We start from the raw sequence: 72,089 nt of genomic DNA on the forward strand, positions 1-72,089 counted from the left end.
ACTGAGTTTAAATATTTTTGGCTAAGGTGTATGTAAACTTCCGACTTCAACTGTAGCAAAGGATATGAACCAATTGTGCACATGCTACTATATGTGGCTCTCGCTTTGATCTCAAAACAAGCGCATCTACCCACAACCACTCATGCTGTCAACACAGTCCAGTTCAAAGTAAATGGCACATATATGGCAATGGTCTATTTGCATATAGGCCTGCTCCAGCTCTGATTGTTTATGCCGCACTTGTCTTGTGCAGAGTTGAGTAGTGCCTGTCAATGCAATAGAATCCTACTCCAATGCGTTCTGCCTACATCAAAATCTCTTGCATAGTTCATTTTATTTCGGTATGTTGCATTGAAAGTGGCTAATATTGTGTTGATTCGATCACAAATTGCCACAGATAAAGTTAACCTCTCTAGGGTAGGGGGCAGTATTTTCACATCCGGATAAAAAACGTACCCGATTTAATCTGGTTATTACTACTGCCCAGAAACTAGAATATGCATATAATTGTTTGATTTGGATAGAAAACACCCTAAAGTTTCTAAAACTGTTTGAATGGTGTCTGTGAGTATAACAGAACTCATATGGCAGGCAAAAACCTGAGAAGATTCTGTACAGGAAGTGCCCTCTCTGACCATTTCTTGGCCTTCTACACTCTCTTTATAGAAAACAAAGGATCTCTGCTGTAACGTGACACTTTGTAAGGCTCCCATAGGCTCTCAGAAGGCGCCAGAACGTTGAATGATGACTCTGCAGTCCCTGGCTGAAAAACAGTAGGGCTTTTGGAAAGTGGTCGATCTGAGAACAATGACACGGGCGTGCGCATGCACGTGAAGAGTCCATTTTACATTTTTAGTCTTTGAACGAAAACAACATCTCCTGGTCGGAATATTATCGCTATTTTACGAGAAAAATCGCATAAAAATGTATTTTAAACAGCGTTTGACATGCTTCGAAGTACGGTAATGGAATATTTAGAATTTTTTTGTCACGATATGCGCCGGCGCGTCACCCTTCGGATAGTGTCTTGAACGCAAGAACAAAACGCCACTATTTGGATATAACTATGGATTATTTGGAACCAAAACAACATTGGGTGTAAAGTAGAAGTCCTGGGAGTGCATTCTGACGAAGAACAGCAAAGGTAATCCAATTTTTCTTATAGTAAATCTGAGTTTGGTGAGTGCCAAACTTGGTGGGTGTCAAAATAGCTAGCCATGATGGCCGGGCTATGTACTCAGAATATTGCTAAATGTGCTTTCACCGAAAAGCTATTTTAAAATCTGACATAGCGATTGCATAAAGGAGTTCTGTATCTATAATTCTTAAAATAATTGTTATGTTTTTTGTGAACGTTTATCGTGAGTAATTTAGTAAATTCACCGGAAGTTTCGGTGGGTATGCTAGTTCTGAACGTCACATGCTACTGTAAAAAGCTGGTTTTTGATATAAATATGAACTTGATTGAACAAAACATGCATGTATTGTATAACATAATGTCCTAGGAGTGTCATCTGATGAAGATCATCAAAGGTTAGTGCTGCATTTAGCTTTGGTTTTGGTTTTTGTGACATATATGCTAGCTTGAAAAATGGGTGTGTGATTATTTCTGGCTGGGTACTCTCCTGACATAATCTAATGTTTTGCTTTCATTGTAAAGCCTTTTTGAAATTGAACAATGTGGTTAGATAAAGGAGAGTCTTGTCTTTAAAATGGTGTAAAATAGTCATATGTTTGAAAAATGGAAGTTTTAGGATTTTTGAGGAGTTTGTAATTCGCGCCCTATCATTGGATATTGGAGCGGTGTTCCGCTAGCGGAACATCTAGATGTAAGAGGTTTTAAGGCAAGGGCTGATTTCAAGGTTTTACTGCTAACCTACAAAACATTACATGGACTTGCTCCTACCTATCTCTCTGATTTGGTCCTGCCGTACATACCTACATGTACGCTACGATCACAAGATGCAGGCCTCCTTACTGTCCCTAGAATTTCTAAGCAAACAGCTGGAGGCATGGCTTTCTCCTATAGAGCTCCATTTTTATGGAATGGTCTGCCTATCCATGTGAGAGGCGCAGACTCGGTCTTGACCTTTAAGACTTTAATGAAGACTCATCTCTTCAGTAGGTCCTATTATTGAGTGTAGTCTGGCCCAGCAGTGTGAAGCTGAACGGAAAGGCACTGGAGCGACGAACCACTCTTGCTGTCTCTGCCTGGCTGGCTTCCCCTTTCTCCACTGGGATTCTCTGCCTCTAACCCTGTTACAGGGGCTGAGTCACTGGCTTACTGGTGTACTTCCATGCCCGGCCCTAGGAGGGGTGCGTCACTTGAGTGGGTTGAGTCACTGACGTGATATTCCTGTCTGGTTTGGCGCCCCCTCGGGTTCGTGTCATGTGGAAGATCTTCGTGGGCTATACTCGGACTTGTCTCAGGGTAGTAAGTTGGTGGTTTGCGGATATCCCTCTAGTGGTGTGGGGGCTGTGCTTTGGCAAAGTGGGTGGGTTATATCCTGCCTGTTTGGCCCTGTCCGGGGGTATCGTCGGATGGGGCCACAGTGTCTCCTGACCCCTCCTGTCTCAGCCTCCAGTATTTATGCTGCAGTAGTTTATGTGTCGGGGGGCTTGGATCAGTCTGTTATATCTGGTCTAATTCTCCTGTCTTATCCAGTATCCTGTGTGAATTTAAGTATGCTCTCTCTAATTCTCTTTCTCTCTCTCGGAGGACCTAAGCCCTAGGACCATGCCTCAGGACTACCTGGCCTGATGACTCCTTGCTGTCCCCAGTCCACCTGGCCGTGCTGCTGCTCCAGTTTCAACTGTTCTGCCTGCAGCTGTGGAACCCTGACCTGTTCACCGGACGTGCTACCTGTCCCAGACCTGCTGTCCCAGACCTGCTGGAACCCTGACCTATTCACCGGACGTGCTACCTGTCCCAGACCTGCTGTTTTCAACTCTCTAGAGACAGCAGGAGCGGTAGAGATACTCTCAATGATCAGCTATGAAAAGCCAACTGACATTTACTCCTGAGGTGCTGACCTGTTGCACCCTCTACAACCACTGTGATTATTATTATTTGACCCTGCTGGTCATCTATGAACATTTGAACATATTGGCCCTCATAGCCTGGTTCCTCTCTAGGTTTCTTCCTAGGTTCCAGCCTTTCTAGGGAGTTTTTCCTGGCCACCGTGCTTCTACATCTGCATTGCTTGCTGTTTGGGGTTTTAGGCTGGGTTTCTGTATAGCACTTTGTGACATCGGCTGATGTAAAAAGGGCTTTATGAATAAATTGTTTGACTATTTTCAAAGAACACTGTTATATTGTGCCCCTGCCCACCTCCACTATATGGGCATGAATGAAGAATTGTCTTTGAGTTGATTATTGTAAGCATTTAAACATTGATCTAACCCTCTATGTTCTTATTTGTCTAACCCCCATGTGTAAACCTTAGTGTTAAAATAAATTGCCCACAGGGTGGCGCTGCGCCACGTAACACTGTTAAGGGAGAAACCTGTGTTTCTGTGATTTACAGTATATCAATACACCTAGTTTACAAAACTGCCCTTTCCAGGACATAGACTGTGAATCCAGGTGAAAGCTATGATCCCTTATTGATGTCACTTGTTAAATCCATTTCAATCAGTGTAGATAAAGGGGAGGAGACAGGTTAAAGAAGGATGTTTAAGCTTTGAGACAATTGAGACATGGATTGTGTATCTGTGCCATTCAGAGGGTGAATGGGCAAGACAAAAAATATTTAAGTGCCTTTGAACGGGGTATGGTAGTAGAATGGTTGTGTCAAGAACTGCAAAGCTGCTGGGGTTTTCACGTTCAACAGTTTCCCTGTGTATCAATAATGATCCATCACCCAAAGGACATTCAGCCAACTTAACACAACATAATACAGTATAAAAATCTATAAATATTTTTTTATTTCACCTTTGTTTAACCAGGTAGGCTAGTTGAGAACAAGTTCTCATTTGCAACTGCGACCTGGCCAAGATACAGCGTAGCAATTCGACACATACAACAACACAGAGTTACACATGGAATTAACAAAACATACAGTCAATAATACAGTAGGAAAACAAACAAAAAAAAGTCTATATACAGTGAGTGCAAATGAGGTAAGTTAAGGCAATAAATAGGCCATAGTGGCGAAGTAATTACAATATAGCAATTAAACACTGGAGTGATAGATGTGCAGAAGATGTGCAAGTAGAGATACTGGGATGCAAAGGAGCAAGATAAATAAATAAATACAGTATGGGGATGAGGTAGATTGGATGGGCTATTTACAGATGAGCTATGTACAGGTGCAGTGATCTGTTAGCTGCTCTGACAGCTGGTGCTTAAAGCTAGTGAAGGAGATATGAGTCTCCAGCTTCAGAGATTTTTGCAGTTTGTTCCAGTCATTGGCAACAGAGAACTGGAAGGAAAGGCGGCCAAAGGAGGAATTGGCTTTGGGGGTGACCAGTGAGATATACCTGCTGGAGCACATGCTATGAGTGGGTGCTGCTATGGTGACCAGTGATCTGAGATAAGCGGGGCTTTACCTAGCAAAGACTTGTAGATGACCTGGAGTCAGTGGGTTTGGTGACGAGTATGAAGCGAGGACCAACCAACGAGAGTGTACAGGTCGCAATGGTGGGTAGTATATGGGGCTTTGGTGACAAAACGGATGGCACTGTGATAGACTGCATCCAATTTGTTGAGTAGAGTGTTGGAGGCTATTTTGTAAATGACATCGCCGAAGTCGAGGATCGGTAGGATAATCAGTTTTACGAGGGTATGTTTGGCAGTATGAGTGAAGGATGCTTTGTTGCAAAATAGGAAGCCGATTCTAGATTTAATTTTGGATTGGAGATGCTTAATGTGAGTCTGGATGGACAGTTTACAGTCTAACCAGAAACCTAGGTATTTGTAGTTGTCCACATATTCTAAGTCAGAACCGTCCAGAGTAGTAATGCTGGACGGGCGGGCAGGTGCATGCAGCGATCGGTTGAAGCATTTAGTTTTACTTGCATTTAAGAGCAGTTGGAGGCCACAGAAGGAGAGTTGTATGGCACTGAAGCTCATGTGGAGGTTAGTTAACACAGTGTCCAAAGAAGGGCCAGAAGTATACAGAATGGTGTCGTCTGCGTAGAGGTGTATCAGAGATTCACCTGCAGCAAGAGCGACATCGTTGATATATACAGAGAAAAGAGTCGGCCCGAGAATTGAACCCTGTGGTACCCCCATAGAGACTGCCAGAGGTCCGGACAATAGGCCCTCCGATTTGACACACTGAACTCTGTCTGAGAAGTAGTTGGTGAACCAGGCGAGGCAGTCATTTGAGAAGCCAAGGCTATTGAGTCTGCCGATAAGAATACGGTGATTGACAGAGTCGAAAGCCTTGGCCAGGTCGATGAAGACGGCTGCACAGTACTGTCTTTTATCGATGGCAGTTATGATATCGTTTAGGACCTTGAGTGTGGCTGAGGTGCACCCATGACCAGCTCAAAGAATCCACAATACAACAGACCAACATAGTAGTAAGTAGTAGTAAGACGCTTCACACTCAACGGTGTGTCGGGAAAGGGAGGGGTGTCAGAAAAACTGTACAGTTAAGAAAATGGTCAAAATATCCTTTTCCGTCAGGCAATCCCAGGACCATTAAATCCCAGGGCGGGTGGCGACACTCACGATTAAGCTACGAACCCTGTTATTGAAGCGTTAACTTCACACTATATTTAAATGGACAGTGGTGATGACAGCAAGCGTTCATTCGAAAACATTTTTTGTTGTTCATTTAACTCAGTACTGATTGAAAGTGTATTTCTCGAGCTTGGTAAAATATTTTTTTTAGGGGGGGTTCTGTTGATTTGTTGAAAAGTTTTCATTTTATCCCATAGCTAACCAAGTTGGCCATCATACCATGTTCTTTTGATTGCACACAGGTCGAATAATCATTATGTTATTGTAGTTGTTTTACCTAGAGGCTTCATGTGGATGGTGACTTTTCAGGAACACATTTAACAGTGACACTGTGTTTATCAGGGAACACATTAACAGTGACACTGTGTTGATCAGGGAACACATTTAACAGTGACACTGTATTTATCAGGGAACACATTTAACAGTGACACTGTATTTATCAGGGAACACATTTAACAGTGACACTGTATTTATCAGGGAACACATTTAACAGTGACACTGTGTTTATCAGGGAACACATTTAACAGTGACACACCTCTATATAAATACATTTGATTTGATTTGATTTATCAGGGAACACATTTAACAGTGACACTGTGTTGATCAGGGAACATATTTAACAGTGACTCTGTGTTGATCAGGGAACACATTTAACAGTGACACTGTGTTTATCAGGGAACACATTTAACAGTGACACTGTGTTTATCAGGGAACACATTAACAGTGACACTATGTTTATCAGGGAACACATTTTAAATGTTATCTGTAACCCATCTGTATAATCCTGCATGGGGTTGTAGCACGTCATTTAGCAGGTCTTGTCTGCTACGTGACCTAAAGGACAGGAGAATCATCAACACTGCACATGAATCAGAGCAAATAACTACTCTGTCGGGGCTTGACTTCCTCCACCCAGTGCTCGGCCAACAGTATGGCCGTCCCTCGGCCATCATTCAGGCACACCAGCTCTTTCATTTCGGTCAGATTTTCCATCACACCCTCCGGAGTGTGTTGTAGGCGTTAAAGTCCACACACCACATTACCTAACTTCTATCCTGGCCATCCCCCTCAGAATGTGTTGTAGGCGTTAAAATCCCCACATCACATTACCTAACTTCTATCCTGGCCCTCCACCCAGAGTGTGTTGTAGGCGTTAAATCCCCACATCACATTACCTAACTTCTATCCTGGCCCTCCACCCAGAGTGTGTTGTAGGCGTTAAAATCCACACACCACATTACCTAACTTCTATCCTGGCCCTCCACCCAGAGTGTGTTGTAGGCGTTAAAATCCACACACCACATTACCTAACTTCTATCCTGGCCATCCCCCATCTCCAGCACTTCCAGGTCCAATATCTAACAGGGATTATAGTAGTTCACTACCAGTCCTCCTCTCAACCACACCTCCACCACCACATAGTCCTGTTCAATACCTCTGCCTAGCATCCTGTAAGGAAGTCCTTGCTTTATGTAGGTGCCCCCTCTGTCCCTACGAACCACTACATATCCCTGTATGATAAAGTCCACAGTCGGTTTGAGCCATGTTTTTTCCTGCCTCGGTTTGATTGAGGTCATCTCCCACCTCTTCCCATGGCAACCCTGTCATAGTCAGACGTGTCCCAGCTGCTTTCGCTAGAAGCTGAATCCTCTCCGTTTTGTTGACTCTAATTCAGCAGTGCTATTGATAGCTCTTTCTATGAACGTCACCATCTTTCTCTTGTCTACGGTGTGTACAATGCCTTCGGAAAGTATTCAGAGCCCTTGACTTTTTTTCCAACATTTTGTTAAATTACAGCCTTATTCTAAAACGGATTTTTAAATTTTTGTAAAAAATATCCCTCATTAATCTACACACAATACCTCATAATGATAAAGCGAAAACAGGTTTTTAGAAATTTTTGCAAATGTATAAAATAAAATAAAATAAAAACTGAAATAACTTATTTACATAAGTAATTATAAGTTAAATAAGATAAGTTAAATAAAAATAAATAAAAATAAAAGTATTCAGACCCTTTGCTATGAGACTCGAAATTGAGCTCAGGTGCTTCCTGTTTCCATTGATCATCCTTGAGATGTTTCTACAACTTGATTGGAGTCCACCTGTGGTAAATTCAATTGATTGGACATGATTTGGAAAGGCACGTACCTGTCTATATAAGTGGCTTCGGGACAAGACCCTGAATGTCCTTGAGTGGCCCAGCCAGAGCCTGGACTTGAACCCGATCAAACATCTCTGGAGAGACCTGAAAATAGCTGTGCAGCAACGCTCCCCATCCAACCTGACAGAGCTTGAGAGGATCTGCAGAGAAGAATGGGAGAAACTCCCCAAATACAGGTGTGCCAAGCTAGTAGCATCATACCCAAGAAGACTCGAGGCTGTAGTCGCTGCCAAAGGTGCTTCAACAAAGTACTGAGTAAAGGGTCTGAATACTTATGTAAATATGATATTTCGGTCTTACATTTTTTTTTTTTTATAAATGAGTAAAAATGCCTAAAAACCTGTTTTTGCTTTGTCATTATGGGGTGTTATGGTCATTATGTTACAGGGGCGACAGGTAGCCTAGTGGTTAGAGCATTGGGCCAGTAACCGAAAGGTTGCTAGATTGAATCCTCTGAGCTGACAAGGTACAAATCTGTCGTTCTGCCCCTGAACAAGGCAGTTAACCCACTGTTCCCCGGGAGGCCATCATTGTAAATAAAAATGTATTCTTAACTGATTTGCCTAGTTAAATAAAGGTTAAATAAAATAATATGAGACACCCTTCTCTCCTGGACCACCCTCACTGCCTCGGCATGAGACACCCTTCTCTCCTGGACCACCCTCACTGCCTCGGCATGAGACACCCTTCTCTCCACTCTCACTTGTTGCACCTCTACTGCCTGCTTCATAACCTCATACCCACTATATGCCACACTTTGAGCACCCCCTACAGCTGCAGCACTTTGCATGTCCACCATCCCCACACTTCCCATACTCACACTCCCCTCCACACCTGGCACACCTCTTTACATGCTGTTGCCACATGCCCAAACCTCTGGCAGTTATAACATCTTAAAGGCTTGGGTACATAAGCCCTCACATAATAACTCGTATATCCTTTGGTTACTTTATTTGGCAGTACCCTGAACAAAACAAAGGAGATGATCGTGGACTTGAGGAAACAGCAGAAGGAGCAGCACCATAATCCACATCGATGGGACAGTAGTGGAGAAGGAGGAACGTTTTTTAAGTTCCTCGACGTACACATCACGGACAAACTGAAATGGTCCAACCACACAGACAGCGTGGTGAAGAAGGCGCAGCAGCGCCTCTTCAACCTCCAGGAGAATGAAGAAATTTGGGTTGTCACCAAAAACACTCACAAACTTTTACAGATGCACCATCGAGAGCGTCCTGTCAGGCTGTATCACCGCCTGGTACGGCAACTGCTCCGCCCACAACCTGAAGTCTCTCCAGAAGGTGGTGGGGTCTGCACAACGCATCACCGGGGGCAAACTACCTGCCCTCCAGGACACCTATACCACCCGATGTCACAGGAAGGCCAAAAAGATCATCAAGGACAATAACCACCCGAGCCACTGCCTGTTCACCCCGCTACCATCCAGAAGGCGAGGTCAGTACAGGTGTATCAAAGCAGGGACTGAGAGACATAAAAACAGCTTCTATCTCAAGGCCATCAGACTGTTAAACAGCCATCACTAACATTGAGTGGCTGCTGCAAACATACTGACTCATCTCTAGCCACTTTAATAATGAAAAATTGATGTAATAAATGTATCACTAGCCACTTTAAACAATGCCACTTCATATAATGTTTACATACCCTACATTACTCATCTCATATGTATATACTGTACTCTATACCATCTACTGCATCTTGCCTATGCCGCTCGGCCATCACTCATTCATATATTTGTATGTACATATTCTTATTCATTCCTTTACACTTGTGTGTATAAGGTAGTTGTTGTGAAATTGTTAGATTACTTGTTAGATATTACTGCACGGTCGGAACTAGAAGCACAAGCATTTCGCTACACTCGCATTAACATCTGCTAACCATGTGTATGTGACATAAAATTTGATTTGAACACAATAGACAGGCTATCTACCTGTAATCTTTGAACATTCACTAAAATGCCACCTCTCAGGTTATCTCTTACCTTTTTAGTGCTGACACTCACAGGCACTTATTTTATCACCCCTTTAATCCGCTGTTTCCCTGCTTGATCAGTCCATCTGCTCCACACCACCTTACACTTCCCTATTTGCTTCACTCTGAGAGCTTTTTCCCTCTGCACCATGTCCTTACAGAACACCAACAAGCTCCCATCTCTCTGCACCATGTCCAACACTAACAAGCTCCCATCTCTCTGCACCATGTCCAACACTAACAAGCTCCTATCTCTCTGCACCATGTCCTTACAGAACACCAACAAGCTCTCATCTCTCTGCACCATGTCCTTACAGAACACCAACAAGCTCCCATCTCTTTGCACCATGTCCAACACTAACAAGCTCCCAACTCTCTGCACCATGTCCTTACAGAACACCAACATGCTCCCATCTCTCTGCACCATGTCCTTACAGAACACCAACAATCTCCCATCTCTCTGCACCATGTCCAACACTAACAAGCTCCCATCTCTCTGCACCATGTCCAACACTAACAAGCTCCTATCTCTCTGCACCATGTCCTTACAGAACACCAACAAGCTCCCATCTTTCTGCACCATGTCCTTACAGAACACCAACATGCTCCCATCTCTCTGCACCATGTCCAACACTAACAAGCTCCCATCTCTCTGCACCATGTCCAACACTAACAAGCTCCCATCTCTCTGCACCATGTCCAACACTAACAAGCTCCTATCTCTCTGCACCATGTCCTTACAGAACACCAACATGCTCCCATCTCTCTGCACCATGTCCTTACAGAACACCAACAATCTCCTATCTCTCTGCACCATGTCCAACACTAACAAGCTCCCATCTCTCTGCACCATGTCCTTACAGAACACCAACAAGCTCCCATCTCTTAACACTTTAGCATTGACAACTTCCCCAATCAACTATTTTATCACAGCTGTCAACCTTATCGGACTCATCGCCCCAACTCCCCCTTCCTCCCTGAACTTCAGAATCACTTGTTACTCCTCCTCACCTCCCTTCTCCCCACGCGACTTATCTTGCCCTCGGCATTCTCTACCTCCGAACAGCTGTTAACGTAGGAAACTATGTTACTCTCCTCATACTTCCTTTTCTGCCTCCTCTCGCTCCTCTTCAAACCCCTGCTCCCTTTCACTCCAGCTTTCTCTTTCTTACTCCCCCCTTTTTATTTGTAGCACTATGCTCCACGCTCGTTTCACTTTCTTCTCCATCACTATCTCCTACTGTAGCATCTCTGACTCAGTCTCAGCACAGCTGTGCCGAAACCGCCACCACACTGAGTAAAGTTTGATTGGTTGTTAATCAGCTAGCGCTAGCCATATCTTTCAGCCTCTCACTTCCGTCCGTCCCATCAAAACTAGTTAGCTAGCAACGAAAAAATGTAGGACCTTTTGAACGTGTCGTGCATGTGCCAGTTGTCGTATCAACCAATCTGCGTTTCGCTTAGCCTAATGACTTAAACATAAAGCAGCTGTTCTGGAACAAATACATCCCGGACCAATGAATCCCGGACTCCCTTATCTGGTTAAGAGAAGCTGGATAATATACAGTCGTGGCCAAAAGTTTTGAGAATGACACAAATATGAATTTTCACAAAGTCTGCTGCCTCAGTTTGTCCGATGGCAATTTGCATATACTCCAGAATGTTATGAAGAGTGATCAGATGAATTGCAATTAATTGCAAAGTCCCTCTTTGCCATGCAAATGAACTGAATCCCCCAAAAACATTTCCACTGCATTTCAGCCCTGCTACAAAAGGACCAGCTGACATCATGTCAGTGATTCTCTCGTTAACACAGGTGTGAGTGTTGACGAGGACAAGGCTGGAGATCACTCTGTCATGCTGATTGAGTTTGAATAACAGACTGGAAGCTTCAAAAGGAGGGTGGTGCTAGGAATCATTGTTCTGTCAACTATTGTTCTGTTAACTATGGTTACCTGCAAGGAAACACATCCCGTCATCATTGCTTTGCACAAAAAGGTCTTCACAGGCAAGGATATTGCTGCCAGTAAGATTGCACCTAAATCAACCATTTATCGGATCATCAAGAACTTCAAGGAGAGCGGTTCAATTGTTGTGAAGAAGGCTTCAGGGCGCCCAAGAAAGTCCAGCAAGCGCCAGGACTGTCTCCTAAAGTTGATTCAGCTGCGGGATCAGGGCACCACCAGTACAGAGCTTGCTCAGGAATGGCAGCAGGCAGGTGTGATTTCATCTGCACGCACAGTGAGGCGAAGACTTTTGGAGGATGGCCTGATGTCAAGAAGGACAGCAAAGAAGCCACTTCTCTCCAGGAAAAACATCAGGGACCGACTGATATTCTGCAAAAGGGACAGGGATTGGACTGCTGAGGACTGGGGTAAAGCCATTTTCTCTGATGAATCCCCTTTCCGATTGTTTGGAGCATCCGGAAAAAAGCTTGTCCGGAGAAGACAAGGTGAGCGCTACCATCAGTCCTGTGTCATGCCAACAGTAAAGCATCCTGAGACCATTCATGTGTGGGGTTGCTTCTCAGCCAAGGGAGTGGGCTCACTCACAGTTTTGCCTAAGAACACAGCCATGAATAAAGAATGGTACCAACACATCCTCCGAGAGCAACTTCTCCCAACCATCCAGGAACAGTTTGGTGATGAACAATGCCTTTTCCAGCATGATGGAGCACCTTGCCATAAGGCAAAAGTGATAACTAAGTGGCTCGGTGAACAAACATTGATATTTTGGGTCCATGGCCAGGAAACTCCCCAGACCTTCCCATTGAGAACTTGTGGTCAATCCACAAGAGGCAGGTGGACAAACAAAAACCCACAAATTCTGACAAACTCCAAGCATTGATTATGCAAGAATGGGCTGCCATCAGTCAGGATGTGGCCCATAAGTTAATTGACAGCATGCCAGGGCAGATTGCAGAGGTCTTGAAAAGGAAGGGTCAACGCTGCAAATATTGACTCTTAGCATCAACTTCATGTAATTGTCAATAAAAGCCTTTGACACTTATGAAATGCTTGTAATTATACTTCAGTATTCCATAGTAACATCTGACAACAATATCTAAAGCAGTAAACTTTGAAAATTTAAATTTGTGTCATTCTCAAAACTTTTGGTCACGACTGTACGTTCAGGGAATCCTAAATTTGAACTATCTTTCTGGAATATCCCGTTGTTTGAATACGTATTTATTTGACGTAGGCTACGGACAAACAGTAGCCTGTGTGAGTTCTGGTTCATAAACTGTTACATTTGAGTACTCGATCCCCTGTTGTGGACATTCTCTTATGATCTATTGAGGTCATTACAATATAATTAATTGAACATATTTGAACGTACACAGTTTAAAAAAAGTTTTTTTTTCTCCATTATTTAAAATGTGTCAACCAATGTTCTGTGTTTAATCTACTGCCACCATCCATCGCCAATGCGAAGATTCATTAGAATGTTTTTATTGCATACAGTCTATGATTGTAACATGCATATTTTTGGGATGCATATTCTCATGTTTCTTCAGAATGCTGAACTTTGAGTGGAAATATGTACAGTGCCTTCAGAAAGTATTCATACCACTTGATGTTTTCCACATTTTGTTGTGTTACAGCCTGAATTCAAAATGGATTAAATTGTTTGTTCTTTCTCAAACAATGCCACATAATGACAAAGTGAAAACATGTTTTTAGAAATGTTTGCAAATGTAGTGAAAATGAAATACAGAAATATCTTGTTTACATAAGTATTCACACCTTTGAGTGAATACATGTTAGAATCACCGTTGGTAGCGATGAAAGCTGTGAGTCTTCCTGGGTAAGTCTCTAAGAGATTTCCACATCTGGATTGTACAATATTTGCCCATTATTATTTTAACGTCTGTCTTCGTGAAGAGAGGACCAAGGCACAGTGGGTTGCGTGCTCATCATTATATTTATTTAAATAAAGACTGTGAACACGGAAAAACATTAAACAACAACAGGGACCAGTTAAGCAGGCTATACACATAACAGCAGTGCTAAAGACAACTACCCACAATTAACAAACAAAACACATCCCTATATATAGGACTCTCAATCAAAGGCAACTACAACCACCTGCCTTCAATTGAGAGTCCAACACCCAATTACCTAACATAGAAAATACTGAACTAGAAAGAACATAGAAATACAAAAACATAGAACATAACCCAAAACCCGGAAATAATAAATCAAACACCCTTCTAAACAAACCACCACCCCGAACCACATAAAACAAATACCTCTGCCACGTCCTGACCAAACTACAATCACAAATAACCCCTATACTGGTCAGGACGTGACAATTATTTCCTAAATTCTTCAAGCTCTGGCAAATTGGTTGTTGATCGTTACTAAACAGCCATGTTCAGGTCTTGCCATAGATTTACAAGAAGATTTAGGTCAAAACTGTAACTCGGCAACTCAAGAACATTCAATGTGTACTTGGTAAGCAACTCCAGTGTAGATTTGACCTTTGGTGTTTTAGGTTATTGTCCTGCTGAAAGGTGAATTCATCTCCTAGTGTCTGGTGGAAAGCAGACTGAACCATGTTTTCCTCTTGTATTTTGCCTGTGATTCGCTCCATTCCATTTATTTTTATCCTGAAAAACTCCCCAGTCCATAACGATTACAAGCATACCCATAACATGATGCAGCCCCCACTGTGCTTAAAAATATCAAGAGTGGTACTCAGTAATGTGTTGTATTGGATTTGGCCCAAACATAACACTTTTTATTCAGGACAAAATGTTAATTGCTTTGCCAAATGTTTTTCAGTTTTACTTTAGTCCCTTGTTGCAAAACAGATGCATGTTTTGGAATATTTTCATTCTGTACAGGCTTTCTTCTTTCACTCTGTCATTTAGGTGTCACGTCCAGTAAAGGGGTTATTTGTTATTGTAGTTTGGTCAGGACGTGGCAGAAGGGTGTTTGTTTTATGTGGTTCGGGGTTTGTTGGGATATGTGTTTATGTAGAGGGGTGTTTGTTTAGAGTATTCCGGGGGTTTTGGTTATGTTCTATGTTTTGTATTTCTATGCTCTGTCTATGTTATGTATTTCTTTGTGTTGGCCTGGTATGGCTCTCAATCAGGAACAGCTGTACATCGTTGTTGCTGATTGGGAGTCATACTTAGGTAGCCTTTTTTTTCACCTGTGGCTTGTGGGAAGTTGTTTTTGAACTGCTGTGTTAGCATGCAATACTGTGCGTTCGGTTTCTTGTTTTGTCATTTAAGTGCTCAATAAACGTTAAAATGAGCACTCAACCCGCTGCATCTTGGTCCACTACATACGACGACCGTTACATTAGGTTAGTATTGTGGTGTAACTATAATGTGGTTGATCCATCCTCAGTTTTCATTTCACAGCCATTAAACTCTGTAACTATTTTAAAGTCACCATTGGCCTCTTGGTGAAATCCCTGAGTGGTTTCCTTCCTCTCTGGCAACTGAGTTAGGAAGGACGCCTGTATATTTGTAGTGACTGGGTGTATTGATACACCATCCAAAGTGTAATTAATAACTTCACCATGCTCAAAGGGATATTCAGTGTCTTTTTTTTTTCTTCTTTTTTTTAACACATCTACCAGTAGGTGCCCTTCTTTGTGAGGCATTGGAAAACCTCCCTGGTCTTTGTGGTTGAAATTCACTGATCGACTGGGGGACCTTACAATTATCTGTAAGTGTGGCGTACAGAGATGAGGTAGTCATTACAAAAATCATGTTAAACACTATTATTGCACACAGAGTGAGTCCATGCAACTGATTATGTGACTTGTTAATAAAATGTTTACTCCTAAACTTATTTAGGCTTGTCATAACAAAGGGGTTGAATACTTATTGACTCAAGACATTTCAGCTTTTCATTTGAAATTAATTTGTACAAATTTGTAAAAACATAATGCCACTTTGACATCATGGGGTATTGTGGGTAGTGACAAAACATCTCAATGTAATTCAGGCTGTAACAACAAAATGTGGAAAAAGTCAAAGGGTTCTTTCTGAAGGCTGTATATACACTGCTCAAAAAAATAAAGGGAACACTAAAATAACACATCCTAGATCTGAATGAATGAAATAATCTTATTAAATACTTTTTTCTTTACATAGTTGGATGTGCTGACAACAAAATCACACAAATAATCAATGGAAATCCAATTTATCAACCCATGGAGGTTTGGATTTGGAGTCACACTCAAAATTAAAGTGGAAAACCACACTACAGGCTGATCCAACTTTGATGTAATGTCCTTAAAACAAGTCAAAATGAGGCTCAGTAGTGTGTGTGTGGCCTCCACGTGCCTGTATGACCTCCCTACAACGCCTGGGCATGCTCCTGATGAGGTGGCGGATGGTCTCCTGAGGGATCTCCTCCCAGACCTGGACTAAAGCATCCGCCAACTCCTGGACAGTCTGTGGTGCAACGTGGCGTTGGTGGATGGAGCGAGCCATGATGTCCCAGATGTGCTCAATTGGATTCAGGTCTGGGGAACGGGCGGGCCAGTCCATAGCGTCAATGCCTTCCTCTTGCAGGAACTGCTGACACACTCCAGCCACATGAGGTCTAGCATTGTCTTGCATTAGGAGGAACCCAGGGCCAACCGCACCAGCATATGGTCTCACAAGGGGTCTGAGGATCTCATCTCGCTACCTAATGGCAGTCAGGCTACCTCTGGCGAGCACATGGAGGGCTGTGCGGCCCCCCAAAGAAATGCCACCCCACACCATGACTGACCCACCGCCAAACCGGTCATGCTGGAGGATGTTGCAGGCAGCAGAAAGTTCTCCACGGCGTCTCCAGACTCTGTCACGTCTGTCACGTGCTCAGTGTGAACCTGCTTTCATCTGTGAAGAGCACAGGGCGCCAGTGGCGAATTAGCCAATCTTGGTGTTCTCTGGCAAATGGCAAACGTCCTGCACGGTGTTGGGCTGTAAGCACAACCCCCACCTGTGGACGTCGGGCCCTCATACCACCCTCATGGAGTCTGTTTCTGACCATTTGAGCAGACACATGCACATTTGTGGCCTGCTGGAGGTCATTTTGCAGGGCTCTGGCAGTGCTTCTCCTGCTCCTCCTTGCACAAAGGCGGAGGTAGCGGTCCTGCTGCTGGGTTGTTGCCCTCCTACGGCCTCCTCCACGTCTCCTGATGTACTGGCCTGTCTCCTGGTAGCGCCTCCATGCTCTGGACACTACGCTGACAGACACAGCAAACCTTCTTGCCACAGCTCGCATTGATGTGCCATCCTGGATGAGCTGCACTACCTGAGCCACTTGTGTGGGTTGTAGACTCCGTCTCATGCTACCACTATTCAAAAGTGACCAAAACATCAGCCAGGAAGCATAGGAACTGAGAAGTGGTCTGTGGTCCCCACCTGCAGAACCACTCCTTTATTGGGGGTGTCTTGCTAATTGCCTATAATTTCCACCTGTTGTCTATTCCATTTGCACAACAGCATGTGAAATTTATTGTCAATCAGTGTTGCTTCCTAAGTGGACAGTTTGATTTCACAGAAGTGTGATTGACTTGGAGTTACATTGTGTTGTTTAAGTGTTCCATTTATTTTTTTGAGCAGTATATATATGTACTGTATATACCTTCTGCATCTCTTCAGACCTGAGACAAATATTCTCTGAGGTGCTCAATGGCATGCCACTCTCTCTCTCTCTCTCTGTGTGTGTGTGATGCGAGTGTGTTTATCTATCTATCTATGTGTGTGTGCGTGTCTGTCTATGTTTGTGATGTGTGTGTCTGTCTGTCTGTGTGTGTGTGTGTAATGTGTGTGTGTGTGATGCGTGTGTATCTATCTATCAATGTGTGTGTGTGTGTCTATGTGTGTGTGATGTATGTGTGTGTGTGTGTGACAAAAGCAAGAAATAGACATAACAGGAGTGGTCGGCAGCCAGGGGGGTGTGGCCAACAGGTAAGCCATGTTTAAACCTGTTCACCTTGTCTGTTGCAACACCTTGAAGCAGTCTACACTCCACTCCTCTCCACACACACACAGAGACAGCTCTCTATGGGACAACACACCACTGGAACACAAACTTAACTGGATCATATTATATTGATATTTTGTAGCAGTATATATCATCAGGTATCATGTCTATCATCGTGTATTTCAGCAGCGTGAGCGGTTCCAGAGAGGTATGTGTTCTCACCTGTCTCATTCATTTACCTGGCGGCATCCACTTCACGGATCTGCCACTTTTACCTGAGTGATATAAAGAAGAAGTCAAACTGAACACTTCTCTTACCAGCTCTGACTTACTAGCTCTGACTTACTAACTCTGACTTATTAGCTCTGACTTACTAGCTCTGACTTACCAGCTCTGACTTACTAACTCTGACTTATTAGCTCTGACTTACTAGCTCTGACTTACCAGCTCTGACTTACCAGCTCTGACTTACTAGCTCTGACTTACTAGCTCTGACTTACTAGCTCTGACTTACTAGCTCTGACTTACTAACTCTGACTTACTAGCTCTGACTTTGCTGATAGCTGCTTTATCGAGGAGAGTTGTATTGACTATGAGTTGTGGTTGTCTTACCTAGCTACCTTAAGATGAATAACAGGAAGTCGCTCTGGACAAGAGCATCTGATAAATAACTAAAATGTAAACGTTTACCCGGCTGCACCTACCACGCCACTCCCGACTCGGCCTGCCTCTGTCAGGCTAACAGATTTTCTGTGGACCACGGAACCAACCGTACACAGGCTATCAAGCGTCTCAGAGTAAAAGTTCTGATTTAGGATCAGTTGTGCTTTTTACAACACAATGAATTAGATTACATGGACAGATCCTAGATCAGAACTCGTAATCTGAGATACCGTCATACTGTCCCTGAGCTCTACTGTGAATGTGGTGGACCTCTGTAATAATCAGAATATTTAGTTATATTGTACCATTACCTCTGTAATAATCAGAATATCAAGTTATACTGTACCACTACCTCTGTAATAATCAGAATATTAAGTTATACTGTACCACTACCTCTGTAATCATTATAATATGAAGTTATACTGCACCACTACCTCTGTAATCATTATAATATTAAGTTATACTGTACCACTACAGTATAGATCGTTAAATTTTTACAATATCCTTCCATAGGTGACTCTGATTCACCCCTATGGGCCCTGGTCAACAGCAGTGCACTATATAGGGAAAAGGGTGCCATTTGGGAAGCAGAAAATGTTAGAAATAAATTATTAATATGACAAAATATTTTGTGTTACTATTGGGTCGGCAGGTAGCCTAGTGCTTAGAGTGTTGGACTAGTAACCGAAAGGTTGCAAGATCAAATCCCTGAGCTGACAAGGTAAAAATCTGTCGTTCTTCCCCTGTACAAGACAGTTAACCCACTGTTCTTTGGCTGTCATTGAAAATAAGAATTTGTTCTTAACTGACTTGCTTAGTTTAAATAAATAAAAAATTGTTCTTTATTATTTATACGTCAGCTAAAACAGCAGCAGAGCCAGATCTTCTCCTTCCTGGACTCTAAGAAGATCAAGTACAAGGCGGTGGACATCACCCAGGGGTCAGAGGTCAAAGACGAGATGAGGAAGAAGACAGGAAACCCCACCGCTCTGCCACCACAGGTCTTCAACAAGGACGTGTACTGCGGGGTGAGTCTAGAAGCAGCTAGCACAAGGCCAGGGCTACATTCTGAATGTCCCTGTTTCCTATATAGTCCACTACTTTAGCACAAGGCCAGGGATACATTCTGAATGTCCCTGTTTCCTATATAGTCCACTACTTTAGCACAAGGCCAGGGCTACATTCTGAATGTCCCTGTTTCCTATATAGTCCACTACTTTAGCACAAGGCCAGGGATACATTCTAAATGTCCCTGTTTCCTATATAGTCCACTAATTTACCACAAGGCCAGGGATACATTCTGAATGTCCCTGTTTCCTATATAGTCCACTACTTTAGCACAAGGCCAGGGCTACATTCTGAATGGCCCTGTTTCCTATATAGTCCACTACTTTAGCACAAGGCCAGGGCTACATTCTGAATGTCCCTGTTTCCTATATAGTCCACTACTTCTGACCAGGGGTCAATAGCACCAAATAAGGAGTAGGGTCACATTTGGGACCCAGTTCTAGCTTCTCTGGTTCTGGAGAGATACTGGTTCTGTAGAGATACTGGTTCTGTAGAGATACTGGTTCTGTAGAGCTACTGGTTCAGGAGAGCTACTGGTTCTGGAGAGATACTGGTTCTGGAGAGATACTGGTCCTGGAGAGATACTGGTTCTGTAGAGATACTGGTTCTGTAGAGCTACTGGTTCAGGAGAGCTACTGGTTCTGGAGAGATACTGGTTCTGGAGAGATACTGGTCCTGGAGAGATACTGGTTCTGTAGAGTTACTTGTCCTGGAGAGATACTGGTCCTGGAGAGATACTGGTCCTGGAGAGATACTGGTTCTGGAGAGATACTGGTTCTGTAGAGCTACTGGTTCAGGAGAGATACTGGTTCTGTAGAGCTACTGGTTCAGGAGAGCTACTGGTTCAGGAGAGATACTGGTTCAGGAGAGATACTGGTTCTGGAGAGATACTGGTCCTGGAGAGATACTGGTCCTGTAGAGTTACTTGTCCTGGAGAGATACTGGTCCTGGAGAGATACTGGTCCTGGAGAGATAGTGGTTCTGTAGAGCTACTGGTCCAGGAGAGATACTGGTTCTGGAGAGCTACTGGTTCTGGAGAGATACTGGTTCAGGAGAGATACTGGTTCTGTAGAGCTACTGGTTCTGGAGAGATACTGGTTCAGGAGAGATACTGGTTCAGGAGAGATACTGGTTCTGTAGAGCTACTGGTTCAGGAGAGATACTGCTTCTGTAGAGATACTGGTTCAGGAGAGATACTGGTTCAGGAGAGATACTGGTTCAGGAGAGATACTGGTTCTGTAGAGCTACTGGTTCTGGAGAGATACTGGTTCAGGAGAGATACTGGTTCTGTAGAGCTACTGGTTCTGGAGAGATACTGGTTCAGGAGAGATACTGGTTCAGGAGAGATACTGGTTCAGGAGAGCTACTGGTTCTGGAGAGATACTGGTTCAGGAGAGATACTGGTTCTGTAGAGCTGCTGGTTCTGGAGAGATACTGGTTCAGGAGAGATACTGGTTCAGGAGAGATACTGGTTCTGTAGAGCTACTGGTTCAGGAGAGATACTGGTTCTGTAGAGATACTGGTTCAGGAGAGATACTGGTTCAGGAGAGATACTGGTTCAGGAGAGATACTGGTTCTGTAGAGCTACTGGTTCTGGAGAGATACTGGTTCAGGAGAGATACTGGTTCTGTAGAGCTACTGGTTCTGGAGAGATACTGGTTCAGGAGAGATACTGGTTCAGGAGAGATACTGGTTCAGGAGAGATACTGGTTCAGGAGAGATACAGGTTGTGAAAGCTTTTGTTCCACCTGAATACGGAAACACCCTTTTCAAAGTAATCAACTCATCAGGGTCTTCAGTGTGGACCTTTAACCATTTCAATCAGGTGTATAAGTGTCAGACTGGAACAAAAGCCTACACCTGCAGTGTGACATCCTGGTTCTCCTGGCTGACTGGTTGCACCTATTCCCTATATAGTGCACTACTTTTGACTAGAGCTACTGACTAGACTACTCTGGCTATAGGGTGCCATTTGGAACGCAGACTGGGTGTGGACCAAAATCGAATCATTACTTAGGCTGCACAACGCCCATAGCTTTAAGTCAATACACACACACACACACACACACACACACACACACACACACACACACACACACACACACACACACACACACACACACACACACACACAGACACAGACACACACACACACTAGTAATTCTCGTTCAGGCGGCACTGGAATTTTACCACAGCAGGGCGAGGCCACTTGAAAACCTTCATGTGAACAGGGTACTTCCTGTTGGGGCAGACTGTATGGTCACTGGCGTACCTCACACACCTGCAGCCCCCGCAAGGCAGGGGGGTGCCGGACTCTGGGGGTCCCCCCTCTCCAGATAGCATATGGACACGTCCTAAGCCATGGCAAGCACGTTTAGAATCACAGAAAATTAGCTGTAAAACTGCACAATTCTTTCTCAGCTTCTAGGCAAAATGTATTGAATAGTAGGAAATTAGCTTTAAAAATTTAAAACTCTCTCAGCCTCATGGCGTAATGTATAGAATAGTAGGAAATTAGCTTTAAAAATTTAAAACTCTCTCAGCCTCATGGCGTAATGTATAGAATAGTAGGAAATTAGCTTTAAAAATGTAAAATTCTCTCAGCCTCATGGCGTAATGTGTAGAATAGTAGGAAATTAGCTTTAAAATGTAAAACTCTCTCAGCCTCATGGCGTAATGTGTAGAATAGTAGGAAATTAGCTTTAAAAATGTAAAATTCTCTCAGCCTCATGGCGTAATGTGTAGAATAATAGGAGATTTTCTCTTTGCCCCATGGCAAAATGTGGAGAATTGTAGGGGGGCTTGCTCAGACCTGGTGGTACGTCACTGTGTCTGGCCCTGCCGTTTAACTGAAAGAAGAAGAAATTAACCTCTGATTGTAGACAAATACTGTTCCATGTTGTTGTTGGGTGTTTATCGTTGCTGGTCCTGTCTGTCTGTGATGCAGTTATTGTGTTTAAAGCATTGTGTTTGTTCATCTGTCCAATCCCATTTCCATCTATTTGCATCAGTATTACTCAGAATCAGTGAAACACACTGCATCCACAAACACAGCTCTCACGCTCTCCCTCCCTATCCAATTGATGTTTTTCTCCTCTCCCCCATCTCTCTCCCTCATCTCTCATCACTCTCTCTCCCTCATCTCTCATCGCTCTCTCTGCCCTCTCTCGCCCATCTCTCATCACTCTCTCTCCCCTTTTCTCCCTCATCTCTCATCACTCTCTCTTCCCTTCTCTCCCTCATCTCTCATCGCTCTCTCTGCCCCTCTCTCTCCCATCTCTCATCACTCTCTCTGCCCTCTCTGTCCCTCATCTCTCATCGCTCTCTCTGCCCTCTCTCTGCCCTCTCTCTCCCTCATCTCTCATCGCTCTCTCTGCCCTCTCTCTGCCCTCTCTCTCCCTCATCTCTCATCGCTCTCTCTGCCCTCTCTCTGCCCTCTCTCTGCCCTCTCTCTCCCATCTCTCATCGCTCTCTCTACCCTCTCTCTGCCCTCTCTCTCCCATCTCTCATCACTCTCTCTGCCCTCTCTCTGCCCTCTCTCTCATCGCTCTCTCTGCCCTCTCTCTGCCCTCTCTCTCCCTCATCTCTCATCGCTCTCTCTGCCCTCTCTCTGCCCCCTCTCTCATCGCTCTCTCTGCCCTCTCTCTGCCCCCTCTCTCTCCCCCATCTCTCATCACTCTCTTTCCCCTCTCTCTCACCATCTCTCATCGCTCTCTGCACCCCTCTCTCATTGCTCTCTGCACTCTCTCTGCCCTCTCTCTCTCCCATCGCTCTCTCTGCCCTCTCTCTGCCCTCTCTCTCTCCAATCGCTCTCTCTGCCCCCTCTCTCTCCCATCTTTCATCACTCTCTCTCCCCTCTCTCTCACCATCTCTCATCGCTCTCTGCACCCCTCTCTCATTGCTCTCTCTGCCCTCTCTCTCTCCCATCGCTCTCTCTGCCCTCTCTCTCTCCCTCATCTTTCTCGCTCTGCAGGACTTCTCTGTGTTTTATGAGGCGGTGGAGGCTGGAAAAGCAGAGGCCTTCTTTAAGCTGTAACAGACAAAGGAAGATCACCTGCCAGAAGACTCTCCCCTCCACTTCAGAAAGTATTCACACCCCATGACTTATTCCCCATTGTGTTGTGTTACAGCCTGAATTCATTTGAAAATGAAATACAGAAATATCTCATGTACATAAGTATTCACACCCCTGAGTCAATACATGTTAGAATCATCTTAGGCAGCTATTACAGCTCTGTGTCTTCCTGGATGTCTCTAAGAGCTTTGAGTCTTATTGGATGTCTCTTAAGAACTTTGATCAGCTGTATTGTACAACATCTGCACATTATTCTGTTTTGAATTCTTCACGCTAGTCACGTTTGCTAGACAGCCATTTTCAAGTCTTGCCATAGATTTTCAAGCTAATTTAAGTCAAAACTGTAACTAGGCCACTCAGGAATATTTAGTGTAGTCTTGGTAAGCAACTACAGTGTAGATTTGGCCTTGTGTTTTAGGTTATTGTCCTGCTGAAAAGGTGAATTCATCTCCCAGTGTCGGTTGGAAAGCAGACTGAACCAGGTTTTCCTCTTGGATTTCACAGGTGCTCAGCTCTATTCTGTTTCTTTTCATCCTAAAAATCTCCCTAGTCCTTGGCGATGACAAGCATACCCATAACTTGATGCAGCCACCATCATGCTTGAAAATATGAAGAGTGGTACTCAGTGATATGTTGTGTTGAATTTGCCCCAAACATAACGCTTTGTTTTCAGGACATAAAGTTCATGTCTTTGCCAAAAAAAAATCAGTTTTACTTAAGGGCCTTGTTGCAAACAGGATGCATGTTTTGGAATATTTTTATTCTGTACAGGCTTCCTTCTTTCACTCTGTCATTTAGGTTAGTATTGTGGAGTAACTACAATATTGTTGATCCATCCTCAATTTTCTCCTATCACAGCCAGTAAACTCTGTAACTATTTTGAAGTCACCATTGGCCTCATGGTGAAATCCCTGAGTGGTTTCCTTCCTCTCTGGCAACTGAATTAGGAAGGACGTCTGTATATTTGTAGTGACTAGGTGTATTGATACACCATCCAAAGTGTAATTAATAACTTCACCATGCTCAAAGGGATATTCAATGTCTGCATTTTTAAACACTATTATTGCACACAGAGTGAGTCCATGCAACTTATGTGAGTACATCTTTACTCCTGAAATTATTTAGGCTTGCCATACTTATTATTGACTCAAGACATTTCAGCTTTTAATTTTTATTGATTTGTAAACATGTAAAAAAATAAAAAAAATAATCTACTTTAAAACGGGGCATTGTGTGTAAGCCAGGGACACAACATCTCACAAGTCAAGAGGTGTGAATACTTTCTGAATGTATAACCATTGCCTTGTTTAGCAAAATAAAGGCATTCTTATATTTCTTCTTTTTGTGTTATTTATTTATCATTGTTACAATGTTATTATAATGTTATTATAATGTTATTTGTAGTAGTCCTCTCATGTAAATCAAAATCTCTTAACATAATCAATAATACATATCAGCAGGAATCATAATTAAACACACACACAATAACAACAACAAATTCTGAACCTACACGTCCATGCATAACTGACCAAATTATGAAATACAAGCATTGTAATTTTGAATTCCGTAAAGTCAGTGTGGAAGAGGTGAAAAAAAGTATTGTCTATCAACAATGACAAGCTACCTGGGTCTGACAACTTGGATGGATTTTTTTTGTTTTATATAGGCAAGTCAGTTAAGAACAAATTCTTATTTACAATGACGGCCTACCGAAAGGCAAAAGGCTTCCTGCTGGGACGGGGGCTGGGATTAAAAATAAAATAAAAAATAAAAGATGTAGGACAAAACACACATCATGACAAGAGAGACAACACAACACTACATAAAGAGAGACCTAAGACAACAACATAGCATGGCAGCAACACAACATGACAACCCAGCCTGGTAGCAACACCACATGACAACAACATGGCAGCAACACAACATGGCAACAACATGGTATCAACACAACATGGCAGCAACACAACATGACAACAACATGGTAGCAACACCACATGACAACAACATGGCAGCAACACAACATGGCAACAACATGATAGCAACACAACATGATAACAACATGGTATCAACACAACATGGCAGAAACACAACATGACAACAACATGGCAGCAACACAACATGACAACCCAGCCTGGTAGCAACACCACATGACAACAACATGGCAGCAACACAACATGGCAGAAACACAACATGACAACAACATGGCAGCAACACAACATGACAGCAACATGGTAGCAACACAACATGGCAGAAACACAACATGACAACAACATGGCAGCAACACAACATGACAGCAACATGGTAGCAACACAACATGGCAGAAACACAACATGACAACAACATGGCAGCAACACAACATGACAGCAACATGGTAGCAACACAACATGACAACAACATGATAGCAACACAACATGATAACAACATGGTAGGATACACAACATGGTAGCAACACAACATGACAACAACATGGTAGCAGCACAACATGACAACAACATGGTAGAACACAACATGGTAGCTACACAACATGACAACAACATGGTAGCAGCACAACATGGCAACAACATGGAAGCAACACAACATGGTAGCAACACAACATGACAACAACATGGTAGCACCACATGACAACACAGCATGGTAGAAACACATGACAACACAGCATGGTAGAAACACATGACAACACAGCATGGTAGCAACACAAAATTACAACAACATGGCAGCAACACAACATGACAACAACATGGTATCAACACAACATGACAACAACATGGTAGCAACACAACATGGTAGCAACACAATGTGGTAGAAGCACAAAACATGGTACAAACATGGTACAAACAAAAGAAATTCAAATCCATAATACAAAATACAAAAACAGACACCTACAATAAAAAAAAGTCACATTCAAATTCAAGTCATATCCTTTGACATGATTTTTTTGCATTGCCTCTGCTGTAAACTCATTGAGACCCACAAAGCTTTCTGCTGCACTCACAATAATCCACATTTTCGTCCGATTTATTATCCGTTTGTGCCTTGTGTACAGTTTATAACCATAAACCAATAAATACTTACAAAAATCCACCTTTTTTTTAATAACATGCAAATATATCAGGAATGGATCCCTTCGGTTACTGGAATGAATTAATAATATAATAATATAATATATTATATATAATATTAATAAGGATAATCTGTTATCTGGGTTCATGCAACATGTGGTCACAGCGTCTCTCTCTGGTTCAACTATGGAACGACACAAAGTGGTACGGGAGGGGGTTGCCATGGCACCGCGTCATAGTGACCAGAGCGGACCGACCGAAGGGCTAGGCGGAATCTGCCATGTAGCTAGCGGCTAGTCCTGTGTCTATCCCTAGCTAGCTTTTTAGTAAATCCCCCACCCCAATTAGAGGCCAATAAATGACCAATATCCTAAATAGATAGCTAAAGAGCCATGGATATATTCTGGTATAACTGCAGGGTTAAATGTTACTAAGGTACGGGAGGCTGTTGTTGTTAGCTAGGTTGCTAATTTAGCTAACGTCGTTAGCTATATAACTAGCTATACAGAGCTAACGACCCACGGTGCTAGGTAGCGAGACAAACAGCTAGACATCTAAGACTAGTTAGCTATCAACTTGACCAGACAGAGACTATTACGCGGAAAGGGAGAAGTCATGGAGACGTGACGCCAAGGTAATCTTAACGAGGTGGGTTGATAATGCCTCTTTACAAACTTTCATTTAAAATGAGACGAAAAACAAAATAGCAAATTGTCTCAAATAAATGTTGATTAAATCTGGTGACGTAGCAGCTAGCTAACATTAGCTAACATGTTGCTTTTGGATGTGTGGGGGGGCTAGTTGGGGATTACGTTTAGCAACGGAAAGGTTTTTATAACTAAACCAAGATAGACCACAGCTTGTCGTTTCCAATGGGAACAAATGAGTCATAGTGGCCAGAAGAAACAAGAAGGTGGCTTGCTAAGCGAAACACCAGCTAGGGGATATCTTATTGACGTAGTCTAGTATACATCTGTATATTTCTGTTAGGGAACTTAACTCGCCTTTGTACTCCTAAACAGCGTGATTTAAAAAAATAAATTAAAAAAAACTTTTGCAAAAAGGGTGAAGTCTACAAAACTTAGTCCGTTCTGTTCATAACATATTTTTTGTTTGTTTTGGTAACAGAAAACTGTATTGAGATCAAATGTTTAATTGATGAGAAGATTTGTAGAATTTCGGCCAAAATCCATCTTGTTCCATCTTCTCCCAAAGTGGGCTTCCTCTTACTTCCAAATTTGGTAGTGAGAGGAAACGCTAACCGGATGCTTCACATTTATACATCCAGTGAAATATCTGTGCGTTTATTGTTTACTGTTTAAGAATCAAACGGAAGCAAACAAGAGTAAACAGAACGAAACGGGGCAGGACCCTACCTGAATTTGTCCAATAGAAACACCATTTTTTTGTTGTTCAAAACGTTTGTTTGCGCTAACTTTTTGGACTCATCACAGCAACTGCTACTGTTCACTATCTGCCACTTTATTCCTATTCCTGTATTTGATTTGAACGTGTGCCATCTCCCGAGTGTTACTAGAGGTGTCACTACAGACACCTTGGTTCGAATCCAGGCTGTAACATAACCGGCCGTGATTGGGAGTCCCATAGGGCGGCGTCTGTATTTGGCCCGGGGTTAGGCCGTCATTGTAAATAAGAATATGTTCTTAAAACTGACTTGCCCAGTTAAATAAAGGTTAAATACATTAAAAAAAATTGTAAAAAAGATTAAAGATGTGAAAGCGTCTCAGGCCTGTCCAAAAAAAGTTGTCCTACTGAATTGCATTCCTGTGAAATAAAATGACAAAATGGCTAAAGCAATCGACAGACTGACCAGGCTAGGATGTTATTATGCCTTAGAGAGAATGATTAAGGCTGTGTACCAAATGGCACCCTATTGCCATTTGTAATACACTAGGTTATATCAATGTTATTGACTGGTAGGGAGCCTACACAGTCAGTGATACAGTGTAATAGGACTAATCTGAATCATTGAATGACTTCTTATGCGTATCCATGAAGAATCTCCTGTCAGAGGGACAACATGGATACGGAGAACATTCCACACCCTTACGAGGACAACCGAGATGCGGAGCGCCAGAGTCGTCAGTCCCGCAGGAGCACTGCTGGGAAAGGTTCCGAGGCGTCGCTACGAACTCTGAAACGGGACAAGAGTCGGGACGGCGAAAGAGATGAGAGGGACAGCTGTGCTGGGGACCAGGCTAAGACACGGACACAGGAACTAGATCCTGACCGGGATCGCATGTCAGACAGAGAGCATAGGAGGAGCAGCTCATTCTACTCTGAAGACTACGAGAACCTAACACCCTCGGAACGCACGCTGTCGCCCTACTCCCGTACGCCCTCCCCCAGCCCTCGCAGAAAGGGACCTCGCGCCAAGAGGGTCTCCAGCAGTCCTCTACACAAAGCAGGTACTGTACACCCACACCCTCCCACGCAATATCTCCAGTAGATAGCAGTGTAGCTCGCTAGCACATTTCAAATGTGGTCTCTGTACTACTCTAAGGTGTAACACACAGAGATGTTCTAGTTGTTATGTAGGTGTAACACACAGAGATGTCCTAGTTGTTATGTAGGTGTAACACACAGGGATGTCCTAGTTGTTATGTAGGTGTAACACACAGGGATGTCCTAGTTGTTATGTAGGTGTAACACACAGATATGTCCTAGTTGTTACGTAGGTGTAACACACAGAGATGTCCTAGTTGTTATGTAGGTGTAACACACAGAGATGTCCTAGTTGTTATGTTGTTGTAACACATGGAGATGTCCTAGTTGTTATGTTGTTGTAACACATGGAGATGTCCTAGTTGTTATGTAGGTGTAACACACAGAGATGTCCTAGTTGTTATGTAGGTGTAACACACAGAGATGTCCTAGTTGTTATGTAGGTGTAACACACAGAGATGTCCTAGTTGTTATGTTGTTGTAACACACAGAGATGTCCTAGTTGTTATGTTGTTGTAACACACAGAGATGTCCTAGTTGTTATGTTGTTGTAACACACGGAGATGTCCTAGTTGTTATGTAGGTGTAACACACAGAGATGTCCTAGTTGTTATGTAGGTGTAACACACAGAGATGTCCTAGTTGTTACGTAGGTGTAACACACAGAGATGTCCTAGTTGTTACGTAGGTGTAACACACAGAGATGTCCTAGTTGTTATGTAGGTGTAACACACAGAGATGTCCTAGTTGTTATGTAGGTGTAACACACAGAGATGTCCTAGTTGTTATGTTGTTGTAACACATGGCTATGTCCTAGTTGTTATGTAGGTGGAACACACAGAGATGTCCTAGTTGTTATGTAGGTGTAACACACAGATATGGCCTAGTTGTTACGTAGGTGTAACACACAGAGATGTCCTAGTTGTTATGTAGGTGTAACACACAGAGATGTCCTAGTTGTTATGTTGTTGTAACACATGGAGATGTCCTAGTTGTTATGTAGGTGTAACACACAGAGATGTCCTAGTTGTTATGTTGTTGTAACACATGGCTATGTCCTAGTTGTTATGTAGGTATAACACATGGCTATGTCCTAGTTGTTATGTAGGTGTAACACATGGCTATGTCCTAGTTGTTATGTAGGTGTAACACATGGCTATGTCCTAGTTGTTATGTAGGTATAACACATGGCTATGTCCTAGTTGTTATGTAGGTGTAACACATGGCTATGTCCTAGTTGTTATGTAGGTGTAACACATGGCTATGTCCTAGTTGTTATGTAGGTATAACACATGGCTATGTCCTAGTTGTTATGTAGGTGTAACACATGGCTATGTCCTAGTTGTTATGTTGTTGTAACACATAGCTATGTCCTAGTTGTTATATAGGTGTAACACATGGCTATGTCCTAGTTGTTATGTAGTTGTTCATACACATAGAGATGTATGAAACTTACTCCTCAGATGTAAGAGCTAGCTTTTGAGTGGCGCGACCGGTAGAGACGCTTGAGGGAGGACAGTCATGTGTGTTTGTAATGCGGAGGGCCTGGGTTGGATCCAGGTATGTGCTGAATCAGGAGGAAGTGGCCAAGCAAGCAGTGTGATATCCTTAGGGAGTGATGCATAGTTTCATGTCCTTTGTATTGTGTGTGTCCCAGGTGTGCATCACAGTGTGGGCTGTGTGTAACCCTGTGTGAGTCCCCCAGGTGTGTACTGTGTGTAACCCTGTGTGTGTCCCCCAGGTGTGTACTGTGTGTAACCCTGTGTGTGTGTTTCTCCTCCATAGGTGTGCGTCGGGGTGTGTATCGCCCTCCCCGTTTGGGTGCCCAGCCCCAGAGGCCTCAGCGTTGGGGGGTACGCACCGAGTCCCAGAGCCTGATCAAGGACTCCACGGCGCCCCCTAAAGATCTTGACCTGGTGACCAAGCGCATGCTGTCGGCCCGCCTGTTGAAGATCAACGAGCTACGCAACGCCCTGGCAGAGCTTCAGCTCCACACTGACCAGCTAACCAAGGAGAACCGCATCCTCAGACAGGTAACCAAGGAGAACCGCATCCTCAGACAGGTAACCAAGGAGAACCGCATCCTCAGACAGGTAACCAAGGAGAACCGCATCCTCAGACAGGTAACCAAGGAGAACCGCATCCTCAGACAGGTAACCCTGACCCACAGACAGGTAACCTACTAACCCTGACCCTCAGACAGGTAACCTAACTGACCCTGACCCACAGACAGGTAACCTACTAACCCTGACCCACAGACAGGTAACCTACTAACCCTGACCCTCAGACAGGTAACCTAACTAACCCTGACCCTCAGACAGGTAACCTACTAACCCTGACCCTCAGACAGGTAACCTACTAACCCTGACCCTCAGACAGGTAAACCTACTAACCCTGACCCTCAGACAGGTAACCTACTAACCCTGACCCTCAGACAGGTAAACCTACTAACCCTGACCCACAGACAGGTAACCTACTAACCCTGACCCTCAGACAGGTAACCTACTAACCCTGACCCTCAGACAGGTAACCTACTAACCCTGACCCTCAGACAGGTAAACCTACTAACCCTGACCCTCAGACAGGTAACCTACTAACCCTGACCCTCAGACAGGTAAACCTACTAACCCTGACCCTCAGACAGGTAACCTACTAACCCTGACCCTCAGACAGGTAAACCTACTAACCCTGACCCTCAGACAGGTAACCTACTAACCCTGACCCTCAGACAGGTAAACCTAACTAACCCTGACCCTCAGACAGGTAACCTACTAACCCTGACCCTCAGACAGGTAAACCTAACTAACCCTGACCCTCAGACAGGTAACCTACTAACCCTGACCCTCAGACAGGTAACCTACTAACCCTGACCCTCAGACAGGTAACCTACTAACCCTGACCCTCAGACAGGTAACCTACTAACCCTGACCCTCAGACAGGTAAACCTAACTAACCCTGACCCTCAGACAGGTAACCTACTAACCCTGACCCTCAGACAGGTAAACCTAACTAACCCTGACCCTCAGACAGGTAACCTACTAACCCTGACCCTCAGACAGGTAACCTACTAACCCTGACCCTCAGACAGGTAACCTACTAACCCTGACCCTCAGACAGGTAACCTACTAACCCTGACCCTCAGACAGGTAACCTAACTGACCCTGACCCTCAGACAGGTAACCTACTAACCCTGACCCACAGACAGGTAACCTACTAACCCTGACCCTCAGACAGGTAAACCTACTAACCCTGACCCTCAGACAGGTAACCTACTAACCCTGACCCTCAGACAGGTAACCTACTAACCCTGACCCTCAGACAGGTAACCTACTAACCCTGACCCTCAGACAGGTAACCTACTAACCCTGACCCTCAGACAGGTAACCTACTAACCCTGACCCACAGACAGGTAACCTAACTGACCCTGACCCTCAGACAGGTAACCTACTAACCCTGACCCTCAGACAGGTAACCTACTAACCCTGACCCTCAGACAGGTAACCTAACTAACCCTGACCCTCAGACAGGTAACCTAACTGACCCTGACCCTCAGACAGGTAACCTACTGACCCTGACCCTCAGACAGGTAACCTACTAACCCTGCCCCTCAGACAGGTAACCTACTAACCCTGACCCTCAGACAGGTAACCTACTAACCCTGACCCTCAGACAGGTAACCTAACTAACCCTGACCCTCAGACAGGTAACCTACTAACCCTGCCCCTCAGACAGGTAACCTACTAACCCTGACCCTCAGACAGGTAACCTACTAACCCTGACCCTCAGACAGGTAACCTACTAACCCTGACCCTCAGACAGGTAACCTACTAACCCTGACCCTCAGACAGGTAAACCTAACTAACCCTGACCCTCAGACAGGTAACCTACTAACCCTGACCCTCAGACAGGTAACCTACTAACCCTGACCCTCAGACAGGTAACCTACTAACCCTGAACCTCAGACAGGTAACCTAACTGACCCTGACCCTCAGACAGGTAAACCTACTAACCCTGACCCTCAGACAGGTAACCTACTAACCCTGACCCTCAGACAGGTAACCTACTAACCCTGACCCTCAGACAGGTAACCTACTAACCCTGACCCTCAGACAGGTAACCTATTAACCCTGACCCTCAGACAGGTAACCTACTAACCCTGACCCTCAGACAGGTAACCTACTAACCCTGACCCTCAGACAGGTAAACCTAACTAACCCTGACCCTCAGACAGGTAACCTACTAACCCTGACCCTCAGACAGGTAACCTACTAACCCTGACCCTCAGACAGGTAACCTAACTAACCCTGACCCTCAGACAGGTAACCTACTAACCCTGACCCTCAGACAGGTAACCTACTAACCCTGACCCTCAGACAGGTAACCTACTAACCCTGACCCTCAGACAGGTAACCTAACTGACCCTGACCCTCAGACAGGTAACCTAACTAACCCTGACCCTCAGACAGGTAAACCTACTAACCCTGACCCTCAGACAGGTAACCTAACTAACCCTGACCCTCAGACAGGTAACCTACTAACCCTGACCCTCAGACAGGTAAACCTACTAACCCTGACCCTCAGACAGGTAAACCTACTAACCCTGACCCTCAGACAGGTAACCTACTAACCCTGACCCTCAGACAGGTAACCTACTAACCCTGACCCACAGACAGGTAAACCTACTAACCCTGACCCTCAGACAGGTAAACCTACTAACCCTGACCCTCAGACAGGTAACCTACTAACCCTGACCCTCAGACAGGTAACCTACTAACCCTGACCCTCAGACAGGTAACCTAACTAACCCTGACCCTCAGACAGGTAACCCACTAACCCTGACCCTCAGACAGGTAACCTACTAACCCTGACCCTCAGACAGGTAACCTAACTAACCCTGACCCTCAGACAGGTAACCTAACTAACCCTGACCCACAGACAGGTAACCTACTAACCCTGACCCTCAGACAGGTAACCTAACTAACCCTGACCCTCAGACAGGTAACCTACTAACCCTGACCCACAGACAGGTAACCTACTAACCCTGACCCTCAGACAGGTAAACCTACTAACCCTGACCCTCAGACAGGTAACCTACTAACCCTGACCCTCAGACAGGTAAACCTACTAACCCTGACCCTCAGACAGGTAAACCTACTAACCCTGACCCTCAGACAGGTAACCTACTAACCCTGACCCTTAGACAGGTAAACCTAACTAACCCTGACCCTCAGACAGGTAACCTACTAACCCTGACCCACAGACAGGTAACCTACTAACCCTGACCCTCAGACAGGTAACCTACTAACCCTGACCCTCAGACAGGTAACCTACTAACCCTGACCCTCAGACAGGTAACCTACTAACCCTGACCCTCAGACAGGTAACCTACTAACCCTGACCCTCAGACAGGTAACCTACTAACCCTGACCCTCAGACAGGTAACCTACTAACCCTGACCCTCAGACAGGTAACCTATTAACCCTGACCCTCAGACAGGTAACCTACTAACCCTGACCCTCAGACAGGTAACCTAACTAACCCTGACCCTCAGACAGGTAAACCTACTAACCCTGACCCTCAGACAGGTAACCTAACTAACCCTGACCCTCAGACAGATAAACCTACTAACCCTGACCCACAGACAGGTAAACCTACTAACCCTGACCCTCAGACAGGTAAACCTACTAACCCTGACCCACAGACAGGTAACCCACTAACCCTGACCCACAGACAGGTAAACCTACTAACCCTGACCCACAGACAGGTAAACCTACTAACCCTGACCCACAGACAGGTTAACCTACTAACCCTGACCCACAGACAGGTAACCCACTAACCCTGACCCTCAGACAGGTAAACCTACTAACCCTGACCCTCAGACAGGTAAACCTAACTACCCGACCCTCGACGGACCTCACCCGCCCCGACAGGTAACCTAACTAACCCTGACCCTCAGACAGGTAAACCTAACTAACCCTGACCCTCAGACAGGTATTGCCTAACGTTCTGACTAGGGTTACCTGTCCAGTAACTTTAGAACAATTCCTAGGTTTTCTAACTCTAAATCAGGTAAAAGCGATGTTACTTAGTCGCCTTGGGTCCCTCCAATGTCATTTTTATTGGACAGTTACTTTAATACAGCCTGTCCATAGAGATAGATAGAGGACTCTTGATGGATAAAACCCATTTTAGCATGAGCATTGTCAAGGGCTTCCACAATTTAAAAGTAGTCAACTGGGTAGGGTTTCCTATGGATTGGGTGTGATCAGCCAATGATCAGAGCATTGTGTTTTTCATATTGGGTTGCCTATGATTTGTAAAGTGCTTTAAAGCTATATCACTGTCATTTTAGTGGCCACAATAAATAAATGACACATAATATTTGGTTTAGGTCAATCACCAATATAAGGTTTATGCTTTTTTTTTCAAACACTAAAGAAGAATAAAATGGACTACTTTAAAATGGAGATATTCTCAATGGCGCTGTCACAGACGCCATAATAACCCAGATACGGAATCCTCGTATCTATTTCAATGAGTCTGTCTGTGTGTGATTCCTAAAGCTACAACACCGGCAGGAGAAGGCGCTGCAGCGATACGACGACACGGAGAGCGAGATCGCCCAGCTGCTGTCGAGCCACGCTAACGAGACCACAGCTCTGCGGGAACGTCTACGGCGGACACAGGAGAGGGAGAGGGTCACTGAGAGGCGACTCAAAGACACACAGGTACGGAAAGCCAGAGGGCTCATACCTGACCAGATCTAGTGTTTGCTTTTTGTAGAAGAGTACAAAATAAATCAAATAGGTTTAAGTGTGAGCTGACCAGAGGTGCCTGTCTGCCTGTCTATCTGTCTGTCCATCTGACTGTCCCTCCCTCCCTCCCTCCCTCCCTCCCTCCCTCCCTCCCTCCCTCCCTCCAGGAGCAGCTGCAGCGTAGCCAGTCGTCCCTGGGTCGTCTGAGGCGTCTGGCAGAACAGCAGGAGCTAGGTCCCAGGGAGGAGCTCACCAGGAGACTGGAGCAGGAGAGAGTCAAGGACCAGGAGAACCAGCTGAAGATCAAGGTACAGTAGCTACTAACACGCTACAGAGATCTCCTGCACATGTTAAACAAAGATCACACATCACAGGGCTCTAAAGGTGAAGTACAGGACACTAGTTCACACACACATACACACACACACATACAGACACACACGCAGGCAGGGCAGGGCAGTACCTATCCTCTTGGTGGTGTTTATGTTCCTGGGCGATGGTTTCAACATGCGGTTGGCATAGATTATTGTAGGAGTGATAAGCCGATATGACACCAATGTCTATGAAAATTCCACATACTGGATTTTCAACAGTGTCGTTAGCATTTTAGTATTTTCAGAGTATTTCCTGCACCTACCTAACTCAAATTCGAGACGTCGGATTACAACGGGACTATAGCGTCCATAAAGCGACTGTTGGACTTCAAAAAAGGTCAGATTGTCTAAATTTGTAGGTGCAACAGTTTTATTAAATGTATCATTTATCGGTTTCATATGCTAATTTCTGTCCATTAAGGACCAACGATGTGCTATTTTTTTGTAGCATTTCTGAAACAGTGCCAGTCAAAAGCTCATTCCAGGGTTTGTCTTTATTTTTACTATTTTCTACATTGTCGAATAATAGTGAAGACATCAAAACAATGAAATAACACATGGAATCATGTAGTAACCAAAAAAAGTGTTATAATATATTTTATATTTGAGATTCTTCGAAGTAGCCACCCTTTGCTTTGATGGAAGCTTTACATACTATTGGCATTCTCTCATCCAGCTTCATGAGGTAGTCACCTGGAATGCATTTCAATTAACAGGTGTGCCTTCTTTAAAAGTTAATTTGTGGAATTTCTTTCCTTCTTAATGCGTTTGAGCCAATCAGTTGTGTTGTGACAAGGTAGAGGTGGTATACAGAAGATAGCCCTATTTGGTAAAACATCAAGTCCATATTATGGCAAGAACAACTCAAATAAGCAAAGATAAACGACAGTCCATCATTACTTTAAGACATGAAGGTCAGTCAATCCGGAAAATTCCAAAAACGTTGAAAGTTTCTTCAAGTGCAGTCGCAAAAACCATCAAGCGCTACGATGAAACTGGCTAACTGCACCTCAGATTGCATCCCAAATAAATGCTTCACAGAGTTCAAGTAACAGACACATCAATCAAGCAATAAAATGTATTTATAAAGCCCTTTTTACATCAGCCGATGTCTCAAAATGCTATACAGAAACCCAGCCTAAAACCCCAAACAGCAAGCAATGCCGGTGTAGAAGCACAGTGGCTAGGAAAAACTCCCTAGAAAGGCCAAAACCTAGGAAGAAACCTAGAGAGGAACCAGGCTATGACGGGTGGCCAGTCCTCTTCTGGCTGTGCCGGGTGGAGATTGTAACAGAACATGGCCAAGATGTTCAAATGTTCATAGATGACCAGCAGGGTCAAATAATAATAATCACAGTGGTTGTAGAGGGTGCAACAGGTCAGCACCTCAGGAGTAAATGTCAGTTGGCTTTTCATAGCCGATCATTCAGAGTTCGAGACAGCAGGTGTGGTAGAGAGAGAGAGTTGAAAACAGCAGGTCTGGGACAGGTAGCACGTCCGGTGAACAGGTCAGGATTCCATAGAAGCAGGCAGAACAGTTGAAACTGGAGCAGCAGCACGGCCAGGTGGACTGGGGACAGCAAGGAGTCATCAGGCCAGGTAGTCCTGAGGCATGGTCCTAGGGCTCAGGTCCTCTGAGAGAAAGAATTAGAGAGAGCATACTTAAATTCACACAGGACACCGGATAAGACAGGAGAATTAGACCAGATATAACAGACAGACCCTAGCCCCCCGACACATAAACTACTGCAGCATAAATACTGGAGGCTGAGACAGGAGGGGTCAGGAGACACTGTGGCCCTATCAGATGATACCCCCAGACAGAGCCAAACAGGCAGGATATAACCCCACCACTTTGCCAAAGCACAGCCCCCACACCACTAGAGGGTTATCTTCAAATCAGCAATTTACTGCCCTGAGACAAGTCCTGGGCCTCTATCTACACCACGTCCTGTATCTACTGACACCACCACATGTTGTTATGCTGGGCCTCTACCTACACCACGTCCTGTATCTACTGACACCACCACATGTTGTTATGCTGGACCTCTTCCTACACCACGTCCTGTATCTACTGACACCACCACATGTTGTTATGCTGGGCCTCTACCTACACCACGTCCTGTATCTACTGACACCACCACATGTTGTTATGCTGGACCTCTACCTACACCACGTCCTGTATCTACTGACACCACCACATGTTGTTATGCTGGACCTCTACCTACACCACGTCCTATATCTACTGACACCACCACATGTTGTTATGCTGGGCCTCTACCTACACCACGTCCTGTATCTACTGACACCACCACATGTTGTTATGCTGGACCTCTACCTACACCACGTCCTGTATCTACTGACACCACCACATGTTGTTATGCTGGGCCTCTATCTACACCACGTCCTGTATCTACTGACACCACCACATGTTGTTATGCTGGGCCTCTATCTACACCACGTCCTGTATCTACTGACACCACCACATGTTGTTATGCTGGGCCTCTACCTACACCACGTCCTGTATCTACTGACACCACCACATGTTGTTATGCTGGACCTCTTCCTACACCACGTCCTGTATCTACTGACACCACCACATGTTGTTATGCTGGACCTCTACCTACACCACGTCCTGTATCTACTGACACCACCACATGTTGTTATGCTGGGCCTCTATCTACACCACGTCCTGTATCTACTGACACCACCACATGTTGTTATGCTGGGTCTCTACCTACACCACGTCCTGTATCTACTGACACCACCACATGTTGTTATGCTGGGTCTCTACCTACACCACGTCCTGTACCTACTGACACCACCACATGGTGGACCTCTATGTCTATATGAGAGACTGAGTCCGACACACCACATCCTGTATCTACTAACCAAAAAATATGTTATGAAATATATTTATTGCTAAAATAAAGGTTTAAGGAAATACAGGCAGCCACCACATTACTAGAAAACTGCTCACCCAATCAGCATGATGTTGCTGTAAGTATAAAAGCAAAGCTTACTTTCATATAATAAAAAACGAAGCTTGAAAAGATAGTGGAATGGGGTAATGTCTTAGTGTGGGGTGGGAATAATGCATTACATTACCTTGCATGGGGTACAAATAACATTACTGTGGGAGTATGAATTATGCTGTTTGAGAAGGTTTTTGAATTCTAAGCAACCTGCCTACATTGTCTGAAGTACAAGAGAACAACGTAGCTACTGTAGTAGGTCAAAGCTGTGTGCTGTTAAACCTTGGTAGAGCATGGGTGGAGTAGACATTGTGGTGCTGTAAAACCTTGGTAGAGCATGGGTGGAGTAGGCATTGTGGTGCTGTAAAACCTTGGTAGAGCATGGGTGGAGTAGGCATTGTGGTGCTCATGTGAATTTCCTTTATTTTCCGGCTTCAGATCAATGTCTACTTCTCCCTTAAAACATAGTTGTTGATGTTCCTAGTGTCCAGTTCCCTCTCCTTCTCCTACAAGGGTTAGAGTTAGCTTCTATAACGCAAATTATAGTGTGTGTGTGTGTGTGTGTGTGTGTGTGTGTGTGTGTGTGTGTGTGTGGTTTAGGATCTGGAGCGCAGAGTGGAACTGAGCAGCAGTAGTTATCAGAGGCAGCTAGCTACAGAGAGGAGGAAGACCATCAGTACCCAGGACCGGGTCTCAGACCTACAGGAGGAGGTGGAACGGCTCACCAACAAACTCAAGGTACACACACACACGGACACACACACACACACACGGACAAACACACACACGGACACACACACACACGGACACACACACACGGACACACACACACACGGACACACACACACGGACACACACACACGGACAAACACACACACGGACAAACACACACATGGACACACACACACATGGACACACACACACACAAGGACACACACTCACACGGACACACACACACACACAAACGCGTGAAGGCACATACACACACACTGTACGTTGCTCATTGACCTTTATACTCCATCTACTGTATATCATGTGTACACTGCATTCTGAAAACTATTCAGACCCCTTAACGTTTTCCACAATTTTTACGTTACAGCCTTATTCTAAAATAGATTCAATTGTTTTTTTGCCTCACCAATCTACACACAATACCCCATAATGACAAAGCGAAAATAGTTTTCATTTTTTTCCCCCAAATGTATTTAAAATAAAACCCTAAAATATCATATTTACATAAGTATTCACACTCTTTACTCAGTACTTTGTTGAAGCACCATTGGCAGTGATTACAGCCTCGAGTCTTCTTGGGTATAAGGCTACAAGTTTGGCACACCTGTATTTGGGGAGTTTCTCCCATTCTTCTCTGCAGATCCTCTCAAGCTCTGTCAGGTTGGATGGGGAGCGTTGCTGCACAGTTATTTTCAGGTCTCTCCAGAGATGTTCGATCAGGTTCAAGTCCAGGCTCTGGCTGGGTCACTCAAGAACATTCAGAGACCCGAAGCCACGCCTGTGTTGTCTTGGCTGTGTGCTTAGGGTCGTTGTCCTGTTGGAAGGTGAACTTTTGACCCAGTCTGAGGTCCCGAGCTCTTTGAAACAAGTTTCCATCAAGGATCTCTGTCCTTTGCTACATTCATCCTTACCTCAATCCTGACTGGTCTCCTAGTCCCTGCCACTGAAAAACATCCCCACAGAATGATGCTGCCACCACCATGCTTCACTGTAAGGATGGTGCCAGGTTTCCTCCAGACATGACACTTGGCATTCAGGCCAAAGAGTTCAATCTTGGTTTCATCAGACCATAAAATATTATTTCTAATAGTCAGAGTCCTTTAGGTGCCTTTTGGCAAACTCCAAGAGGGCTGTCATGTGACTTTTACTGAGGAGTGGCTTTCATCTGACCACTCTACCATAAAAGCCTGATTGGTGGAGTGCTGCAGACATGGTTGTCATTCTGGAAGGTTCTCCCATCTCCACAGAGGGACGCAGATCTGTCAGAGTGACCATCGGGTTCTTGGTCACCTCCCTGACCAAGGCCCTTCTCCCCCGATTGCTCAGTTTGGCCAGGAGACCAGCTCTAGGAAGTGTCTTGGTGGTTCCAAACTACTTCCATTTAAGAATGATGGAGGCCACTGTGTTCTTGGGGACATTAAATGCTGCAGACATTTTTTGGTATCCCTCCCCAGATCTGTGCCTCAACACAATCCTGTCCCTGACCTCTACGGACAATTCCTTCGACCTCATAGCTTCATTTTTGCTCTGACATTCACTGTCAACTATGGGACTTTATATAGACGACAGGTGTGTGCCTTTCCAAAACATGTCCAATCAATTGAATTTACCACAGGTGGACTCCAATCAAGTTGTAGAAACATCTCAAGGATGATCAATGGAAACAGGAAGCACCTGAGCTCAATTTTGAGTCTGATAACAAAGGGTCTGAATTCTTAAAAGTACCAGTGAAAAGTTTGGACACACCTACTCATTCCATGGTTTTTCTGTATTTTATTATTTTTTTAAACATTTTACATAATTGTGAAGACAACAAAACTATCAAATAACACACAAGGAATCATGTAGTAACCAAAAAAGTGTTTGCCTTGATGACAGCTTTGCATACTTTTGGCATTCTCTCAACCTACTTCACGAGGTAGTCACCTGGAATGCATTTCAATTAACAGGTGTGCCTTGTTAAAAGTTTATTTGTGGAATTTGTTTCCTTCTTTATGCGTTTGAGCCAATCAGTTGTGTTGTGACAAGGTATGGGTGGTATACAGAAGATAGCCCTATTTGGCAAAATACCAAGTCCATATTATGTCAAGAACAGCTGAAATAAGCAAAGAGAAACAACAGTCCATCATTACTTTAAGACATGAATGTCAGTCAATCTGGAAAATTCCAAGAACTTTGAATGTTTCTTCAAATGCAGTCGCAGAAACCATCAAGTGCTGTGATGAAACTGGCTCTCATGAGGACCACCACAGGAAAGGAAGACCCAGAGTTACCTTTGCTGCACAGGATAAGTTCATTAGAGTTAACTTTACCTCAGATTGCATCCGAAAATAAATGCTTCGGAGAGTACAAGTAGCAGACACATCTCAAAATCAACTGTTCAGAGGAGACTGTGTGAATCAGGCCTTCATGGACGAATTGCTGCAGAGAAACCACTACTAAAGGACACCAATAAGAAGAACAGACTTGCTTGGGCCAAGAAACACGACCAATGGACATTAGACCGGTGGAAATTTGTCCTTTTGATTTGATGAGTCCAAATGTGAGATTTTTGGTTCCAACCGCCGTGTCTTTGTGAAACGCAGAGTAGGTGAACGGATGATCTCCACATTTGTGGTTCCCACCGTGAAGCATGGAGGAGGAGGCAAAAGGTGGCAACTTTGAAGAATCTAAAATATATTTTGATTTGTTTAACACTTTTTTGGTTACTACAGATTCCATATGTGTTATTTCATAGTTTTGATGTCTTCACTATTATTCTACCATGTAATATATAGTAAAAAAAAAAAAAAAACCTTGAATGAGTAGGTGTGTCCAAACTTTTGACTGGTACTGTATGTAAATAAGGTATTTCAGTGTTTTATTTGTAATCAATTTTCCCAAAATTCTTAAAACCTGTTTTTGCTTTGTCATTATGGGGTATTGTGATGTCATAATGGGGTATTGTGATGTCATTATGGGGTATTGTGTGTAGATTGATGAGGAACATTTTCTATTTAATCCGTTTCAGAATGATGCTGTAATGTAATAAAATGTGGAAATAGTCAACGGGTCTGAAAACTTTCCGAATGATCACGAAGACACGCACACACACGGAGACAGACACACACACACACAAACATATGAAGGCACATACACACACACACTCTACGTTACGTTATAAAAGCTAACTCTAACCCTTGTAGGAGAAGGAGAGGGAACTGGACACTAGGAATATCTATGCCAACCGCTTGTTGAAACCATCGCCCAGGAACATAGACAACACCACAAAGAGGAAAGGTAGGGTCGCCTGGTGTTAAACGCACTCCAGGGTTAAACGTCCCCCTCCTGTAATTCTCACAGAAACCACTCTTTCACCCCCCAAAAATGTAACACTTTCCCTGGATGCCACTAGTCCTGCTCAACTAAATAAATGTTGAAGTCACTCCAAGAAAACTATTGAGGTAAATGTATTTAATAATTTGTCATTTAGAGAAAGTGATGTTGTTTATATATATATATATATATATATATACCAGTAGGGGAGCCTAAAGATATATTGTTTAATTTATATATATATACCAGTAGGGGAGGCTAAAGATATATTGTTTAATATATATATATACCAGTAGGGGAGGCTAAAGATAATAATCATCCACAGTTAGAGAGAAGAAATTGTAATAAAAAAATTGTACTAAAATGTGAAGTTTGGTTGCACCCTACTGCTCTGTCTGTCTGTCTGTCTGTCTGTCTGTCTGTCTGTCTGTCTGTCTGTCTGTCTGTCTGTCTGTCTGTCTGTCTGTCTGTCTGTCTGTCTGTCTGTCTGTCTGTCTGTCTGTCTGTCTGTCTGTGTTTACGTGAACCTATACTGTGTGTCTATAGGCCCCAGTAAGTCCAGCTCTAAGGCAGTACAGACAGTGAACGAGAACTTGAGTCTAGACTTCCCGTCACCGCCCCCGGCCGTCACCGACGGCAACTATCACTACAACGACCAAGCCCCTGATGACTACCTGACACTCAAGCCAGGTGTCTCTGGTACACCTTACAGCTCTAGGGTGAGTCACAAATAGTACCCTACTTGCCTACAAATAGTACCCTACTTCTCAACTTGCCTACCTGGTTAAATAAAGGTGAAATAAATAAATTAAACATCACTGAGTAACTAACCAGGTTTAGACTATTTGTTCGTTCGACATGGTGGGTATGTTGTGTGGTCCTCCCACTACGACTTGGGAAGCATGCTATAGGCTACAGATGAAATAAGTTATGATGAACTTCACAGGGTGGTGAAAGTGCACGGTGATGAGTTTGATGCTCCTTTCTAATACATTTTGTGGGTCTTATTCTGGTGACATGAGGATTTGATGCTTGGCTGCCATTTGACAAATAAACATAATATCACTCTTATAATGTAGGTAGCCTACCTGCACTGTATCTGCGAGCTGTTGGCTAGAGCGCACGCGCCAAGACCAGAGAGGGCACTCTCACTATACCATTTTACATTTTAGTCATTTAGCAGACGCTCTTATCCAGAGCGACTTACAGTAGTGAATGCATACATTTCATTTCATGTATTTTAAAAAAAAATGTCGTACTGGCCCCCCATGGGAATCGAACCCACAACCCTGGCGTTGCAAACACCATGCTCTACCAACTGAGCCACAGGGAAGTCTATATAACACAACATATACCAAGACCAGAGTGGGCACATTTTCTATTTAACGCAACAGTTTTTTTGACAAAACCATCAGTAGAGTTGAAAATGCGATGGAAACCAAATTCACTTGGATTTTTCATTTGGTACATGGGAATTTAACCGCAAAAGTAATTTTTAAGTCCATTTGATGGAAACTGGTAGGAAAATGTTTTATGCACATTTCTGAATATTTGCATGAAAATCTGTACCAAATTGTATGGAAACCTAGATACTGCCTCCTTATTTTCAAGCTTAGTGGTGGCTGCATCATGGTATGAGTATGCTTGACATCGTCAAATACTGGGGAGTTTTTCAGGATAAAAAGATACGGGATGGAGCTAAGAACAGGCAAAATCCTAGAGGATAACCTGGTTCAGTCTGCTTTACACCAGAGACTGGGAGAGGAATTAACCTTTCAGCAGGACAATAACCTAAAACACAAGGCCAAATCTACACTGGAGTTGCTTACCAAGAACACAGTGAATGTTCCTGAGTGGCCAAGTTACAGTTTTGATTTAAATCTGCTCAAAGATCAATGGCAAGACTTGAAGATTGCTGTCTACCCATGATCCCCCAACATCAAATCAAATCAAGCTTTATTTATACAGCACATTTCAGGCATGGAATGCAACGCAATGTGCTTTACAGCAGGGAAAAAAAACTATAAAAATCAATGAAACTAAAATCTGAAATATTTAATACACAACAAACATAACATAAAAATAAAAAAAATAATGACACAATTATTGGGATAGTTAAAAGGCCAGAGGACCTGAGGGACCTACTGAGTACATAACTTAAAAGCATGTCTGACATGTATTGGGGTGAACAATCGTGGATTGATTTAAAAACCAATAGAAGAATCTGGTCTTGGTCAGTGCCCGTGCTGCAGCATCCTGTATGTTTTGTAGTTGACCAATGGAGAGCATTACAGTAGTCAAGCCTGCTTGTAACATTGTGACATTGACAGAGCTTGAAGAATAAAATAAATAAATAATAATGGGCAGATATTGACCAATCCAGGTGTGTAAAGCTCTTATAGACTTATCCAAGAAGACTTGCTGTTGTCACGTTCTGACCATAGTACGCTTTTATTTTCTATGGTAGAGTAGGTCAGGGCGTGACAGGGGGTTTTGTCTAGTTTATTTATTTCTATGTTGGTTCTAGTTTCTTTTTTCTATGTCATTTTTTTGGGATGATCTCCAATTAGAGGCAGCTGGTTATCGTTGTCTCTAATTGGGGATCATATTTAAGTTGTTGGTTTTCCCACTAGGTTTCGTGGGAGATTATTTTGAGTAAGTGTATGTTGCACCGCTTCGTCACGGTTTGTTTTGTTCATTAGTTTATTTGTATGTCTTGCATAGTTTCACAGTTATAATAAAATGTGGAACGATACACACGCTGCGCTTTGTTCCCATTCTTCAGACAGCCGTGACAGCTGTAATCGATGCCATACTCGGGGAGCTGAATACTCGGAGAGCTGAATACTCAGGGAGCTGAATACTTATGCAGCGACTATTTGAGTTATTACATTTTTATAAATATATTTTTTTTAATTAAATTTTTCTTCCACTTTGCCATTACAGACTATTTTGTGTAGATTGTTGAAAAGAATTAAACAATTAAATCAATTTTAATTCCACTTTGTAATAAACTTTTTAATCCCACAATAAAATGTGAATGAATCCAAGGGGTCTGAATACTTTTGCAAGGCACTGTAGTATACTACTTTTGCAGCCTTTTCCCTATATATTTCACCTGTTTCCCTATATTTTTACCTGTTTCCCTATATATTGCACCTGTTTCCCTATATATTTCACCTGTTTCCTTATATAACCCACCTGTTTCCCTTTATATTTCACCTGTTTCCCAATATATGACACCTGTTTCCCTATATATTGCACCCGTTCATATTTGCACCTTTGGTTAGTTGAGGAGTTCTTGGAGGAACCTTTAATGGGTTCCTAGAGGAACCCTGGAGTGGAGGCGTGGCTTAGTAGGGGCGTGGCATTGAAATAGATAATAGATCTGTTTTTGGCCACCCGTTAGAGTAAATGCCATTCCTGTTAATCTGTTCTGTTGTATTGTCATCACATGTTAAAGTTAAACACTGGCAATTTTGTAGCTTCAATGATGCTAACAGAGGTGTATGGGGCTCCCGAGTGGCGCAGCGGTCTAAGGCACTGCATCTCAGTTCAAGAGGCGTCACTACAGTCCCTGGCTCGAATCCAGGCTGTGATTGGGAGTCCCATAGGGCGGTGCACAATTGGCCCAGCATCGTCTGGGTTGGGCCGGGGTAGGCCGTCATTGTAAATAATAATTTGTTCTTAACTGATTTGCCCAGTTAAATAAAGGTTAAACAAAGTTTAAATAAAGGTTAAATGTCAAAAAAATGTATGAGTTTCTCAAGAGCCTATCATGCTATCAGAGGTGTATGAGTTCCTCAAGAGCCTATGATGTTAACAGAGTTCCTCAAGAGCCTATGATGCTGCTAACAGAGGTGTATGAGTTCCTCGAGCCTATGATGCTAACAGAGGTGTATGAGTTCCTCGAGCCTATGATGCTAACAGAGGTGTATGAGTTCCTCAGGAGCCTATGCTGCTAACAGAGGTGTATGAGTTCCTCAGGAGCCTATGATGCTAACAGAGGTGTATGAGTTCCTCAGGAGCCTATGATGCTAACAGAGGTGTATGAGTTCCTCAAGAGCCTATGATGTTGCTAACAGAGGTGTATGAGTTCCAATACAAATCACAATGTTGGAATAGTTACCACTTTATTACTGTATGTAATCAGCTATGTTAATATTATTCATATTATATTAGAATATGTAATATGCATGTTCCAGGAACACTTTAAGTTGCAGTGTACAAAAACATTTACGCTAACGGGTGACCAAAAATTACTATCTGAAAGCCATACCTCCAATAAGCCACTCCTCCAATCTGATAGGCTGCTACCTCTATAATATATAAATAAAAAAGGTAAAAAATGTAACCGTTTCCACTGGTTTTGAACAACTTGTTGATGGAATAACCAAGATGTCCATATGGATGTGCTCTCTTCCTCTCTCCCCCTCTCCCTTTGTCTCGCTCTCTCTCCTTCTCTGGACAGGAGGTTGACGTAGCAGAGCGAAGGCCGAAGGAGACTGAGGAGAGAAAGGAGAGAGAGGAGCGAGAGAGGGTAGAGAAGGAGAGAGAGAGGGAGAAGCAGAGGAATGACCCAGAGTTGGACACACTTGAGGAAAAGAACAAGAGACTGAGAGATGGTAAGAGAACTACAACCACGACAGAACCACGTGTAAACATATCCTGAATGTACTCTGACCAATAGCACCACGTATAAACATATCCTGAACGTACTCTGACCAACAGCACCACGTATAAACATATCCTGAACGTATTCTGACCAACAGCACCACGTATAAACATATCCTGAACGTACTCTGACCGACAGCACCACGTATAAACATATCCTGAACGTACTCTGACCGACAGCACCACGTATAAACATATCCTGAACGTACTCTGACCGACAGCACCACGTATAAACATATCCTGAATGTACTCTGACCAACAGCACCACGTATAAACATATCCTGAATGTACTCTGACCAATAGCACCACGTATAAACATATCCTGAACGTACTCTGACCGACAGCACCACGTATAAACATATCCTGAACGTACTCTGACCGACAGCACCACGTATAAACATATCCTGAATCGTACTCTGACCGAACAGCACCACGTATAAACATATCCTGAATGTACTCTGACCAACAGCACCACGTATAAACATATCCTGAATGTACTCTGACCAACAGCACCACGTATAAACATATCCTGAATGTACTCTGACCAACAGCACCACGTATAAACATATCCTGAATGTACTGTGACCAACAGCACCACGTATAAACATATCCTGAACGTACTCTGACCGACAGCACCACGTATAAACATATCCTGAACGTACTCTGACCAACAGCACCACGTATAAACATATCCTGAACCATACTTCTCTCTCTCTCTCTCTCTCTCTCCACAGGCTGGGAGAAAGAGGAGGAGGAGAGTAAGAGGCGGCTCTATAAGGAGGAAGAGAACAGGAAGAGGCGTGGCCAAGTCCAGGAAGAGGTTGCGAGGCGGAACCAAGAGGCGCTAGCCAGTCAGGAAGTGGCGGAGGCAGAGCGTCGCAGGAAGGAGCAACTATTGGCAAAGCTGAGGGAAATTGACAAGCAGAACGAGCCACCCCAGAACGCTGGGCTGTTCTCCGAGGTTGACCCAGAACCCCTAGAGTCTAGCTCAGGTTCCACTGCACGTTCTCCTCCACGGTTCTCCGACCCACGGAACCAGAACCCTTCCATCTTCAGCTTCACTGAGCCGGAGGAGATGGGCGGTCTGCGTGGGGGGGCGGGGAGCAGGGAGGGGGGCAAGTCAGGGCGAGGGGGGCCAGAGAGCGGTTTGGGTCCAGGGGCGGGGACAGGAACTGGGAGGAGAGGGGTGAGGGCTCAGAACTCAAACGAGGACCTGGCTTTCGGTAGCTACGCCCCGTCCTTTGGACGGCCGGCCCCACGAGGGGGTACAGGCTTCCCAACCCCACCCCCTCCCTCGGCTCTGGACGCGCTGCTGGGGCGGTCAGAGAGAGAGAAGGAGAGAGGAGGCCTAGGACCAGGTCTGGGAAAGGAGAGGAAATCCACTTTGTTGCAGCAGCTCTTTGGCCCCCCATCCAGTCCCTCCCCGATCTCCGACAGCCCCCCAGATGTCCTCCTTAGCCCTCCCACTTCCACCCTCACCGGTCCCCGCAACTGCAGAGAAGGTTTTTTTCCCTTTGAGCACAAGTCCCCTGCCCCCGCAGGTCCCCTTGCACCTTTCCTTTCCTCCCTCCACGTGACCGAGAGCAGGCCAACCGTACGAGCCATTGCGTCCTTCGACGACGACATCGAGGAACTCAAACTTTGATCAAATCAATTTTTTTTTCAAATGATTCGTCTGTTGAGTAGGAACTCGCGGTCTGATTAGTCAACGAAGGAGGAAGTGACACTTGGATTTGGCCGTTGAGGCTGTTAATCACTATACTAAGGGTGGACCCGGTGGTTGGGTTTTCACAGGGTTTTAAAAGCACTAAGTCATATTTGTTATGATATCAGATAAATCTAAGCCTGGTTATGGACTGTTTAATCTGATAGATAAATGTCTCTGTGTGTGTGTCAACATCATGTGTGTATGTTGCTCAGGGGAGTCTGTAAAATCAGGGAAGAACGTCAACGTTTTCAGACAGACTTAGGCTCCGTCTCAAATGGTGCCCTAATGAAGACAGCTGTATCGTTGACAGCTATAACGTTGACAGCTATAACGTTGACAACTTTAACGTTGACAACTTTAACGTTGACAACTTTAACGTTGACAGCTGTAACGTTGACAGCTATAACGTTGACAGCTATAACGTTGACAACTTTAACGTTGACAACTTTAACGTTGACAGCTTTAACGTTGACAGCTATAATGTTGACAGCTATAATGTTGACAGCTATTACGTTGACAGCTATAACGTTGAATGATGCCCTGATAAAGCATCTATAACGTTGACAACTTTAACGTTGACAGCTTTAATGTTGACAGCTGTATCGTTGACAGCTGTAACGTTGACAACTTTAACGTTGACAACTTTAACGTTGACAGCTATAACGTTGACAACTTTAACGTTGACAGCTATAACGTTGACAGCTATAACGTTGACAGCTATAACGTTGGCAGCTTTAACGTTGAATGATGCCCTGATGAAGCATCTATAACGTTGACAACTTTAACGTTGACAGCTTTAATGTTGACAGCTGTATCGTTGACAGCTGTATCGTTGACAGCTGTAACGTTGACAACTTTAACGTTGACAACTTTAACGTTGACAGCTATAACGTTGACAACTTTAACGTTGACAGCTATAACGTTGACAGCTATAACGTTGACAGCTTTAACGTTGACAACTTTAACGTTGACAACTTTAACGTTGACAGCTATAACGTTGAATGATGCCCTGATGAAGCATCTATAACGTTGACAACTTTAACGTTGACAGCTGTAACGTTGACAGCTTTAATGTTGACAGCTGTATCGTTGACAGCTGTAACGTTGACAGCTTTAGCATTGACAGCTTTAGCGTTGACAGCTTTAACGTTGACAGCTGTAACGTTGACAGCTGTATCATTGACAGCTATAATGTTGACATCTGTATCGTTGTCAGCTGTAAGGTTGGTTATTGAATTGTTGCATCAGAGATACACTATCTATACAAAAGTATGTGGACAGCCCTTCAAATGAGTGGATTTCACTATTTCAGCCACACCCGTTCCTGACAGGTGTATAAAATTGAGCACACAGCAATGCGATCTCCATGGACAAACATTGGCATTAGAATGGGCCTTACTGAAAAGCTCAGTGACTTTCAACGTGGCACCGTCATAGGATGCCACCTTTTCAACAAGTCAGTTCGTCAAATTTCTGCCCAGCTAGAGCTGCCCCGGTCAATTGTAAGTGCTGATATTGTGATGTGGAAATGTCTAGTAGCAACAACGGCTCAACAGCAAAGTGGTAGGCTACACAAGCTCACAGAACGGGACAGGCGAGTGCTGAAGCGCGTAGCGCATACAAATCGTCTGTCCTCAGTTGCAACACTCACTACCGAGTTCCAAACTGCCCCTGGAAGCAACATCAGCACAATAACTGTTAGTCAGGACCTTTAGGAAATGGGTTTCCATGGCCGAGCAGCCGTACACGAGCCTAATATCACTATGCGCAATGCCAAGCGTCGACTGGAGTGGTGTAAAGCTCGCCGCCATTGGACTCTAGAGCAGTGGAAACGAGTTCTCTGGAGTGATGAATCACGCTTCACCATCTGGCAGTCTGACGGACGAATCTGGGTTTGGCGGATGCCAGGAGAATGCTACCTGCCCCAACTGTAAAGTTCGGTGGAGGAGGAATAATGGTCTGGGGCTGTTTTTCATGGTTCGGGCCCCTTAGTTCCAGTGAAGGGAAATCTTAAAGCTACAGCATACAATGATATTCTAGACGGTTCTGTGCTTCCAACGTTGTGGCAACAGTTTGGGGAAGACCCTTTCTTGTTTCAGCATGACAGTGCCCCTGTGCACAAAGCTAGATCTATACAGAAATGGTTTGTCGAGATCGGTGTGGAAGAACTTGACTGGCCTGCACAGAGCCCTGACCTCAACCTCATCGAACACCTTTGGGATGAATTGGAATGCCGACTTCGAGCCAGGCCTAATCACCCAACATCAGTGTCCGAATGGGAGCAAGTCCCGGCAGCAATGTTCCAACATCTAGTGGAAAGCTTTCCCAGAAGAGTGGAGGCTGTTATAGCAGCTAAGGTGGGACCGAATCCATATTAATACCCATGATTCTGGAATGAGATGTTGGACAAGCAGGTGTCCACATACTTTTGGTCATTTAGTGTACTTGAGTGTGCAGCTATTCCTTTTATTTTAAAGTGTGCATCAAATGGCACTTTTTTCCCCATATTTGGTGCACTACTTTTAACCAGCCCCATCAAGCTCTGGCCAAAGTAGTGCACTATATAAGGAATAGGGTGCCATTTGGGACTACCTAAGTCGGAGCCCTGAAAAGGTCAAAGGGTACAGACTTGTTTGGCAGTTAGGCTTCAAAATTATAGAGCTCTTTTAATTTGCTCTTAACCCTCATGAGTCAATTACCAAAATCGAATTAGCATAATACAAAAATCCCCATAAAAAAAAAAATCTGTCTGTTAATGCTTGAGATATGTCTGGGTGGCCGAGCTAATAACGGTGTTTGTCAGACCAGGAGACATCCTGAAAAATCGGTCTTCTCACAAAAACATGTGTAGGCTACGTGCTAATATGACCCCTCTGTGGAAAGGTGAGTCTCTCACGAACACGTTTATGTATGTTGTGTTGCTCTAGGACACCCAAGGGGTTAAATATGTGTCAAAAATAAAATAGTTTCCTGATCTTTCTTATATCTCTGATATAGGACATACCTTTAGAGTTTGTTTTTTTTTGGGGGGGGGGGGACTATCTGTTGTTCCATGTATGAATCTGTTATTCAAAGTGCTTCTCTGGGCTAATAGCAGTAAGGCCAAATGTAATGTTTCATAATTTTAATATATATATTTTTTTATACATAGGTATGACCAACTTAAAACAATTGCATATGTTAGCTTAGTAGAACACCCCCCTCAGTCTTAACCTCTAAAGCCGTGGTCACCAATCGATCGCGATCTCCAAGGCATTTCTAGTCGATCGCCAAACATTTCTGCACAAAAAAACAACGATAAAAGCCTTGTGTTCCTATTTTTTTTATATTAGTCCAGGGCTGTTGATGGTAGGTGCAGCCAATTCAGCTTCCCTGCGTCCCGGATAGGCAAACTGTTGCCATTTCATGTGTCTGAAGGTTACAATCTCTGTCTTCCAGGTGGGCCTGGAGAGAAAATCAAGTGCACTATGCTTACCGCTGGCCAATCAGATTGCTCAGATGACCGAGTCTGCAGTGACGTTGCAGGCATAAAAGAAAGATACGGCAAAATTGATACCGTGACATTTGAAAACGTTTAAAACCACGACTAGAGAGAGACTGTCAACGAATACAGCAAAGAGCTGCTGTTTTTATCAGTGACTTCATGTTTCAGCACTGTCAACACTTTGTATTCAACACTTTTATCAGCCATAAAATGTGCGTTCTTCCTATTTCCACTCAGCGCTACAACAAGCAGGGCATCAGTAATGAACGAGTAGGAAAGTGTATCTATAGGCCTGCGTTGTTGTTATTTATAGCGGCTTGGGTCTTTTTTAATATCAAGGAATATTTCACTTTGTTCATAGGAGTAACAACATGAATTTGTGCACGAGGCAGAAATAGTGCGACTCGAGTTTCGCCATCAGTTGGAAGATGGTGGCCCTTTTGGGTCATTGTCAGTGGAGGAAAGGGAGAGAGGAGGGATGTTGAGAGACGGACCCCTCAGTCTGCTGCTCTCTCCCTCCGCTGATGCAGATGCAGGCACCATCAGCCCAGTAAAATAAAAAACGGAATTATTTAAATGTATACTCACTAAGATGTGTCTCACAAGTAATACAACAATGGATCTATTACCGGTGAGATCGTATAGCCTACCTCAAATTTTGAAATATATATATATTTTTTTAAATATCCGATACAACAATGCATTGGCAGGTAAATTCAAGCAAAGCCAGTATGCAGTGATAATGTATTGGGTCTGTAGCTTACTGCACAAACCTCATTAACTACAGAACTGTTTTTAATTGGTTAATGTTACATGGGCTTACATTTGTTTAAGTCATGTTAATAAAATAACAGAGCGGTAGATCTCAACATGCATTTTGACTCAGAAAGTGATCTTGACTCAGACAAGGTTGGTGACCACTGCTGTAAAGGGTTAACTTTCCTCGCGTGTGTGTGTGTGTGTGTGTGTGTGTGTGTGTGTGTGTGTGTGTGTGTGTGTGTGTGTGTGTGTGTGTGTGTGTGTGTGTGTGTGTGTGTGTGTGTGTGTGTGTGTGTGTGTGTGGATGGGTTCATCAGGTCTGTGTTCCAAAATGGCACCCTATTCCCTATAAGAGCGGTTCACATACTTGTTGTGTCCGGGGACCCCTTTTTGTAAATTCATCAGGGACCACCTCCGAATCAGAACACTACTCGAGTCAGTTAAAATTAGGAGTTTTACAATGACTCTGGCAGCAGTGCACGGCCAGACGAACCAAGTCTAGGGCCTTGGAAGGAACATTTTAAAGACCCTTGGCAACGGACAGAATATGTTGCCGTTTTTATTTCTACACATTTTGTTGTCGTTGTTGTTGTTGCAGCTTTAAAGTTAATATTCAGTTTTAAAGCTTAAATTACAGTGCATTTATGTAAAAAATAAATACATTTTAGGGGGAATACAACACATATTAAGTTTAAAAATGGATAATTGGTGGAGTACTGTGGATACCAACATCCCTGTGAGCTTCTCAGGATCATGTGGCCCAGGGTTAAGAACAGAGTACTGTGGATACCAACATCCCTGTGAGCCTCCCAGGATCATGTGGCCCAGGGTTAAGAACAGAGTACTGTGGATACCAACATCCCTGTGAGCCTCCCAGGATCATGTGGCCCAGGGTTAAGAACAGAGTACTGTGGATACCAACATCCCTGTGAGCTTCCCAGGATCATGTTGTCCAGGTTTAAGAACAGAGTACTGTGGATACCAACATCCCTGTGAGCCTCCCAGGATCATGTGGCCCAGGGTTAAGAACAGAGTACTGTGGATACCAACATCCCTGTGAGCCTCCCAGGATCATGTGGCCCAGGGTTAAGAACAGAGTACTGTGGATACCAACATCCCTGTGAGCTTCCCAGGATCATGTTGTCCAGGTTTAAGAACAGAGTACTGTGGATACCAACATCCCTGTGAGCCTCCCAGGATCATGTGGCCCAGGGTTAAGAACAGAGTACTGTGGATACCAACATCCCTGTGAGCTTCCCAGGATCATGTTGTCCAGGTTTAAGAACAGAGTACTGTGGATACCAACATCCCTGTGAGCCTCCCAGGATCATGTGGCCCAGGGTTAAGAACAGAGTACTGTGGATACCAACATCCCTGTGAGCCTCCCAGGATCATGTGACCCAGGGTTAAGAACAGAGTACTGTGGATACCAACATCCCTGTGAGCCTCCCAGGATCATGTTGCCCAGGTTTAAGAACAGACATGGTAGATAATAATATGACATTGTATTTTTTTGAATTACACCCTCTAAATGGTATTATTCCACGGATCTCTTGGCCCACATTTGTTTAATCTGTTGTTAGTAATATTCATAAAAATAAAAATAAATAATGTAATATTTTGAGAACTAGCTGTGGACTCCCTGCAGTACGTAGACCCCCTGCAGTACGTAGACCCCCTGCAGAACGTAGACCCCCTGCAGTACGTAGACCCCCTGCAGTACGTAGACCCCCTGCAGAACGTAGACACCCTGCAGAACGTAGACCCCCTGCAGTACGTAGACCCCCCTGCAGTACGTAGACCCCCCTGCAGAACGTAGACCCCCTGCAGTACGTAGACCCCCTGCAGAACGTAGACCCCCTGCAGTACGTAGACCCCCCTGCAGTACGTAGACCCCCCTGCAGTACGTAGACCCCCTGCAGTACGTAGACTCCCTGCAGAACGTAGACCCCCTGCAGAACGTAGACCCCCTGCAGTACGTAGACCCCCTGCAGAACGTAGACCCCCTGCAGTACGTAGACCCCCCTGCAGTACGTAGCCCCCCTGCAGTACGTAGACCCCCTGCAGTACGTAGACCCCCTGCAGTACGTAGACTCCCTGCAGAACGTAGACCCCCTGCAGAACGTAGACCCCCTGCAGAACGTAGACCCCCTGCAGTACGTAGACCCCCTGCAGTACATAGACCCCCTGCAGAATGTAGACCCCCTGCAGAACGTAGACCCCCTGCAGTACGTAGACCCCCTGCAGTACATAGACCCCCTGCAGAATGTAGACCCCCTGCAGAACGTAGACCCCCTGCAGTACGTAGACCCCCCCTGCAGTACGTAGACCCCCTGCAGAACGTGGACCCCCTGCAGTACGTGGACCCCCTGCAGTACGTGGACCCCCTGCAGAACGTAGACCCCCTGCAGTACGTAGACCCCCCTGCAGTACGTAGACCCCCTGCAGTACGTAGACCCCCTGCAGAACGTAGACCCCCCTGCAGTACGTAGACCCCCTGCAGTACGTAGGGCTCTACTCTACATAAAGAATAGTCCATAGGGCTCTGCCCTACATAAACTCAGCAAAAAAAGAAACAGCCCTTTTTCACGACCCTTTCTTCAAAGATAATTCTTAAAAATCCAAATCCACAGATCTTCATTGTAAAGGGTTTAAACACTGTTTCCCATGCTTGTTCAATGAACCATAAACAATTAATGAACATGCACCTGTGGAACGGTCGTTAAGACACTAACAGCTTACAGACGGTTAGGAAATTAAGGTCACAGGTATGAAAACTTAGGATACTAAAGAGGCCTTTCTATTGACTCTGAAAAACACCAAAAGAAAGATGCCCAGGGTCCCTGCTCATCTGCGTGAACGTGCCTTAGGCATGCTGCAAGGAGGCATGACGACTGCAGATGTGGCCAGGGCAATAAATTGCAATGTCCATACTGAGACAGCGCTACAGGGAGACAGGACGGACAGCTAATCGTCCTCGCAGTGGCAGACCACGTGTAACAACAACTGCACAGGATCGGTACATCCGAACATCACACCTGCAGGACAGGTACAGGATGGCAACAACAACTGCCCGAGTTACACCAGGAACGCACAATCCCTCCATCAGTGCACAGACTGTCTGCAATAGGCTGAGAAAGGCTGGACTGAGGGCTTGTAGTCCTGTTGTAAGGCAGGTCCTCATCAGACATCACCGGCAACAACGTCGCCTATGAGCACAAACCCACCGTCGCTGGACCAGACAAGGCTGGCGAAAAGTGCTCTTCACTGAGGAGTCACGATTTTGTCTCACCAGGGGTGATGGTCGGATTCGTGTTTATCGTTGAAGGAATGAACGTTACACCGAGGCCTGTACTCTGGAGCAGGATCAATTTGGAGGTGGAGGGTCCGTCATGGTCTGGGGCGGTGTGTCACAGCATCTTCGGACTGAGCTTGTTGTCATTGCAGGCAATCTCAACGCTGTGCGTTACAGGGAAGACATCCTCCTCCCTCATGCGGTACCCTTCCTGCAGGCTCATCCTGACATGACCCTCCAGCATGACAATGCCACCAGCCATACTGCTCGTTCTGTGCGTGATTTCCTGCAAGACAGGAATGTCAGTGTTCTGCCATGGCCAGCGAAGAGCCCGGATCTCAATCCCATTGAGCACGTCTGGGACCTGTTGGATTGGAGGGTGAGGGCTAGGGCCATTCCCCCCAGAAATGTCCGGGAACTTGTAGGTGCCTTTGTGGAAGAGTGGGGTAACATCTCACAGCAAGAACTGGCAAATCTGGTGCAGTCCATGAGGAGGAGATGCACTGCAGTACTTAATGCAGCTGGTGGCCACACCAGATACGGACTGTTACTTTTGATTTTGACCCCCCCTTTGTTCAGGGACACATTATTCAATTTCTGTTAGTTACATGTTTGTGGAACTTGTTCAGTTTATGTCTCAGTTGTTGAATCTTGTTATTTTCATACAAATATTAAGTTTGCTGAAAATAAACGCAGTTGACAGTGAAAGGACGCTTCTTTTTTTGCTGAGTTTATAAGTATATGATAATATCCCATAGGGCTCTGCTCTACATAGATAATAGTCCATATGGCTCTGTTCTACATAGATAATAGTCCATAGGGCTCTGTTCTACATAGATAATAGTCCATAGGGCTCTGTTCTACATAGATAATAGTCCATAGGGCTCTGTTCTACATAGATAATAGTCCATAGGGCTCTACATAGATAATAGTCCATAAGGCTCTACATAGATAATAGTCCATAGGGCTCTGTTCTACATAGATAATAGTCCATAGGGCTCTGTTCTACATAGATAATAGTCCATAGGGCTCTGTTCTACATAGATAATAGTCCATAGGGCTCTGTTCTACATAGATAATAGTCCATAGGGCTCTGTTCTACATAGATAATAGTCCATAGGGCTCTGTTCTACATAGATAATAGTCCATAGGGCTCTGTTCTACATAGATAATAGTCCATAGGGTTCTACTCTACATAGATAATAGTCCATAGGGCTCTATTCTACATAGATACTGGTCCATAGGGCTCTGTTCTACATAGATTATAGTCCATAGGGCTCTGTTCTACATAGATAATAGTCCATAGGGCTCTACATAGATAATAGTCCATAGGGCTCTGTTCTACATAGATAATAGTCCATAGGGCTCTGTTCTACATAGATAATAGTCCATAGGGCTCTGTTCTACATAGATAATAGTCCATAGGGCTCTGTTCTACATAGATAATAGTCCATAGGGCTCTGTTCGACATAGATAATAGTCCATAGGGCTCTATTCTACATAGATAATAGGATGCACAGCAAAACCACTATATACAGTTGAAGTGGGAAGTTTACATACACTTAGGTTGGAGTCATTAAAACTATTTTTTTTAACAACTCCACAAATTTCTTGTTAACAAACTATAGTTTTGGCAAGTCGGTTAGGACATCTACTTTGTGCATGACACAAGTAATTTTTCCAAAAATTGTTTACAGACAGATTATTTCACTTATAATTCACTGTATCACAATTCCAGTGGGTCAGAAGTTTACATACACTAAGTTGACTGTGCCTTTAAACAGCTTGGAAAATTCCAGGAAATGATTTCATGGGTTTAGAAGCTTTTTATAGGTTAATTGACATCATTTGAGTCAATTGGAGGTGTACCTGTGGATATATTTCAAGGCCTACCTTCAAACTCAGTGCTTCTTTGCTTGACATCATGGGAAAATGAAAAGAAATCAGTCAGTGCTGAGTGGCCTTTCAGGTTATGTCGATATAGGACTCGTTTTACTGTGGATATAGATACTTTTGTACCCGTTTCATCCAGCATCTTCACAAGGTCCTTTGCTGTTGTACTGGGATTGATTTGCACTTTTCGCACCAAAGTACGTTAATCTCTAGGAGACAGAACGCGTCTCCTTCCTGAGGGGTATGACGGCTGCGTGGTCCCATGGTGTTTATACAGTGAGGGAAAAAGTATTTGATCCCCTGCTGATTTTGTACGTTTGCCCACTGACAAAGAAATTATCAGTCTATAATTTTAATGATAGGTTTATTTGAACAGTGAGAGACAGAATAACAACAAAAAAATCCAGAAAAACGCATGTCAAAAATGTTATAAATTGATTTGCATTTTAATGAGGGAAATAAGTATTTGACCCCTCTGCAAAACATGACTTAGTACTTGAGGGCAAAACCCTTGTTGGCAATCACAGAGGTCAGACATTTCTTGTAGTTGGCCACCAGGTTTGCACACATCTCAGGAGGGATTTTGTCCCACCCTTCTCCAAGTCATTAAGGTTTCGAGGCTGAAGTTTGACAACTCGAACCTTCAGCTCCCTCCACAGATTTTCTATGGGATTATGGTCTGGAGACTGGCTAGGCCACTCCAGGACCTTAATGTGCTTCTTCTTGAGCCACTCCTTTGTTGCCTTGGCTGTGTGTTTAGGGTCATTGTCATGCTGGAATACCCATCCATGACCCACTTTCAATGCCCTGGCTGAGGGAAGGAGGTTCTCACCTAAGATTTGACGGTACATGGCCCCGTCCATCGTCCCTTTGATGCGGCGAAGTTGTCCTGTCCCCTTAGCAGAAAAACACCCCCAAAGCATAATGTTTCCACCTCCATGTTTGACGGTGGGGATGGTGTTCTTGGGGTCATAGCCAGCATTCCTCCTCCTCCAAACACGGCGAGTTGAGTTGATGCAAAAGAGCTCCATTTTGGTTTCATCTGACCACAACACTTTCACCCAGTTGTCCTCTGAATCATTCAGATGTTCATTGGCAAACTTCAGATGGGCATGTATATGTGCTTTCTTGAGCAGGGGGACCTTGCGGGCGCTGCAGGATTTCAGTCCTTCATGGCGTAGTGTGTTACCAATTGTTTTCTTGGTGACTATGGTCCCAGCTGCCTTGAGATCATTGACAAGATACTCCCGTGTAGTTCTGGGCTGATTCCTCACCGTTCTCATGATCATTGCAACTCCATGAGGTGAGATCTTGCATGGAGCCCCAGGCCGAGGGAGATTGACAGTTATTTTGTGTTTCTTCCATTTGTGAATAATCGCACCAACTGTTGTCACCTTCTCACCAAGCTGCTTGGCGATGGTCTTGTAGCCCATTCCAGCCTTGTGTAGGTCTACAATCTTGTCCCTGACATCCTTGGAGAGCTCTTTGGTCTTGGCCATGGTGGAGAGTTTGGAATCTGATTGATTGATTGCTTCTGTGGACAGGTGTCTTTTATACAGGTAACAAACTGAGATTAGGAGCACTCCCTTTAAGAGTGTGCTCCTAATCTCAGCTCGATACCTGTATAAAAGACACCTGGGAGCCAGAAATCTTTCTGATTGAGAGGGGGTCAAATACTTATTTCCCTCATTAAAATGCAAATCAATTTATAACATTTTGACATGCGTTTTTCTGGATATTTTTGTTGTTATTCTGTCTCTCACTGTTCAAATAAACCTACCATTGAAATTATAGACTGATCCTTTCTTTGTCAGTGGGCAAACGTACAAAATCAGCAGGGGATCAAATACTTTTCCCCCCCCACTGTGTGTGTATATAGATATATATATAGATATAGGTATATATAGAGATATATATATATATATATATATATATATATATATATATATATATATATATATATATATATATATATATATATATACACACATGAGATGAGGTATGTAGGATATGTAAACATTATTAAAGTGCCGTTATTTAAAGTGACTAGTGATACCTTTATTAAATCCATTTATTAAAGTGGCCAGAGATTTGAGTCTGTATGTTGGCAGCAGCCTCTCTGTGTTAGTGATGGCTGTTTAACAGTCTGATGGCCTTGAGATAGAAGCTGTTTTTCAGTCTCTCGGTCCCAGCTTTGATGCACCTGTACTGACCTCGCCTGCACTGACTTTGATATCTTGATCATTTGCAGCTATTTCAGTCTATCAACAGAGAGAGTTCGAGCCCATGGGGAAGAAAGTAAATTACCACGGAAGAGATTGAGCAATAAAAGCCCTGCTCGTGGTCTTCTTAAATTAGATAGTTTTTCCTTTGTGGAGCACAATACCATGGAGGAGTTTAGAAGGGAGGAACTCCCTCAAACTTTAATTCCATAGGCTGGGATCCACACTATGCAGCTGTTGCAAGAGCACATTTTTTTCACTGGCTGTCCGCTGGTCACCATAGCAGGAAGTAGGGGTGCTTCAATGTAGTTATCAATAATAATAGTTACATGACAGAGCAGCAGTGTGATTCACATCAATGCTCTATGTAGATATCAATAATAAGTCAAATCATCAAATAAAATAAAATAATATTTGTCAACAGGTGTAGACTAAGAGTGAAATGCTTAGTTACGGGTCCTTCCCAACCACGCAGAGAGAAAGAACATATGGAAATAATAGAAAAGTAAAACACGTAATAATAAATACACAATGAGTAATGATAACTAGGCTCTATACACTGGGTACCAGTACTGAGTAATGATAACTAGGCTATATACACAGGGTACCAGTACTGAGTAATGATAACTAGGCTATAAACACAGTGTACCAGTACTGAGTAATGATAACATGGCTATATACACTGGGTACCAGTACTGAGTAAAGATAACTAGGTTATATACACAGACCAGTACTGAGTAATGATAACTTGGCTATATACACGGGGTACCAGTATTGAGTCAATGAGTAGGGGTACGAGGTAGTTGAGGTAGATATGTACATATAACTAGGAATAAAATGACAGATAGTAAACAGTAGCAACAACGTATGTGATGAGTCAAAAGAGTGCAGAAAGGATCAATGCAGATAGTCTAGATTAACTACAGGTCTTCCTGTCTGGGTTGGCGCCCCCCGTTGGGTTGTTTCGTGGCGGAGATCTTTGTGGGCTATACTCGGCCTTGTCTCAGGATGGTAAGTTGGTGGTTGAAGTTATCCTTCTAGTGGTGTGGGGGCTGTGCTTTGGCAAAGTGGGTGGGGTTATATCCTGCCTGTTTGGCCCTGTCCGGGGGTATCATCGGATGGGGCCACAGTGTCTCCTGACCCCTCCTGTCTCAGCCTCCAGTATTTATGCTGCAGTAGTTGATGTGTCGGGGGGCTAGGGTCAGTCTGTTATATCTGGAGTATTTCTCTTGTCTTATCCGGTGTCCTGTGTGAATTTAAGTATGCTCTCTCTAATTCTCACTTTCTCTCTTTCTTTCTTTCTCTCTCTCGGAGGACCTGAGCCCTAGGACCATGCCTCAGGACTACCTGGCATGATGACTCCTCGTTGTCCCCAGTCCACCTGGCTGTGCTGCTGCTCCAGTTTCAACTGTTCTGCCTGCGGCTATGGAACCCTGACCTGTTCCCTGTGATTACTATTATTTGACCATGCTGGTCATTTATGAACATTTGAACATCTTGGCCATGTTCTGTTATCACCGCCACCTGGCACAGCCAGAAAAGGACTGGCCACCCCTCACAGGTTGGTTCCTCTCTAGGTTTCTTCCTAGGTTTTGGCCTTTCTAGGGAGTTTTTCCTAGCCACCGTGCTTCTACACCTGCATTGCTTGCTGTTTGGGGTTTTAGGCTGGGTTTCTGTACAGCGCGTTGATATATCAGCTGATGTAAGAAGGGCTATATAAATAAATTTGATTTGAACTATTTAACTATTTAGCAGTCATATGGCTTGGGGGTAGAAGATGTTCAGGGTCCTGTTGGTTTCTATACTTGGTGCATCATATGCCACGTGCCATGCGGTAGCAGAGAGAACAGTCTATGACTTGGGTGGCTGGATGCCAAGCAGTTGCCATACCAAGCGGTGATGAGGTCAGTCATGAGGCTCTCAATGGTGCAGCTGTATAACTTTCTGAGGATCTGAGGGCCCTCAGCCTCCTGGGGCGAAAGAGCTGTTGTAGTGTCCTCTTCACGACTGTGTTGGTGTGTGTGGACCATGATAGATCCTTAGTGATGTGGACACAGAGGAACTTGAAGCTTTCGGCCTTCCATTTCCTGTAGTCCACAATCATCTCCTTTGTCTTGGTCACGTTGAGGGAGAGGTTGCTGTCCTGGCACCACACTGCCAGGTCTCTGACCTCCTCTCTATAGGCTGTCTCATCGTTGTCGGTGATCACTGTTGTGTCGTCAGCAAACTTAATGATAGTGTTGGAGTTGTGCTTGGCAAAGCAGTCGTGAGTGAACGGGGAGTACAGGAGGGGACTAAGCACGCACCCCTGAGGGGCCTCCGTGTTAAGGTTCAGTGTGGAGGATGTGTTGTTGATTACCCTCACTACCTGGGGGCGACTCATCAGGAAGTCCAGGATCCAGTTGCAGAGGGAGGTCCTTAGCTTTGTGATGAACTTGGAGGGCATGAACTGAGCTGTAGTTAATGAACATTATTCTCACATAGGTGTTCCTTTTTTGTCCAGGTGGGAAAAGGCCAATGTGGACTGCAATAGAGATTGCATCATCTGTGGATCTGTTGGGGGAGTGTGCGAATTGGAGTGGGTCTAGAGTGTTTGGGGAGATGGTGTTGATGTGAGCCATGACCAGCCTTTCAAAGCATTTCATGGCTACAGATGTGAGTGCTACGGGGCGACAGTCAGTTAGACAGGTTACCTTGGCGTTTTCATGGACACAGGGACTATGGTGGTCTAGATTTAGATTATATTAGCCGATGGCGATAGCTAGTTTTACTGGGATCTGACACGTAACAAAAAAGACATGACTGATAAAATATTTTAAAATGTACATTTAAAACATTAATGTGCATGTGTGTGTGCATCTATCACATATGTCATACACACAACAAGTAGAACACATGGGGCAGAGGCGTTGTGCCGTAAAGTGTTGCTTTATTTTATTTTTTAAACCAGGTTTGCTGTTCAATTGCGCTATATGATAAGGAAGGGAGTTCAAAGCTCTGTATAATACTGTATGTTTCCTTGAATTTGTTCTGGACCAGAGGAATGTACAAAAACAAAAAAAGACCCCTGGTGGCATTGGGGTAAGCCTGTTGAGTAAGTGTGTGTGTCAGAGCTGTGTGTAAGTTGACTATGCCAACAATTTGAAATTTCCAAAACATTGTTTCTTATAAAAACAAGAGGTGATGCAGTCAGTCTTTCCTCAACTCTTAGCCAAGAGAGACTGGGCATGCATAGTATTGATATTAGTTATCTGATTACAATGAAGATGTAATGCCTGTCGTTAGAATTAGACCAAGGTGCAGCGGAGGATGTGTATTCATTATTAAAGATTTTAATGAACATAAACACTCTATACAAAACACGAAAAGAAACGACAGCAAACAGTCCTGTCTGGTCCCAAATGAACACAACAGAAAACAATCACCCACAAAACCCAAAGGAAAAACAGGCTACTTATGTGTGACTCCCAATCAGCAACAACGAACTACAGCTGTGCCTGATTGGGAGCCACACACGGCCAAACCAACGAAACCAGGCAACATAGAAAAATGAACATAGAACGCCCACCCAATGTAACACCCTGGCCTAACCAAAATAAAGAACAAAAAACCCCTCTCTATGGCCAGGGCGTTACAGAAGAGCAAGACGTGCTGCTCTGTTCTGGGCCAGCTGCAGCTTAACAAGGTCTTTCTTTGCAGCACTTGACCATATGACTGGACAATAATCAAGATAAGATAAAACTAGAGCCTGCAGGACTTGCTTTGTGGAGTGTGGTGTCAAAAAAGCCGAACATCTCTTTATCACAGACAGACCTCTACCCATTTATACAACCATTGAATCTATATGTTTACAATCTAATCTGCCAATTTATTCTCCTCAACTTGCTCAACCACCACACCATTCATCACCAGATTCAGCTGAAGTCTAGAACTTAGGAAATGATTTGTAACAAATACAATGCTGTTAGTTTTAGAGATGTTCAGGACCAGTTTCTTACTGGTCACCAATTCTAAACAGATTGTAACTCTTTGTTATGGGTTTCAGTGACTTCATTACCTATGGTTGCTGACGTGTGTATGGTTGAATTGTGAGCATACATAGACGCACAGATTTTGTTTAATGTCAGTGGCAGGTCATTGGTAAAAATAGAAAAGAGTAGAGGGCCAAGAGAGCTGCCCTGTGGTACACCACACTTTACATGTTTAACATTAGAGCCTTAAGGTTCCATTAAAGAAAACCTTATTTGTTCTATTAGACCAGCAGTTCCCAAACTAGGGTTTGTGACCTCATGTGGGGTCACCTGATAAAAATGGAGTTGCAGGAGAATTTCCAAAATCCTGGTATATATACAGTAACAGTCAACAGTTTGGACACACCTACTCATTCAAGGGTTTTTATTTATGTAATACCCTTGTTTGAACCAGGTATTGAGTTTATTTGTTATAATTAATTGGTTATATATTTAAAAGATGATTGAATTGCTCCTAAACTGTAATGTTGTTAATGCATTATGCTTTTGAATAAATATTTATTTAATGTATAAGTGAATAGTTTGTTTTACTTTGAAGTGTAAGTTTTGACCAATAAGGTCGCTTGTTAAGTTGTGGCCAATGGGAGTTGACCTGGTTAACGGGAGGCCTGGGAAAAAAAGAGAGGGAAAAAGACGTTGATGAAAGGATGGACGTTTTTACCTTAGGACGGTTGGTAAAGAAATTATAAAAGAAGACGACAGAACTAGAACAAAACCCATACTTACTAAGACATGTTTTATTTTATAAAAGAGTTGTTATAATTTTGTTAAAACTTAGTAAAGACTGAAGCTATTGTCTCGTCGTGGAGGTATTTGCCAGCATTGAGGTTAGCCTAGCATCGTGTGACACCAGGAGATAATTGCTTGGGAAGCTTAACGAGTTTGTGTTCCCATGGGATATCGGTTACGGCTAAGGAGTACTGTCTGCATGGGTAGCTGTGCTTGCCTTGGACTTTGTGAGGAAACCTGCATGGAACTGCCATACTTCGCTGAGGGAATATCTACCAAGGAGTGAGTAACCACAACGTGAGGTGCTTCAGGATATTTTTGGGTGTCGTCATTTTTTTTTGGAGCTCCAACGCGCGCCAACGGTTTATTTAAGCAAACTTGAAATAATTTGGACACGGGTTGTGCACGACTCATTGGGGATTCTTTTTTAAATTTATTTTGATGTTGTGTCTGAAAATGTATTTGTGTTTAAAAATGTTTTAATACACATATGGAACGTTATGTATATTGCCTTGGTGGAGTCATTGTTTGTTTCAATTTAATTTAATGCATGGGATGGTTTATCCTGATTCAATAACAGAAACCTATAATCATTTCATCTGAAGTTAATACCCTATTGTCATAACCCTAGATAGTTTACAATAGGAATTCTTATTGGAGATGTCCTTCTCACCTAACATCCCATGCTGCTGAGATACTCTGCATAAGTGAATATTGTGAGAGTCATATTCGAGCCTGGTGAGAGGGTTACATTTAGTTGTACTATTTTCTACACTATAGAATAATAGTGAAGACATCAAAACTATGAAATAACACATAGAAACATGTAGTATCCAAAAAAAGTGTTAAACAAATCAAAATATATTTTAGATTTGAGATTCTTCACAGTAACCACCCTTTGCCTTGATGACAGTGTTGCACACTCTTGGCATTCTCTCAACCAGCTTTACCTGGAATGTTTTTCCAACAGTCTTGATGGAGTTCCCACATATGCTGAGCACCTGTTGTCTGCTTTTCCTTCAATCTGCGGTCCAAATCATCCCAAACAACTCAATTGTGTTGAGGTCGGGTGATTGTGGAAGCCAGGTAATCCGATGCATCACTCCCATCACTCTCCTTCTTGCTCAAGTAGCCCTTACACAGCCAGGAGGTGTTGAGTCATTGTCCTCTTCAAAAACAAATGATTGTCCCACTAAGAGCAAACCAGATGGGATGGCGTATCGCTGCAGAATGCTGTGGTAGCCATGCTGGTTAAGTGTGCCTTGAATTCTAAATAGATCCCAGTGTCACCAGCAAAGCACCCCCACACCATCACATCTCCTCCTCCATGCTTCATGGTGGGAACAACAGATGCGTAGATCATCCGTTCACCTACTCTGCATCTCACAAAGACACAGCGGTTGGAACCAAAAATCTCAAATTTGGACTCATCAGACCAAAGGACAGATTTCAACCGGTCTAATGTCCATTCGTCATGTTTCTTGGCCCAAGCAAGTCTCTTCTTATTATTGGTTTCCTTTAGTAGTGGTTTCTTTGCAGCAATTCGACCATGAAGGTCTGATTCACCTGACCTGTTCACCGGACGTGCTACCTGTCCCAGACCTTCTGTTTTCAACTCTCTAGAGACAGCAGGAGCGGTAGAGATACTCTCAATTATCGGCTATGAAAAAGCCAACTGACACTTACTCTTGTGATATTGACTTGTTGCACCCTCGACAACTACTATGATTATTATTATTTTACCATGCTGATCATTTATGAGCATTTGAACATCTTGGCCATGTGCTGTTATAATCTCCACCCGGCACAGCCAGAAGAGGACTGGCCACCCCTCATAGCTTGGTTCCTCTCTAGGTTTTTCCTAGGTTTTGGCCTTTCTAGGGACTTTTTCCTAGCCACCGTGCTTCTACACCTGCATTGCTTGCTGTTTGGGGTTTTAGGCTGGGTTTCCGTACAGCACTTTGAGATATCAGCTGATGTAAGAAGGGCTATATAAATACATTTGATTTGATTCACACAGTCTCCTCTGAACAGTTGATGTTGAGATGTGTCTGTTGCTTGAACTCTGTGAAGCATTTATTTGGGCTGCAATTTCTGAGGCTGGTAACTGTAATGAACTTATCCTCTGCAGCAGAGGTAACTGTGAGTCTTCCTTTCCTGTGACGGTCCTCATGAGAGCCAGTTTCATCATAACTTTTGATGGTTTTTGCGACTGCACTTGAAGGAACTTTCAAAGTTCTTGAGATTTTCCAGATTGACTGACCTCATGTCTTAAAGTAATGATGGACTGTTTATCTTTGCTTATTTGAGTTGTTCTTGCCATAACTTGGTCTTTTACCAAATAGGGCTATCTTCTCTATACCACCCCTACCTTGTCACAACCCAACTGATTTGCTCAAATGCATTATTAAGAAGGAAAGAAATCCCACAAATGATCTTTTAACAAGGCACACCTGGTGACTACCTCATGAAGCTGGTTGAGAGAATGCCAAGAGTGTGCAAAGCTGTCATTAAAGCAAAGTGTCCAAACCTTTGACTGGTAGTGTATATGTATTTTTTTCACCCAACTACACACAATACTCCATAATTGCAAATACTTTGTAGAAGCACCTTGGTGGCGATTACAGCTTTGAGTCGTACTGGTTATGTCTGTATCAGCTTTGCACATCTGGATTTGTGGATTTTCTCATTCTTCCTCGCAGATTCTCCCAATCTCTGTTAAATTAGATGGGAAGCGGCGGTGAACAGCAAGTGTTTCTTCAAGTGTTTCCACATATTTTCAACGGGATGCAAGTCTGGGCTTTGGCTCGGACAATCAAGGACTTTCACATTCTTGTTCTGAAGCCATTCCAGTGTTGCTTTGATTGTATGTTTGGGGTCATTGTCCTGTTGGAACATAAATCTTCACCCCCAGTCTAAGGTTGTACTCTGAAGCAGGTTCTCATCAAGGATTTGCCTGTATTCATTTTTCCCTCGATCATGACTAGTCTCCCAGTCCCTGCCACTGAAAAGCATTCCCATAGCATGCCGCCACCACCATGCTTCATGGTAGGGATGGTGTTAGATGGGTGATGAGCTGTGCCTGGTTTTCTTCAGACATAGCACTTTGCATTCAGGCCCAATAGTTACATTTCTGTCTCATCAGACCACAGAATCTTTTGCCTAAATCTCTCAGAGTGTTTCACGTGCCTTTTTTACAAACTCCAGGCTGTCTTATTCCTTTTTCTCAGGAGTGGCTTTTGTCTGGCCACTCTCCCATAAAGCCTAGATTTGTGAAGTACTGTAGAGACTGTTGTCCTTCTGGCAGCTTCTTCCATCTCAGCCAAGGAACTCTGTAGTTCTGTCAGAGTGGTCATTGGGTTCTTGGTCACGTCCCTAACCAAGGTCCTTCTTGCCTGGTTGCTCAGTTTGGTTGGATGGCAAGCTCAATGCAGAGTCTTGGTAGTTCCATATTATTTCCATTTCCCAATGATGGAAACAAATGTGCTCTTAGAAACTATCAACACTCTAGAAATTGTTTTATAATCTTCCCGAAATATATGCCTCATCCCAATTCTATCTCAGAGATATACGGACAGTTATTTGGACATCATGGTATAGTTTCTGCTCTGACATGCACTGTCAACTGTGTGACCTTATAGACAGGTGTGTTTCTTTCTAACAATTGAATTGGCCACAGGTGGACTCCAGTCAAGTTGTAGCGACATCTCAAGGATGATCAAAGGAAATTGGATGCACCTAAATTTGGAGTGTTATAGCAAAGGGATGTGAATAGTTATGTAAATTAATATTTTTGCATTCAATTTTCAATGCATTTTTTAAACTTTCTAAAAACAAATATTTCACTTTGTCGTTATGGGGTATTGTGTGTAGATGTGACAGAAAAAAAATCTTAAATCCATTTTGAATTCAGGTTGTAACACAACTAAATGTAGAATAGAATAAATCAAGGGGAATGATTATTACTGTATCTGTAATCTGATCACAATATTTTAGCTGGTAATTTAACAGATTACAGTTTAATCCGTTACTCCTCAACTCTGGGTGTAATCATTAGTCCAAACAGTTGCGTTTTGCAACTAAAACAAGAGTTTCTATTGGACAAATTCAGGTAAATATATCCCAGTTTCGTTCCATTTGCTTCCATTTAAGAAACGTTTTGCAACAGAATCAGCAGAATGAATACACCTCTGATCACTCACACACACCATTCACTTTCATTGCAGCCACATACAGCATCATCAATTTGCTTGTTGTATAATTCCTTCTTGCATCTATGCATTCTCCTCCTCTCACCTTTTCCCTTTGATTGTGGACTTCAATGCACAACACAACAGCGTGAAAACACCTCTCTAAACCAAACTTAAATACCATAACCACTAACCGCTACACAGCCTAAATCATTGTCACCATATTAGCTAATGTCATAGTCAACATAGCTACCAGAACTAACGCGTTAGTAAACCCACAATCCAAACCATGTGTACAATCACGCAGTACAGTAAGCAGTTTAGCAATTACACCAGCGGCCATAACCAAAATCTTACCTTGACTTGGAAGAGTTGTAGTGTTGGATAGCCTTAACCAGCAAGCTAACATACAGTAAATAGCATTCCTCTCTGACTGAGTCAGGTTGTTTGAAACTTAATGAATTAAGTGAAAAGGTAAACTAAGAAGAAAAACACAATGAAATATAGCTCTCTTTCTCTAGCCATGGGAAGATGTTTTGAGTAAGGTGTGCTGAATGCTGGGATTTTGAGAAAAAAAAATCACCTTCATAATAAAATACAATTCCTAATGTGATGAGTAGCCTGAGCATAGTACAAGATTCAGTACCAGTATAACTGCAGCCTGAAGTCAATTGAAATGAATGACTCCTGTCTCTACAGAAATCAATAAAACACCAGAGACCAGTCTCTTGACAACAAGGTAGACGAAATTCGAGCAAGGGTTGCCTTCCAGAGAGACATCAGAGATTGTAACATTCTCTGTTTCACGGAAACATGGCTCACTCTGGATACGTTATCAGAGTTGGTACAGCCACCCGGATTCTTCATGCATCGAAGCCGACAGAAACAAACATCTCTCTGGTAAGAAGAAGGGCGGGGGTGTATTCCTTATGATTAACGAGTCGTGGTGTGATCATAACAACATACAGGAACTCAAGTCCTTTTGTTCACCTGACCTAGAATTCTTTACAATCAAATGTCGACCACATTATCTACCAAGAGAATTCTCTTCGATTATAATCACAGCCGTGTATATCCCCCCCCAAGCAGACACCTCGACGGCCCTGAAAGAACTTCATTGGACTCTATGTAAACTGGAAATCACATATGTATTGTTCTGAGGATCCGATAGGCTATATCTGTTGGAAACATCATTAAATACCTGAACACATTTGCTTTTACGCAAAAACAGCTGTGTCACTGGCACAGGAAACTATGAGGGCTTGGAATAGGGTAGTTGATACAATGTTGCAAGTTCCCTAGCGACAGTGTTGTTCCGGACCTTCATATATACACTGCTCAAAAAAATAAAGGGAACACTTAAACAACACATCCTAGATCTGAATGAAAGAAATAATCTTATTAAATACTTTTTTCTTTACATAGTTGAATGTGTTGACAACAAAATCACACAAAAATAATCAATGGAAATCCAATTTATCAACCCATGGAGGTCTGGATTTGGAGTCACACTCAAAATTAAAGTGGAAAACCACACTACAGGCTGATCCAACTTTGATGTAATGTCCTTAAAACAAGTCAAAATGAGGCTCAGTAGTGTGTGTGGCCTCCACGTGCCTGTATGACCTCCCTACAACGCCTGGGCATGTTCCTGATGAGGTGGCGGATGGTCTCCTGAGGGATCTCCTCCCAGACCTGGACTAAAGCAGCCGCCAACTCCTGGACAGTCTGTGGTGCAACGTGGCGTTGGTGGATGGAGCGAGACATGATGTCTCAGATGTGCTCAATTGGATTCAGGTCTGGGGAACGGGCGGGCCAGTCCATAGCA

General features: G+C 43.7%; 2 protein-coding genes across 4 annotated transcripts; both read left to right on the plus strand.

The window, feature by feature from the left end:
• The first annotated feature begins 17,805 nt into the window (after positions 1-17,805).
• On the plus strand, positions 17,806-24,932 carry zgc:153284 (GRX_SH3BGR domain-containing protein). 2 transcript variants are annotated; one of them, XR_014380590.1, is made up of 4 exons: positions 17,806-18,002; positions 19,318-19,485; positions 23,499-23,611; positions 24,019-24,932. XR_014380590.1 is itself a non-coding variant. In XM_014143623.3 (3 exons), the coding sequence occupies exons 1-3, from the start codon at positions 17,958-17,960 to the stop codon at positions 23,559-23,561; spliced, it is 276 nt and encodes a 91-aa protein (XP_013999098.1). In that variant the 5' UTR covers positions 17,806-17,957; the 3' UTR covers positions 23,562-24,932. The 2 variants fall into 2 exon arrangements, 1 of the variants encoding a protein (XP_013999098.1); XM_014143623.3 differs by having other exon boundaries at positions 23,499-24,932.
• A 1,965-nt stretch (positions 24,933-26,897) lies between these two features.
• On the plus strand, positions 26,898-57,904 carry lca5 (lebercilin LCA5). 2 transcript variants are annotated; one of them, XM_082961607.1, is made up of 10 exons: positions 26,898-27,307; positions 28,679-29,088; positions 30,911-31,158; positions 35,689-35,853; positions 36,048-36,188; positions 39,830-39,967; positions 43,147-43,240; positions 43,823-43,995; positions 47,748-47,901; positions 48,685-57,904. In XM_082961607.1, exons 2-10 carry the CDS (start codon positions 28,701-28,703, stop codon positions 49,593-49,595), a joined length of 2,412 nt encoding a protein of 803 aa, XP_082817733.1. In that variant the 5' UTR covers positions 26,898-27,307; positions 28,679-28,700; the 3' UTR covers positions 49,596-57,904. The 2 variants fall into 2 exon arrangements, with proteins under 2 accessions (XP_082817733.1, XP_082817735.1); XM_082961609.1 differs by having other exon boundaries at positions 26,898-27,293.
• Positions 57,905-72,089: the final 14,185 nt, after the last annotated feature.

The sequence above is a fragment of the Salmo salar genome, chromosome 15 (genome assembly GCF_965601325.2).
Source record: "Salmo salar chromosome 15, fSalSal1, whole genome shotgun sequence".
Taxonomy (NCBI): Eukaryota; Metazoa; Chordata; class Actinopteri; order Salmoniformes; family Salmonidae; genus Salmo; species Salmo salar.

What these genes read in the sequence shown, in the direction of transcription:
- lca5 (XM_082961607.1), top strand. Translation starts at nt 28,701, where the DNA reads ATGGATACGGAGAACATTCCACACCCTTACGAGGACAACCGAGATGCG. An exon ending in CAGTCCTCTACACAAAGCAG is followed by an intron (nt 29,089 to 30,910) that starts GTACTGTACACC and finishes TCTCCTCCATAG; the next exon opens with GTGTGCGTCGGGGTGTGTAT. An exon ending in AGAACCAGCTGAAGATCAAG is followed by an intron (nt 36,189 to 39,829) that starts GTACAGTAGCTA and finishes TGTGTGGTTTAG; the next exon opens with GATCTGGAGCGCAGAGTGGA.
- zgc:153284 (XM_014143623.3), top strand. Translation starts at nt 17,958, where the DNA reads ATGTCTATCATCGTGTATTTCAGCAGCGTGAGCGGTTCCAGAGAG. An exon ending in GCGTGAGCGGTTCCAGAGAG is followed by an intron (nt 18,003 to 19,317) that starts GTATGTGTTCTC and finishes TTTATACGTCAG; the next exon opens with CTAAAACAGCAGCAGAGCCA. An exon ending in ACAAGGACGTGTACTGCGGG is followed by an intron (nt 19,486 to 23,498) that starts GTGAGTCTAGAA and finishes CTCGCTCTGCAG; the next exon opens with GACTTCTCTGTGTTTTATGA.